The 72,089-nt window shown below is 41.6% G+C and overlaps 1 protein-coding gene across 1 annotated transcript; it reads left to right on the top strand.

The window, feature by feature from the left end:
* The first annotated feature begins 49,805 nt into the window (after positions 1–49,805).
* Positions 49,806–67,086, top strand: IL13RA2 (interleukin 13 receptor subunit alpha 2). The gene is made up of 9 exons (XM_047081791.1): positions 49,806–49,896; positions 52,695–52,846; positions 53,874–54,027; positions 54,541–54,661; positions 58,058–58,242; positions 59,157–59,302; positions 61,233–61,377; positions 65,975–66,090; positions 67,036–67,086. Exons 1-9 carry the CDS (start codon positions 49,806–49,808, stop codon positions 67,084–67,086), a joined length of 1,161 nt encoding a protein of 386 aa, XP_046937747.1.
* The last annotated feature ends 5,003 nt before the right edge of the window (positions 67,087–72,089 follow it).

Here is a 72,089-nt window from a genome sequence, read left to right as displayed (position 1 = left end):
GTCAGCGCAGATCCTGATAAGGGGCTCAGTCTCACAAAGAGTGAGCTGAGATCAAGAGTGGGAGGCTTAACCAACTGAGTCACCCAGGTGCCCCTAAATCACTTGTTCTTTTTTTTTAAGTTTATTTATTTATTCTGAGAGAGAGAGAAAGAGAGCACAAACAGAAGAGGGGCAGAGAGAAGGAGAGACAGAATCCCAAGCAGGCTCCACGCCATCAATACAGAGTCCGATGCGGGGCTTGAACTTACAAATTGTGACATCATGACCTGAGCCGAGATCAGGAGTCAAGACACATAACCGACTGAGCCACCCAGGCACCCCAAATCACTTGTTCTTAATAATTATGTTTAGACTACTCATGAAAACTTCATGAGACATTAGATAGTCAGCCATCATCCCAAGCTAGTTTTCTTGCTTACAAATTTTGCAGCAGAGATAACATGAACTTATTTGACTTTTAGTAAACCTAGGTAGAATGCAGTATTATATTTAACACTGATAACTCTAAAGACATGCCTGTTTTAATCAAACCAAAAAACATAAACTCGCTTTTAATTCCCAAAACTCACCCTAGATCACATGAACTTGAAAAACATTTGCGTTAGTTTCTGTTATATTTCTGAGAGTTTTGGGAATCCTTAATTCATATAAGTACTTGTTTTTTTTTTAATGTTTATTTATTTTTGAGAGAGAGAGAGAAAGAGAGAGAACGGAGGAGGGGCAGAGAGAGAAGGAGACACAGATTCCGAAACAGGCTCCAGGTTCTGAGCTGTCAACACAGAGCACGACCCGGGGCTCGAACTCACTAACCTTGATATCATGATCTGAGTTAAAGTTGGACGCTTAACTGACTGAGCCACCCAGGCTCCCCAGTACTTGTTTGTTTTTAAGTCCGTTGAATAGAGCTCTTTTACAAAGTAATTTTAGTAATACTATCCAGAAGTAGAAAAAAATCACACATCTACAATGTACATATATAGACACAAACATCCAGATATATGCTAATGAAAGCTTATAGCATTTGTTTTAAAATTCTAGCCTTGGGACAGGTATGATGATGCAAAGCTCACTGGTTTGTAAGAGAGAAGTTGGGTCCAAATTTGGTTTTTGCAATTGGAGTAAGTTAAGTTCACCTGCTCAGACGGCTGAAGTTTTTTACTAATATTTGTGAAGAAGACATTTACGATTTTTTATTAGCCCAATTTCCAAATAGTTCCTTTTTTCTCCTTCTCTTGAGAAACTTCTCCCTCCCATTTGTATTTTAAAGGATGGCTTTCAGACCCTAGAGATTATGGGGGGGATGGGGGAGAAAATCTACATCACAAAGGTACAGGGAAGGTATCCAAGTTTTCTCCAAGAGTTTTGGGGGCATATTTGCCTATTATCAGGGGTATAGGGTAATTATTATTAAAGTTTTTCCTTCTTTCCTTAAGTGCAGGATACTTCTGTTTCTAGTGTCCTGATCCTTTACGATACCTGTAAATATTTTGAGAGGAATAGGTGAGATTTTGGGACTGGTAAGGATGGATGGACTTTAAATTTTTCCTAGAGCTGCATTTCTGGTTTGTTGAGATTTACAAGACAAGGACAGTTGTTCCCAATTCCGTAGAGAATTGAGTTGTGTCCTGAATGGTACCCCAAACACTGATTTACCCTTCCAACTACAGTTTCCTTAATTTGCTTCTTTATATCAGGGATATTTTGAGCTACTATGTAAATCAAAAGATTTCTATGTTCTAGACTTTCAGGATTTGATGTAGTATGCCTTTCAAAAAATCTGTGTAAAGCATTCAGCAAAGGCCTTTGTATGTTCTTGTTTCCAAGTGCACATCTGAACCTTAGATCAACTCACCTTAGTTGGGGAAGCCTCTACCATTGTTCCTATCAGCCCCCTGAATATCCGCCTTCAGCTGAACCAGTTCCTGGACATTTGAAGGAGGGTCTGGGAGAAATCCTGGCCATCTGTTTTCTCTTGGGGGAGGGGTTTCCCTAGGGGGCCACCTTGCTTGTCTCATAACTATACTATAATCCTAGGTAAGAAGAATAGCCCTTTACAGGCAACCTAGGTGTGAATCTACGTCCGTGGGGCTGTGAATGGCCACTAGCCTTTCCAATTTCTCTCTAAATTTGGTATGATCTTCTGAAGGTGGAGGTAAAAGGGCTTTATAATTTACGGGATCTGCTGATGTCCAGGGGATGTGAATTCTTTGCGGTGAGTGTCTAGGATGCACTCATAAAGGACGTTGCATCGGAAGACCCGAAGCTGGCAGCACCTGATTACAGAGCCCCGGGAAGGAGGAGGAATTGTAAGGAGCAGCAAAACAATGCCTTCCTCCTGCCTCCGGTGCTTCTCCACTCATTTCCTGGCTTTTAGTCTGTACGTGAGTAATCTGTACACTCTGGGCCTGGAGATCAGGCTGGAGTGCCCTCTGTAAATCTCACAAGGGAAGTCAAACAGGCAGCTGGGAGTTTAAGGGATTTTCGGGGGGAAGCTGGAGGAATTTTGCGATTTCAGGGAATTTGCTGAGGCAATGGAGCTGGATTTTGAGAGGGGGGATTTTAGACCAGGGGCCCAGAGATCCCAAAGCGTCAGGGACAGGGAGTCGGGGATTTTAAAAGTGTAGCTAAGAGGGCAGAGAAGGAATTTACATTAGATGTGGACTTTAAGTTTTGTTCTAAGTCCAATTTCTATTCTTTCATCCTATTAAAGGAGTCCCTAAGGCTAGCTACTCCTTTGAATCCGCTTTTCAACTAGGTCTCTCCACAGGTCCCAGTATGACAATTGTTTAGGATGAGAACTCTCTATTTTTTCTTTTCTTTGCAATCTGGCCACCTCAAAGCATCCATCATCTGACAAGTATGATCTATTAATCTCAGTAGCAGGTCAAAACAATAAGTCTTTTTATGGTTGAACCGTGGATGGAAGAGACATTTCCAAAGGAGAGTGAAAAAGATGCAGTCCTCCCAATTCAAAAATTTTAGTTCCAAAAAAAGAAAAAAAGAAAGAAAGAAAGAAAGAAAGAAAGAAAGAAAAGAGAGACAAAGACACACATTTAGCCATAAACAGGGTGCAACCCACATTTCTGTCCAGCCATATCTTTTAAAAATTTTTTTAAATGTTTATTTACTTTTGAGAGACAGAGTGTGAGTGGGGGAGAAGCAGAGAGAAAGAGGGAGACACAGAATCTGAAACAGGCTCTAGGCTCTGAGCTGTCAGCACAGAGCCCGACGCAGGGCTCGAACTCAGGACCAGTGAGATCACGACCTAGGCTGAAACTGGATGCTTAAACCAACTGAGCCACCCAGGCGCCCCTATCCAGCCATATCTAATTGCAAGTGGGATGTAACCCACATTTTCGTCTGGCCAAATTCTACAACAGAGAAAAAAGAAAACAGTGACTATCTCTGGGAAGAAAGGCATTAATAGAAAACAAATGTTCTCGTAACAGACTTTTACAAAAGTTGCTATACTCAAGGAACTGGTTCACCCAGCTTTTTTCTTCTGCTAATCTAAATTTACAAAAAGAAAAGAACTCTCATTACTCTCACTTCCATCAGACATTGCGGTCTGAGATCTGGGCGACTGACATGATAATTCTTTTTTAAGTTAATATTTTTTTTGTTTGTTTTTAATTAATTTATGAGAGAGAGAGAGAGAGAGAGAGTGCAGAGGAGGGGAGAGAGAGGGAGAGAGAGAATCCCAAACAGGCTCCACACATTCAGTGCAGAGCCCGACTTGGGGCTTGAACTCACAAACTGTGAGATCATGACCTGACCCGAAATCAAGAGTGGGTGGCTTAACTGCTGGAGCCACCTAAGTGCCCCTGATCTTACCTTCTGCTGGCTTTTGTCATAGGTCCCAGGATCTCACAACTACAGCAGCCCTGGAAAGATAAGTGTCCAGCCACTAAGGATTCCTTTGTGGTCACCAACTATAGGGGTGGAATAATTTTCCTTTCATCCCCTCTAGGTCCTTTGACTGGTCTAATAATCAAATTGACAAAAGGTAGATTAACAGGAGAAAAACAAATTTCATATGTACGGGAGCCCCATAAAAATATAAGACCTAATGTGCAGCCTGGTAATTGAGGCTTATAAGACATCCTGAGCTAAGGAAAGAAATAGGGGTCCCAGAATACTAAATAAGGAAGGCCATTCACAAGAAAGTGAGAGAGTTTTGGAAAACAAAGGTTGCCATGTTATGCAGATAAGTCTCTTAGGTAAAAAGATATCTCTGTTAACAATTCTCTTCCTGGTTCAGGCTCCCTTTCAAGTGTAAATTTAGGCATCTGATGGGGAGGTAAAAAAGGCTTTTCTTAAATCTGCTGTTTAAAAAAAAATCAACCTAAAATAAATCCTTATACCAAAGAAGCCTATTTCAAAAATAAAATAAACATTAAAAAATTTTTAAACCGTTCCCCCAACTCCTCCCTTCTGGTAACCATCACTTGGTTCTCTACAGTTAAGAGTCTGCTTCCTGGTTTGCTTCTCTCTCCACTTTTTTCTTCCTGTTGCTCATTTGTTTTGTTTTAAATTCCACATAATAAGTGACAGACATCATATGGTATTTGTCTTTCTTTGATTGACTTACTTTACCTAGCATAATACCCTCCAGCTCCATCCATGTCATTGCAAATGGCAAAATTTCATTCTTTTTTTTAATGTTTATTTATTTTTTGAGAGAGAGAGAGAGAGACAGAGTACAAGTGGGAGAGGGGCAGAGAGAGAGGGAGACACAGAATCCAAAGCAGGCTCCAGGCTCTGAGCTGTCAGCACAGAGCCTGACGCAGGGCTCCAACCCATGAATGGCGAGATCATGACCCGAGCTGAGGTCGGACACCCAACCGACTGAGCCACCCAGGTGCCCCAAAGATTTCATTCTTTTTGATGTCTGAGTAATATTCTGATATATATATAATATATAATGGATATATATAATATATATTTTTGTCTGTGTGTGTATATATATATATATATATATATATCCATACTTTATCCATTCATCAGTTGATGACACTTGGGCTGTTTCCATAATTTGTCTACTGTTATAAACATTGGGATGCATGTATCCCTTTGAATTATTATTTTTGTATTCTCGGGGTAGATACCTAGTAGTGCAATTGCTGGATCCTGGGGTAGTTCTATTTTTAACTTTTTGAGGAACCTTTGTACCGTTTTCCAGAATGGCGTCTCCAGTTTGCATTCACACCAACAATGCAAGAGAGTTCCCCTTTCTCTACATCCTTACCAACACCTGTTGTTTCTTGTTCATTTTAGCCATTCTGACAAGTGTGAGGTGATATCTCATTGTAGTTTTGATTTGCATTTCCCTGATCAGTGATGTTGAGCATCTTTCCGTGTCTGTTGGCCATCTGCATGTCTTCTTTGGAAAAATGTCTATTTGTGTCTTCTGCCCATTTTTAACTTGGATTATTTATTTTTTGAGCGTTGAGTTTGATAAGTTCTTTATGTATTTGGGATCCTAACCCTTTATCAGATATGTCATTTGCGAATATCTTCTCCCATTCTGTAGGTTGCCTTTTAGTTTTGTTTATTGTTTTGTTCACTGTGGCTGACCCATTTTTCCAACACCATTTGTTGAAGATACAGTCTTTTTCCCACTGGGTATTCCTTCCTGCTTGGTTAAAGATCAATAGGCCACATAATTTTGGGGTCATTTCTCGGTTTTCTGTTCTGTTCCCTTGATCAATGTGTCTATTTTTGTACCAGTACCATACTGTTTTAATTACTACAGCTTTGTAATATAACTTGAAGTCCAAAATTGTGATGCCTCCAGCATTGCTTTTCTTTTTCAAGATTGCTTTGGCTATTTGCGGTCTTTAGTGGTTCCATACAAATTTTAGAATTGTTCCATCTCTGAAGAATGTCAGTGGCGTTTTGGTGGGTATTGCATTAAATGTGTACTTTGCTTTGGGTAGTATAGACATGTTGACAATATTTGTTCGTCGAATCCATGAGCATGGAATGTCTTTCCATTTCTTTGTGTCATCTTCGTTTTTATAGTTTTCTGTGTATAGGTTTTTCACCTCTTTGATTAGGTTTATTCCTAGGTACCTTATTATTTTTGGCACAGTTGTAAACAGGATTGATTCCTTAATTTCTCCTTCTGCTGCTTCATTATTGGTATATAGAAATGCAACTGATTTCTGTATGTTGATTTTGTATCCTGTGACTTTACTGAATTTGGGTATCAGTTCTAGTAGTTCCTTTTTGGTTTTTTTTAACGTTTATTTATTTTTGAGAGAGAGAGGAGAGAGTGGGAGTGGGAGAGGGACAGAGAGGGAGGGAGACACAGAATCCAAAGCAGACTCCCGGCTCTGAGCTGTCAGCACAGAGTCCGATGCAGGGCTCGAACTCACAGACTGCAAGATTGTGACCTGGGCCAAAGTCAGATGCTCAACTGACTGAGCCACCCAGGCACCTCTGTTCTAATAGTTTTTGTGTTTTCTATATAGAGTATCGTGGCATCTGCAAATAAAGTTTTATTTCTTCCTTCCCAGTTTGGATGCCTTTTATTTCTTTTTGTTGTCTGATTGCTGTGGCCAGACCTTCCAGTACTATGTTCAACAAATGTGGTGAAAGTGGACACCCCTGTCTTGTTCCTGACTTTAGAGGAAAAGCTCTTAGTTTTCCCCCATTGAGAATGATATTACCTGTGAGTTTTTCCTAGATGGCCTTTATGATGTTAAAGTATGTTCCCTCTAAACTTTGTTGAGGGTTTTTATCATGAATGGATGTTATACTTTGTCAAATGCTTTTTCTGCATCTACTGAGATGATCATATGGTTCTTATCCTTTTTTTATTAATGTGATGCATGACACTGATTGATTTATGAGTATCAAACCATCCTTGTAAACCAGGAATTAATCGTACTTGAGCTTGGTGAATGATTTTTTAACGTATTATTAGATTTAGTTTGATAGTATTTTGTTGAAGATGTTTGCATCTAGATTCATCAGAGATATTGGCCTGTACCCTTTTTGTGTGTTGTTTTTATCTGGTTTTGGTATTAGGGTCATGCTGACCTCATAGAGTGGACTTGGAGGTTTTCCTTCCATTTCTATTTTTTGGAATAGTTTGGGAAGTATTAACTCTTCTTTAAAAGTTTGGTAGAGGGGCACCTGGGTGGCTCAGTCGGTTGGGTGTCCGACTTCGGCTCAGGTCATGATCTCGCAGTCCGTGAGTTCGAGCCCCACGTCGGGCTCTGTGCTGACAGCTCAGAGCCTGGAGCCTGTTTCAGATTCTGTGTCTCCCTCTCTCTCTGACCTTCCCCCATTCATGCTCTGTCTCTCTCTGTCTCAAAAATGAATAAACGTTAAAAAAAATAAAAAAATAAAATAAAATAAAAGTTTGGTAGAATTTACCCATGAAGCCATCTCCTCTGGTCTCCTGTTTGTTGAGAGTTTTTTGATTACTGATTCAATTTCTTTGCTGGTTATCAGTCTGTTCATGTTTTCTATTTTTCCCTGTTTCAGTTTTGGTAATTTATAGGTGTTTAGGAATTTATCCATTTCTTCCAGGTTGTCCAGTTTGTTGGCATATATTTTTTTCATAATATTCTCTTATAGCAGTTTGTATTTCTGTGGTGTTGGTTGTTATTTCTCCTCTCTCATTTGTGATTTTATTTATTTGGGTATTGTCCCTTTTTGATAAGTCTGGCTAGAGGTTTCTCAATTTTATTAATTCTTTCAAAGGACCAGCTCCTGGTTTCATTGATCTATTCTATTGTTTATTCTTATTGTTTTTGTTTGTTTGTTTTGTTTTAGTTTCTATACCATTTGTTTCTGCTCTAATGTTTATTATTTCCTTCCTTTTGCTGGCTTTAGGCTCTGTTGGTTGTTCTTTTTTCTAGCTCCTGTAGGTGTAAGGTTAGGGTGTTTATTTGTGATTTCTCTTGCTTCTTGAGGTAGGCCTGTATTGCCTAATTGTGACCTACATACTTCCCTCTTGTGACCGTTTCGGCTGCATCCCAAAGGTTTTGGATGGTTGTGTTTTCGTCTTCATTTGTTTCCATGTATTTTATAAATTTCTTCTTTGATTTCCTGGTTGACCCTTCATTGTGTAGTAGCATGTTATTTAACCTGCATGCATCTGTGGTCTTTCCAGATTTTTTTCTTGTGGTTGATTTCTAGTTCCATAGCTTTGTGGTTAGAAAAGTTGCATGATATGACTTCAATATTCTTGTATTTTTTTTTTTAAAGTAAGCTCTGCACCCTACCTGGGGCTTGAAGTCATGGTATCAAGGTGACAAGTCACATGCTCTACTGATTGAGTCAATTAAGGTCTCCTTCTTGTATTTGTTGAGGCCAGCTTTGTGGCCTATTGTGTGATCTGTTCTGAAGAATGTTCCATGTGCACTTGAAAAGAATGTATATTCTCCTGTTTTTGGATGGAATGTTCTGAATGTATCTGTTAAGTCCATCTGGTCCAGTGTGTCATTTCAAGCCATTGCTTCCTTGTTGATTTTCTGTTTAGATGATCTGTCCTTTGATGTAAGTGGGGATGTTAAAGTCCAATACTATTATTGCATTATTATTAATTAATTCCTTTATGTTTGGTATTGCTTTAGTATTTGAGTGCCTTCATGTTGGGTGCATAAATATTTACAATTGTTATATCTTCTTGGTGGATTGTCCCCTTTTTTTATTATATAGTGCCCTTCTTTGTGTCTTGTTACAGTGTTTGTTTTAACATCTAGTTTGTCTGATGTAGGTATTGCCACTCCTGCTTTCTTTTGATATCCATTTGCATGATAAATGTTTTTCCATCCCCTCACTTTCAATCTGCAGATATCTGTAGTTCTAAAATGATTCTTTTTAGGCAGCATATAGATGGGTCTTGTTTTTTTTTGTTGTTTTTTTTTTTAATCCATTCTGATGCTCTCTGTCTTTTGATTGGAGCATTTAGTCCATTTACATTCATAGTAATTATTGATATGCATGGACTTATTGCCATTTTCTTACTGGTCTTTTGGTTGTTTCTGGAACTTTAATCTTTTCTTGTCTTTCTTTCATGTTTTGCTGATATTCTTTAGTGATATATTTGGATTTCTTTCTCTTTATTCTTTGCATGTTTATTAGTGGTTTTTGATACATGGTTACCATTAGGTTTGTATGTAACCTGTTCTGCATATAGCAGTCTATATTAAGTTGATGGTCTTTACATTTGAACCATTCTTTACTCCTCTCCTCCCCACATTTTAGATCTATGTTCTTATATTTTGTATCCTTTTCTGTGAGTTCCTTGACTGAAGTTTTTACAGAAACATTAATTTTTACTGCTTTTTTTGTTTCCTGCCTTTATACTTTTACTTTTGTTCTCTCTTTTCCACTCAGCGAGTCCCCTTGAATATTTCTTTCAGGGCTGGTTTAGTGGTGGAGAACTCCTTTAGTTTTTGTTTGTCCAGGAAACTATCTCTCCTTCTGAATGATAGCTTTGCTGGATAGAGTGTTCTTGGCTGTAGATTTTTCCATTCAGCGCTTTGAATATATCCTGCCACTCCCTTCTTGCTTGGAAAGTTTCTGGTAAGAAATGTGCTGCTAGCCTTATGGGTTTTGTCCTCCTGCCTTTTCTCTCTTTTCTTCTTCTGGGACTCCTATATATGAATGTTTTTATGTTTGGTGGAGTCACTGAATTCCCTAAGTCTATTCTCATTTTGCCCAATTCTTTTATTTTTCTCTTTTGTTCATCTTCATTGCTCTCCATTACTTTGTCATGTAGGTCATTAATTCATTCCTTTTCTTCTTCCAGCCTGTTCTTCATTGCATCAAGCCTGTTCTCATTTATTGTTCTCATTTATTGCACTCTTCGTCTCTGATTCTTTCTTTCTTTCTTTCTTTCTTTGAGAGAGAGACAGAGAGAGAGAGAGAGAGAGCAAATGCAAGTGAGTGAGAGGCAGAGAGAGAAGGAGAGAGAGAGAATCACACGAGGGGTATAGAGACAGAGAGACAGAATCCCACACAGGCTCTGCACGATCAGCACAGAGCCCGAAGCAGAGCCCCTGAAGTGGGGCTCGAACTTACCCAATGCAGGGTTCAAACTCACAAACCATGAGTTCATGACCTGAGCTGAAGTAATATGCTTAACTGAATGAGCCACCCAGGCACCCCTGATACATTTTTTAAAACTCTCTTATCTGTTGTGGTAAGGGTCTCACTGATGTCTTCTGTCCTCAAGTCCAGTGAGTATCCTTATGACCGTTGCTTTAAATTCTCCATCAGTCATGTTACTTATGTCTATTTCACTTAGGTCTGTGGCTGTGACCTTATTTTGTTCTTTCATTTGGGATAAATTTCTTGGTCTTCTCTTTTTGTCTAAGTCTCTGCCTGTTTCTCGGTGTTAGAAAAGCCCTTTATGTCTCCTCTTCCTGAAAGCCATGGCCTTATGGAGAAGAGGTCATGTAGTGCCCAGGGCTTGGTGCTTCAGGGATTGTCTCCAATGTGTCTGTGTGAACTCTGCTGTTGTGTTCTGGCTGCTATACCCTTTAGGTCAGTTGTCTGAAGAGACTCTCCTTGCCTGGGTGGGCGGTGTTTGCTCCCTGGCCTGCATGTGATGAGTTTAACCTAGATATGATCTGGTCTGCTTTGGAAGAGACCTGTCACCACCTCCACTGGAACTGAGGCCCTGCAAATCTCTCTGGTGGGGAAATGCAGCGTGGGCTGGGGTTTGTGCTGGTCTTCTCAGTGAGGGGTCTTGCCCTGCTGGGACTGAGGCAAGTGTGACTGAAAAAGGCAGTTCCCCCAGAGTGCGAGGGGGTGGGGCTTAGTGTAAGCAAGTTAGGCAGCGAGTGTCTGTGCTGTGCTCCTTCCCACAGGTGGTTCTGTGTTTATGTTTAGGGGTGGAGGAGGGAAATGGCACCGGCCAACTCCTCTGTTCCTGGAGTAGTGTCATTGTGAATGCTGTCTGTCAGGGATACGCTCAGAGAAGAGCAAATAATCTCCCCACTGTGTGCCCCAGACATTCCTCAGATCATTGTTTCCACACCGTACGCTTCCAGGTTGTTTGCCTGCCTTCTCTCCAAGAGCAGCCCAGTGCCTTCCGGGCTCTATCCTAGCCCACCCTGCTGACCTTTAAAACTGTAGGCTTGGGGCACCTGGGTGGCTCAGTCGGTTGAGCGTCCGACTTCGGCTCAGGTCACGATCTCGCGGCCTGTGAGTTCGAGCCCCGCGTCGGGCTCTGGGCTGACGGCTCAGAGCCTGGAGCCTGCTTTGGTTTCTGTGTCTCCCTCTCTCCCTCTGCCCCTCCCCTGTTCATGCTCTGTCTCTCTCTGTCTCAAAAATAAATAAACATTAAAAAAAAATTAAAAAAAAAAACTGTAGGCTTTATGCCTCACTGGTTGCAAGAACTCATGAAATTTAACCCCTATCGTTTTTCAAGCCAATAGCTATGTAGAAACATTCTTCTTGAGCATCCCCTGTGTGCTCCTCTCTCTCTGTCTCTCACTCTTCTCTGCAACCACGGCCCCCTTCCGTCCACAGCAGCCAGGATCCATTTTCCCCCTAAACTGCATCTTTGCCTTTCCTACCATCTTTGACGTGGCCTCTTCTCTCCCTTTCGTTGTAGAGTTTGTTCCGTCAGTCTTCAGGTTGATTTCTGGGGCATTTGGAATTATTTGATAGTTATCTAGCTCTGCTGTCATTTTCCTCCTCCCCAAAGAGGATGTTCTTTAAAGAGAAGGGACACAGGAAGCATACTCTGGTAGAGGGAGGCTCATACAGAAGATACGTATTGTGATTTTAGAGACGATGTTTCTCTTTTCGGGCTCTTCCAGAATAAAGGATGAGGAGAATGCAGAGGTACTAATTTACCATGTATGGAAATACAAATGGTTGTTATTATGGGAGTTTTCCTCATATTAAATATCATAGACAATAGTTAAGAAATGAAACGTGGCTTGTTAAGAAATTAAGTGTGGCACGGATTGGTCACGACAAGTCCCACTAAACCTTATGTGATAATAGCATTTTCATAGCTATTGGATTTTTTTTCTAAGGTGTCCACATTAAGTAGTATCTATGTAGCTTGGAATTAGAGTCTGTCTGTGTCATTAAGTATTTGCATGACACAGCCAGTATGAATTGTCAAGCAAGGTGGCAGCATAAAAGACTCATGGCAATGTGGAATGCCAATATCACCGATCCATTAAATGAAGGAAAAAGCAGCCCAAATGTGTACGTAAGCCACTTTGTCCTAAAGGAAAGCCACGTTTGCTGGACCCATGTCAAGTTTTGCTTTCCCAGACAACTCAAGTCCTCCCTCATAGTTTTCCTCCCTCTGACCCATCTCTGGCCCCACCAGATAGGCACTGTATGTTAGACTCCAAGGACTCAGAGGTAAAGAATAGATTTCATTTCCTCAAGAAGCTAACTCTCTAGCTCAGGGAAGTAGAGAGATAAAGAGACAATCGTGATGCGTTCTACTTAATTCTATGATAGCAGCAAGAATTTTTCCATATGCGTCTGTGGAAACTCAGGCTATGTGTTTCAGTCACGGGATGATGTCTGAATGCAGTTTGGAATGATACATGGGAAGATCTCGTTATCTTCTCTTTGGATTATTGAAAGTATTCCCTAGCTGAATTTCTTGCCAACACGCTTGCCTTACTACATTTTGAGGGAGCTCCCAGTTCAAAGGCAACGAAGCATAAGAAATTAATGGTGTCATTGTGGAAATGCCAAATGCGTGGTATGGTTTTCCCGAGAGGTGAAAGGATCCAAGTTGAGAAGATAAGCAGAGGTTAAACCATGAGGTGCCTTGTATACCATGGCCCTGTAGCATTGACATTGGAGAGACAGTAGAATATGTAGCAAGTGGAAGACTAACCCAGGCCAATTTGTATTTTGATCTTGTGACTGCTAAGTGAAGAATGGGTTGGAGGGAGGCTCAGCATGGAGGCAGGAAGCCCAGTTTAGAGGCATCATGAAGAAGATAATGACATGTTCAGCTAGGGCAGTGGTGGTGGGAATAGATGGCTATGGACAGATCTGAGAAGTCGTTGGGAATTCCTATTGGCACAATTTGGCGTTGGCTTGATTGTGGTGGATGAAATGAAGGGAGAGGACTAGGATTATCTTATCTGGCTTGAGCAACTGGATGGCAGTGCCGTTCTCCGAAATCTGGAAGAGAGGAAGAAGACCAGTTCTGGGTGGGCGAGGAAGATGATGAATTCAGACTTGGACATGTTGAGCTTGACTCACCTGTGAAATATCCAGGTGAACATTTCTAATATGAATTTGATATAATGGTATGGAGCTCAGGAGAGTAGTTTGTACTTAGCCTTTTTCTGCCTCAGTAATTTAGCCCTTGATTCCATACTGTCCCGGAGCTGTCCTTTATTTTCTCTCGTTTTCTTGTACTTCCCAGAGGCAGGTGTTATATACCCACCTGTACCCTTTGCAGTGCTTACCTGCCTTTTGGGCTTGAGTGAGGACTGTGTAAAGGCTTCTGAAGATTTGCGTGGCTACCTCACCGCTGAAGTTATTCAGGAAAAAAAAAATGACACTTTAGTAATTATTAAAAGGTGCAATGGCTATTTAAGTCTTTATAAATACCTACAGATATCACAAATGAAATTTACATATGTGACCAATTTTACTTGAAAGATTTGTAAGATATTTCCATGACCCCTTTCCCCTAATTTAAATTTTCCAACCCTTAGGAAGAAGAGAAAAGAACAGCTTTTCTACGTTGGCTTCCTTACAACCCTTTATTCTATCATCTGAGTCCCTGAGATTTTATAACCCATTCTGGCATACGGAATTGATAAAAAACAGGGAAGGGATCTGGTCATTGTTATTTCATGGTTGGGGATTTGCAATTATTTGTGGATATTGTATCTTGAGATGCTCTGTGCTTCATGTTTTCCAAGGGGGGGGGGTGCTCTTTTGTATCAACAGTAGAACCTAAGGGATTTCTGTTAAGCTATACAGATAATAGTTTCTTTAAAAAAAAAAAAAAAACGCAGGAGACTTAGGAACAGTTGCCAGGTAGTGAATGAGATCTTTGGTGGTATAGCAATTTGTCTTTCCCATTTCCTTCCTGTTTGAAACTCTTTCATTATGTTTACCCTCCCTCTTCTAGAATTTTTTGCTTCATTTATGCATGCATCCACATATTCACGTACTCATTCCTTATACATCATTAAAGTTTATCAGTCCTACTCTTTGTACTTTGCAAAATACTCAAGATAAGAATTAGTCATGCAGTACAATTGTGAAAGACTAACACTGCTTATTTCCCACACAGACCTGTTGAATACTTTATGTAAATACCAATGGGTTTTTTAGAGAAAACAATTCCTGCTTTGGGAGCTTGTCACAAAGGAGCGATGCTAATATTGGGACTTAATAAACCCAGTAGGTGGCAAGGGGAAATATTGGCAAGTAAATGGACAGGCGGAGCTTTAGTCTTCTGATCAACACTTGCCGTCACCTAATTCACACATAGGCCTACTGTGTGCCAGGCACATAGTAAGTGCTTTATACCTATAAATTCGTTTAATTCTCTCACTACAATCCTATGATGTAATAAGCCCTATTACTATCCCCATTTTGAAGATGAGGAAACTAAGGCATAAAGATGTTTAGTACATTTTCCAGGGTCACACAGCTAGTAACTGATGCAGAGATTCAAACCCAGGCAATCTGACTCCAGATTTAATGCTCTTAGACACGATATCGAGGTATGGAACTAGTATGATCAATTTAGTATGTATATGTGCACTTCTCATAGCTCCTCTTTATCTTCTAAATATGTGTCATATGTGTATGCTAGAAAGCAGCCCAGAACCAAGGAAAATGGTATGTCACTTGGCTCTCCACATTTAAACACCGCACACAACAAGTAATGGGGAATGTACCAAAAAGATCAGCCAAAACTAGCAGTAACAGGAAATCAGTGCAACAACTTGGTGATACAAGAAAGAGGAAGGATTTAAAAAAATATTTAGTTATTCAAATTTCTTTTTTCTTTTCTTTTTTTTTTTTTTTCAAGTAATCTCTCTGTCCGACCCGGGGCTCGAACTCACAACTCTGAGAGCAAGAGGGGCATGCTCTACCAACTGAACCAGCCAGGTGTTCCAAATTTCTTTTTTATTTCAATATAGTCGACACACAATGTCACGTTAGTTTCGGGTGTACAACATAGTGACTCAACAACTTCATACTTTATGCTACGCTCACCCCAAGTGTAGCTATCATCTGTCCCCGTACAACGCCATTGCAATATCATTGACTATATTCCCTATGCTGTACCTTTTATTCCCATGACTTATTCATTCCATAACTGGAAGACAGTATCCCCCCCTCTCCTTCACGCACTTTGACCATTCTCTATTCCCCTTCCCTCTGGCAACCATCAGTTTCTTCTCTGTATTTAGAAGTCTGAGTCTACCTTTTGTTTGTTTATTCATTTGTTTTGTTTTTTAGATTCCACATATGAGTGACATCATATGGTATTTGTCTTTCTTAGTCTGACTTATCTTACCTAGCGGACTACCCTTAAGATCCATCCATGTTGCCGCAAATGGCAAGATCTCGCATCTTCTTTATCCATTCATCTATCGAAAGACGCTTAGGTTGCTTCCATATCTTGACTGTTGTAAATAATGTTGCAATGAACATAGGAGTGCACATACCTTTTTGAATTAATGTTTTTGTTTTCTTTGGGTAAATACCGAGTAATAGAATTATCGGATGATAAGGTATTTCTATTTCTTCTATTTGTGAAGAACCTCCGTACTGTTTTCCACAGTGGCACGAATTCACATTCCAACCAACAGTGCATGAGCATTCCTTTTCCTCCACATCCTTGCCAATTCTTGATATTTCCTGTCTTTTTGGTTTTGAGCATTCTTTCAAGTATGAGGTGATATCTCATTTGTGGTTTTGACTTGTGTTTCCTTGATGATGAGTGGTGTTGAGCATTTTCTCATGTGTGTGTCAGACCTCTGTATGTCCTCTTTGGAAAAGTGTCTATTCAGGTATTCTGCCCATTTTAATTGAATTATTTGTTTGGGGGTGGGTGTTGAGTTGTATAAGTTCTTTATATATTTTGGATATTAACCCCTTGTCAGATATAAACGGTTGGGACTACAGCAAAATAAAGACCTTTTGCACAGCAAAGGAAACCATCGACAAAACAAAGAGCTTACTGAACAACAAAAAAATATTTTCAATAGCTCAATGAGGTATCATTGATATACAAAGAACTGCGCACATTTAATGTGTGCACTTTGCTGAGTTTGGGGGATTTTTTTAAAGGTGTCATTTGAGTACTGAAATTATGCGTCTTTAAACAGCTTCGTCTTCAGAGAAGTATTCAGCTATCGTCTTCTAGTTGTCACGTGAGCACATTTTTAAATTGGTCTTCAAATGCCTTTGAAAAGGAATGAAGTGTGTTGTCTAGAAGTAAGAAAGTTTCATATTTTAATGTAGAGCCAGGCAATGGAACGTTCTAGAAAAGTAGATGTAAGGATGTTCTAGAAAATGTAGATGTTCTAGAAAATGTAAGGATGAATTTTACAAAGTGAATAAAAGACCATATGGCTTTCAGAATGTAGCGTTAGCCTTGCTGAAACTTTGACTATTTAAAACAGCCTAGAATTGGTTAAGAGAATGAGCCTCAATGAGTTCTGACAGGTTACCATGTAAGATAATGTACTTTTGCAATGGAGGATGAAGGACAAAAAGGCGAAAACCAACAAACATGTGATTTAGTGATATTTGCTAATTGTCTCCATCAGTACATGTTCATTTTTCTTTAGTGGCGTGGTAATTCTCTAGAATTCCTAATTTTTGAGTGTTAGAACTACCTATGCCTTAACCCGTTACACAACTCAAACAAATGATCACCAGGCAATCTCATTCAGTCTCAGGGATTTAAATACCATGTGTATACCATTAACTCTCCAATTTTATCTTCAGTACTAAACTCTCCCCTAAGTTCCAGACTCAGGTATCCAACTGTCTATTCTGTGTCTCGATTTGGAAGTTGAATGAGCAGCTCAAGCTTGTCATGTCCAAAACTGAATTCTTTATTCCCATACCATTCCTCCTTTCACAATATATTTAGAATATGGCACTTCTCACCGTCATAGCACATGCTGCCACCATCTCTTGGCTAATTAATTGCAAGAGCTTCCCAAGTCATCTCCCTGCTACCTTTTTGTACTCATGCATTTGATTATTTACCCAGCCAGAGTTATCTTTAAAACACAACGAATCATATACATTTCCCTGGTCAAAACCTTCCAGGGGCTCCCTGTCCCACTCAGATCAAAAGCCATAGTCTCAAGTAGCCTTCGAGGCACACAAACTGTCCCCTTTACCTCTCTGACCTCTCCTCCAACTTTCTTCCTTGCACACTGTGCTCCAGCAACACAGGGCTCCTAGCAACGACCCACCAGTTACGGCCCCTCTTCAGGGCCATTGCACGAGCTGTTCTGTCTGCCTGAAACGCTCTCAGTTGTGTTCATGACCGCCCCATCCTTTTTTTCAGGTTCTTCCTGTAGAGGACGTCCTAATCTTCCTGTCTAAAAGGGCGTCTTTCCCTCACTTTACCCATCACTATCTAGCATCCTACCCTGCTTGTTTCAACGGCTTCTATCATTATCTAACATATTTTGGCTTGTTTATTTGTCTGTGATCTCTCTCCATTACCGGGATGGCAGTTCAATGAGGGCAGGGATTTGTTCACTCATTGCTGTGTCCCCATTACTTAGCACAAACTCAATAACCATTTGTTGGATAAATAACTGGCTGACTGATTCCATGAGTAACCTAGGGAAAAAGTAGGTCATCGTCTGAGGAAAGAAAGAAAACGTGTCTTCGAAGATATCCTCCCAATCTATAAAATCACTCACCAAATCATCTCAGTATTAGTGTAAAAGATCCAGCTGTTCTGTTTTTAGGCAATATAGCCCTTTTATTTTTATTTTTTTTAAATTTTTTTTTCAACGTTTTTATTTATTTTTGGGACAGACAGAGACAGAGCATGAACGGGGGAGGGGCAGAGAGAGAGGGAGACACAGAATCGGAAACAGGCTCCAGGCTCCGAGCCATCAGCCCAGAGCCCGACGCGGGGCTCGAACTCATGGACCGCGAGATCGTGACCTGGCTGAAGTCGGACGCTTAACCGACTGCGCCACCCAGGCGCCCCAATATAGCCCTTTTAAAGTCACATGTTAATATGCGGTGCATACGACCCATAAAATCTGTGGTTTTCTTCTTCATTAAATGTAAAGAATAATAGGGGCGCCTGGGTGGCGCAGTCGGTTAAGCGTCCGACTTCAGCCAGGTCACGATCTCGCGGTCCGTGAGTTCGAGCCCTGCGTCGGGCTCTGGGCTGATGGCTCGGAGCCTGGAGCCTGTTTCCGATTCTGTGTCTCCCTCTCTCTCTGCCCCTCCCCCGTTCATGCTCTGTCTCTCTCTGTCCCAAAAATAAATAAAAAACATTGAAAAAAAAAATTAAAAAAAAAAAAAAAGGTTTGGAAACTGGTGTGGGGAACAAAGGCAAAAGAAAAAAAGTTAAATTTCCCTACTACTGGGTGCCTGGGTGGCTCAGTCGGTTAAGCGTCCGACTTCAGCCAGGTCACGATCTCGCGGTCCGGGAGTTCGAGCCCCGCGTCGGGCTCTGGGCTGATGGCTCAGAGCCTGGAGCCTGTTTCCGATTATGTGTCTCCCTCTCTCTCTGCCCCTCCCCCGTTCATGCTCTGTCTCTCTCTGTCAAAAATAAATAAACATTGAAAAAAAAATTTAAAAAAAATGTAAAGAATAATAGATGAGATGGCTTGGAAACCCTATTTACTACTCTGCTTAAGCGTTTTAAAACCCATCTGCCTGCCACTAACAGAGTGACAACTTGAGAAAATTAATATGTGTTGTTGATCTTTATTTTTCCTGAAAGTATGATGTGCCCTGGCTGTTAGGAATTTTCTGCTGGTTGTCCGGTCTCCAGCTGGGACTTAACTTCCTAATTTTATTAAGCCTCAATCTGAGGACACACATGTGTACACCCTGGTTTCCTGCTAAAAGTTCATTAACAAGTTTATTATGTGTTTGTTCCCGTCTCAGCATTGTCAGCAGACAAGTCGGGAAAGATCATGATGTTACGGTAAAATTCTATATGATTGTTTCTCTGGATTCTTTTGATTGAAGAACTGTTTATTTTATTATACATTTACATGTTAAAGGGGATAAATGGGGTGAGTTGTTTTGTAACTTGTATTCTTGGGAAAAAATTTAGGTAGAAAAGACTCCTATTTGGAGAATAGCCTAGTCTGTTCTAAGGGATTTATAGAAGAAAGGCTTTTATCATATTTCATTAATTGTTTTCAAAGGATTCAAGTAAATTGAAGAGTGTTTAACACTAAAGAGCAATGTAGATGAGAAAACTGACTCTTATATAGGCTTATAAATGACCTTGATTAGATCATCTCTTCATTCAGGTCCTTGGTTTTCTTGGCTATAACAAGAGGGTGTTAGACTAGAGGTTTTTTTTTTTTTTTAATTTTTAATGATTATTTATTTATTAACATTTATTTATTTTGAGAGACACAGAGCACAAGCAGGTGAGGGGCAGAGAGAGAGAGACATACAGAATCCAAAGCGGGCTCCAAGCTCTGAACACAGAGCCTGATGCGGAGCTCGAACCCACGAACCATGAGATCATGACCTGAGCTAAAGTTGGTCGTTTAACCAACTGAGTCACCCAGCTGCCTCTAGACTAGAGTGTTTAGATTTATTTCAGCATTACTAGTTTCAGTTTCTGTGAACATATGGATCTCAGAGAACAGGAATATCCACTGTCATGATATGATCAATAAATATGTTAGTTTGATAGTTGTTGAATCTGCATAATGGGTACATTTTTATTTCATTTAACTATTTCTACTTTTATATAGGGTTTTTTTTTAATGTTTACTTATTTATTTTGAGAGAAAGGGAGCACAGGGGAGGGGCAGAGAGAGAGGATTGAGGAGACAGAGAGAATCCTAAGCAGGCTCTGCTCTGTCAGCACAGAGCCCCATGTGAGGCTCAAAACCACAGACTGTGGGATCATGACCTGAGCCTAAACCAAGCGTCGGACGCTTAACCGACTGAGCTGCCCAGTCGTCCCTATGTGGTTTTGCATATTCTTATACAATAGTGAACTTAGAGATATGATTGATTAACAAAATGCTTGATAACAGGTACTACATTCAAACGGGCCTTGTGAAGTCTATTTTCTGGCAATGCTGTTTTCTTCCATCGTTCTCTGAAATATTTACACAAAATAGCAGACCCCCCTGTGATCATTCCAAGGCAGCTTTTTCAGTTTTTAGATAACTGTGCCAAGGTTCAGACCAGATCAAAAAATTTCCCCAGGAACATATTTTCAAGGTAAGCGTTTTTTACAAGCATGATATAATTTATATTGATTTGGCTCTCATAACATGTAATTTAGATTAGCTTAATTATCTGTAACTCATTCTTTATTTTATATATTTTTTTTAAATTTTTTTAACGTTTATTTATTTATTTATTTATTTATATATATATATATGAAATTTATTGACAAATTGGTTTCCATACAACACCCAGTGCTCATCCCAAAAGGTGCCCTCCTCAATACCCATCACCCACCCTCCCCTCCCTCCCACCCCCCATCAACCCTCAGTTTGTTCTCAGTTTTTAACAGTCTCTTATGCTTTGGCTCTCTCCCACTCTAACCTCTTTTTTTTTTTTTTCCTTCCCCTCCCCCATGGGTTCCTGTTAAGTTTCTCAGGATCCACATAAGAGTGAAACCATATGGTATCTGTCTTTCTCTGTATGGCTTATTTCACTTAGCATCACACTCTCCAGTTCCACCCACGTTGCTACAAAAGGCCATATTTCATTTTTTCTCATTGCTACGTAGTATTCCATTGTGTATATAAACCACAATTTCTTTATCCATTCATCAGTTGATGGACATTTAGGCTCTTTCCATAATTTGGCTATTGTTGAGAGTGCTGCTATGAACATTGGGGTACAAGTGCCCCTATGCATCAGTACTCCTGTATCCCTTGGGTAGATTCCTAGCAGTGCTATTGCTGGGTCATAGGGTAGGTCTATTTTTAATTTTCTGAGGAACCTCCACACTGCTTTCCAGAGCGGCTGCACCAGTTTGCATTCCCACCAACAGTGCAAGAGGGTTCCCGTTTCTCCACATCCTCTCCAGCATCTATAGTCTCCTGATTTGTTCATTTTGGCCACTCTGACTGGCGTGAGGTGATACCTGAGTGTGGTTTTGATTTGTATTTCCCTGATAAGGAGCTACGCTGAACATCTTTTCATGTGCCTGTTGGCCATCTGGATGTCTTCCTTAGAGAAGTGTCTATTCATGTTTTCTGCCCATTTCTTCACTGGGTTATTTGTTTTTTGGGTGTGGAATTTGGTGAGCTCTTTATAGATTTTGGATACTAGCCCTTTGTCCGATATGTCATTTGCAAATATCTTTTCCCATTCCGTTGGTTGCCTTTTAGTTTTGTTGGTTGTTTCCTTTGCTGTGCAGAAGCTTTTTATCTTCATAAGGTCCCAGTAATTCATTTTTGCTTTTAATTCCCTTGCCTTTGGGGATGTGTCGAGTAAGAGATTGCTACCGCTGAGGTCAGAGAGGTCTTTTCCTGCTTTCTCCTCTAAGGTTTTGATGGTTTCCTGTCTCACATTTAGGTCCTTTATCCATTTTGAGTTTATTTTTGTAAATGGTGTGAGAAAGTGGTCTAGTTTCAACCTTCTGCATGTTGCTGTCCAGTTCTCCCAGCACCATTTGTTAAAGAGGCTGTCTTTTTTCCATTGGATGTTCTTTCCTGCTTTGTCAAAGATGAGTTGGCCATACGTTTGTGGGTCTAGTTCTGGGGTTTCTATTCTATTCCATTGGTCTGTGTGTCTGTTTTTGTGCCATAACGTTTATTTATTTTTGAGACAGAGAGAGACAGAGCATGAACGGGGGAGGGTCAGAGAGAGAGGGAGACACAGAATCCGAAGCAGGCTCCAGGCTCCGAGCCATCAGCACAGAGCCCAACGCGGGGGCTCGAACTCACGGACCTCAAGATCATGACCTGAGCCAAAGTCGGTCGCTCAACCGACTGAGCCACCCAGGCGCCCCAGAAAGTGTCTTTTAATGTTAGGCAATCCTGGGTTAAAATCCCTATTTCAGCTGTTTCCTAAATGGGAGATCTTACGAAAGGTTTTGTTGGTTTGTTTTTACTTTTTTGAACCTCACTTATCATTTCTATAAAATGAGAATATCAGTGGTAGCGTATACATAATGGGGTCATCGTGTTGACTAAAAAACGTGGGTCATCATGAAACATACAGCCTGACAAATTTAAACCAACGGTAGTCAGCTTGTTCCGTCATTATTAGTTTGGTCATTTAGTTCTCTGCATTATTAGAATAAAAGTTATATGTGGAGGAATTAAAAAAGAAACAAGGGAGGAAATATGGCTGTTTTGGTTACCTTTGCTAGTAGCATTCAATACATGTTTATTGAATATATGCTGTATTCTAGGAACTAGTTTTATAGAGGCAAGTAAGGCACACTTCCTACTCTGAAGGAAATTACATCCTAAGGAGAGAAACAGACATGTGAGAGCTTAGAGTCAGGGCCAAACTTAAAGGCATGACAGAGAGGACAAATATGCTGTGCTAAGATTCAAAGGGAAGTAAAAATAAACCAAAACCCAAACCCAAAACCTCTGGCCTGTCACGGGGTCTGAAACACCATTAGGATATTTTCCCTTTGGACTTTACCCATTCTTGGGTTTTTGGATTCCATGTGCAAATGGCTTTGGGAAGAATAACACATTGATATCACTTGCACTTTTGTTTTTAAAATTTTTAAGTTTATTTATTTATTTCGAGAGAGATAGAGATAATGAGCAGGGGAGGGGCACACTGTCAGTGCGGAACCCGATGCCGGCCTTGAACTCACGAACCTTGAGATCATGACCTGCACGGAAACCAAGAGGGGGAGGCTCGGCCAACCGAGCCACCCAGGCGCCCCTCACTTGCACTTTAATGAAGATTTATTTCTATATTATTTCAGATACAAGGTAAGTTGCTACAGGCAAGAGACCTCAAAATATTGTGGCTCAAGCAACAGACCAAAGGAGGTCAGGCAGCACCGCTGCGGGTAATCGAAGGCCCAGGATCCTTCTGCCTTGTTGCTTTGCCGTCTCCTAGTATGTTGACTTTGTGTGGTGACATACGGTTGAATGAAGGGAGAGAAGGAAGAGGGCAAGAGGTTATCTTGTCAAACCATGAGCCACAGGTTGCACATATGACCGCTGCTTGCGTATCATCGTCCACATTTCTGTCAGACCTTCCTACAAAACCGCAAAGGAGTCTGGGACATACAGTCTTTGATGGGGAGGCTGTGTCCACAGCTAAAACTCAGGAGTGTCAGTTACTAAAAGGAAGGGTAGGAGAATGGATAGTGAGAAAAATTTGCAATCTCGGCCACAGTGTAGGACACGATTTTATCTTGATAAAGTTTCCTGAAATGCCTAGGCCTTTCCAAATAGGTGGGCTATTTGGTGCATAAAGAAACAGTTATAAAGAAGGTTGACTTGTCGGGGGTGTTTTCTGATATCAAGCAATGATCCAGTCTCAGATTCTCTGACACCAGCTGGTATCCTACCATTCAATTCACTTCTGGCATTATACCAGAAGTGTATAGTATAGAAGTGTATAGTGTACAGTTGTGTAATTAGATTACACAACTGTACTACATTATACACGGAGTTAGCAAAGACCCCATAGGATAAGGACCCAGTCCCACAAGACTGTCCCCACCTCAGATGCCGATGGAAAGTCTTAGTGCTTCTGACTAACCAGTTATAAGTTCAGGGGTTCTCGTGACCCCTCTCCCGTTTGATAATTCACGAGAGCAATTCACAGAACTCAGGAAAATACTCTACTTACTATTACAGGTTTATTACAAGGAATACAACTCAGGTGCAACCAAATGGAAAAGATGCTTAGGGCGAGTGGTGTGTGTGTGTGTGTGTGTGTGTGTGTGTGTATAGGGGTGATGCATCTTGAGTAGCTTCCATTCTCTCTCCAGGCATGTCCCCTTCCTAGGACCTCCCTGTGTTGTCCAACCTGGAAGGCCTGTGCACCTGGTCGTTTAGGGGTTTTTACGGAAGCTTCGTAACTAAGGCATGGACTTGGGTGCCCGGTCTACCTAGATTTTATTTCTCTCGAAGTTTTGACTTCTGGAAAGTAACGTAACCAATTGAAACTTGAATGATAGCCATTTGCAAAGCTGAAATGGTATCTTCTTAGCTACCTCAGGGGGATAAATGGATAAAATTAAATAATACGTATGTTGCTGCTAGAGAGGCAAGGGATAGCGCTTGCCTACCTTAGGTCAATCCTAGCTGATTACGTTCATTTGCCATTGGTGATTGAACTCAACTTCCAGTTCCTCTCCCCTTCCAGAACGTTGGGAGGGGGGTGGGACTGAGAGGTCCAACCCTGTAGTCACATGGTTGATGCCTCTGGCAACTGACCCTCAAGCTGAAGCTATCTGGGGACTCAGCATAAACTCAGGTGGGGAGTGGAAAGGGGCTCATTATGAATCCAAAGGACACTTCTGTCACTCAGGAATTTCTAAGGGTTTTAGGAGCTCAGTGCCAGGAACTGGAGACAAAGACCAAATGTTTTTTTTTTTATTATACCACAATTTGACATCAGGAGCAAGAGTGACCCCCCCCTCCCAAACCATTTCCACCTGACGATACCCTTTTCATCACAAAGCGGGTAGAATGAGTTGTTCTCTGAGCTCCGTTAGATGCCAGTGATTCTGTCGATCCTGTCATAGTATAGTGTTCTTATCACACTGTACTGTAATTATCCAGTAGTTTCTAGCTTCTCTAGCTCCAACTGGCGTTGAGCTACCTGTGACAGTGTCTGACTCACCTTTGTACCCCGAGCATCTAACACAGTGCTTGGCACATTGCTGTGCTGTAAACTGTTGCATGAATGTGAGTGAAGGGAAGGCAGTCTAACACTGCTGACCTCTGTGTTGAAGCCTGTTTGGAGTTAATCCGGGGACTGGGCCATGATATTGTTAACTGTATTTCTCAGCTCACGTGGATTTCCTGAGAATCTTGGCTCTGGTATTCTGCCGTTCAATCTATTGTAGTCTGGAGGGGAATTCAGAATTCATCAATTAGTTGGTTTCAGAATAAAAAGCCTGGAATGCAGGGAAAGCAGGCCGTCTAGATTCCTTCTGTCTCACAGAAGGTGTTCTTTATAAGACACTGCTTTTCTGTATAATATGCCAAGTCTAACAAATAACTTTTCAGGTCAGTCTTCTGGGGGTGTTACGAAAAAAAGAAAGCTCTCAGAACATTGTGAGTTTGACATTTGCCTGAACGTTTAAAAACTATTCTCAAATCCAGTAATTTTGTTAAGAACCCTGTGCGTGCGTGTGTGTGTGTGTGTGTGTGTACGTGTCCATACACACACAATAGTCAGTGGTTACTTTATTTTTATTGTGTGATATTTATTTTATTTGTTTTTGCTTATTTAATGTATTCTAGACTTCCAAAGGAAATAACACTTTGGGGCATTAAATACTGACTCTGCTGATTGCTTCGTTTGAACGGCAAATCAGGAATACCCGTTTTCCTGTTTTGATGGCCAACAGAATAGGAGTTATTATAGCTTTGCACGGTGAAAGAGATACGATGATCCCGGCCAGCCAATTGGTTCGGCTACTGAGGAACCAGAGAGAATCCTAGCAGCCATATGACTGTGTGTATTTCTCTTGAATTTTTGACTTCTAGAAAGTAGCAACCTATTGCAACTTGGGCGGTGTTTGTTTGTAAAACTGAAATAGTATCTACTTGGCCATCTCAGAGGGACAATGGAGAAAATAAAGTAATACTCATGTTCCTGCTGGGAAGGCCGGGGAGAGCCCTTTCGTACCCTAGGCCTGTCCTAGCTTCACTTCATGGTATCAGCCTGGGAAGCCTCAGTTCGGACACTAGCCTTGGCCCAGTGAAAACCATTCTTTTTTAGCAGGTAGAAGTCGGAAAATAGCCTAGTGGGTGCTATGCCTCTGGAATTGATTTGGGCCCCTGGGAAACTGTAAGCATCAGGCTTTAGCTTTTGTTTCTTACCCCACCATCTGCTGTGGGCTGTTTAATTGGACTTTGGCTCCCATCTGGAAGCTTAATGCTCTGTGTCTCTGCTGAAATTCGAGCCCAGGCCTAAATCTTTTTGCCTGGTTTCTGTTGGCCCCCTTCCAGAACTGACTGGCCTGCATCACATGTTGGTTTATACTCTCTCTTGATTTTGGACTAACTTCCAGCTAGGGAGGGACTGCTCTAGTTAGACTTATCCAGCCTCCTTTCTCCGCACCGATGAGGTTTACTCCCCAGTTCTCTTGTTTAGCAGTTGCAACATGCCTTGTATCTGGGGTAGAGGAATGAGTGCTAAGAGACAAGCACACCATCATCATTGGCAACTTCTATTGATGTCACTAGAGAGCCATCAAATAGGACTTTTAGTATATTAAAATAAATTGCCTTTGTAATGTCTTTCTCTTCCCACCAAGAAGCAAAGTTTAGCCTAGGCTTTCACTGATTAAGCTATAAAATCAGAGTAGAAGTTCCTAGCTAATGAAATGTAACGGCTGAGGCATGGTGCATGATTGTTTCCAACCGTAGTTTATTTTACTTATTTATTTTTTAAATGTCCAACTGGGGCACCTGGGTGGCTCAATCGGTTGAGCGTCCGACTCTCGGGTTCAGCCCAGGTCATAATCTTGCGGCTCCGTGGGTTCGAGCCCCCCAGCTCTATGCTGACAATGCAAAACCTGTTTGGCATTCTCTCTCTGCCTCTCTCTCTCTCTGCCCTCCCCAACTGGTGCTGTCTCTGTGTCTTTCAGAGTAAATAAACCTAAAAAAATTTTTTCCAACTGTATTTTGTTAACTATATTTAGCTTATGGTTTGCATGTCTATAAATAAATATACTGTATCATTCCAAGATATGATTATACTTGTATTTCTTGGAATTGTACCTCTCCATTAAAACTATATAGTATAATGAAATGTTTGCAAGGACCAGAAGATTTGGGGAAAACAGGAAGCTTGAGGAAAACTTCATGGAGAGTTTTTTGAATAGAAGATGATAAATAAGTTAATTGGAATTGCAATCACAGGAAAAGGAAAGAAGATTTTGAATCATGGTGTTTTTCCTACCATCGTGTCAGCAAATTCTGATTGTAAGATTCCTCATGTAGGCCTAATAAATAATTTCTAAAAATATGATTGTGAAAGAGACAAACTAGCTGTATTCTGAAACAAGGCTCAATTTCTTCCCACCTTCCAATTTCAATTTAGGGTGAAGCATTAACTATGCAGTGAAGAATAATAAAAAAAAAAAAATCTTCGAGTAAAACATAAAGTTAGTAATGGAAGGAAGCCTGTATCCATGGTCTTAATTCAGACCCCTTGACTTTTATTTGTTTGTTCGCATATTTAGGGTAAAATATATCTTTGGTAACAGAGAGACTGTATCAGGTCTGAACCTGTGTTCCAAACCAAGGAAGACACTTTTTTTTTTTTTTTTTTTTTTTTAACCAGTGTAATATCAGGTGATATATGGACTGGATTCAGTCTCAATTTACTTGTATTTTGGAATAAATGCCTGACATCCTGTCATATGGTTTAGAAAAGCATCAAAACTGTTCCAGCTCCTTATGGCTTTGCATGGTTCCCAGACATGGAAATTACTCCGTGGAGACTTGAAGGTTGAGGGGCAATTTGGTGGCGATCTGAGTTTTTTTACTTAATTTTATCTGGGCTGAAAGAAAATCCTGTTTGGTTATGTAAGGAAATGTTCGATAAGCTTTCAATGGGAAACACCCATATACATGAGGATGACTGAATTTCAATGCCAGCACCAAGGATGTCAGACCTCATTTGCTCTAACTGCTAATTTTACATTTAAGGCAGTTTTTGCTTGCATTTGAAGGTTAGACTAGATGACTTCTGAGGTTCCATTTAATAAATTGTTTGAAATTGAGACCTAAGGAATTTAAGGAAATTGCCCAGGGTCACCTAGCTGATTGTGGGAGGGAGAGAGCCTAGAGTAGGAAACAGGTTTCCAGACTCTTTGTCCGTTTATGACTCTTTTCATGCTTGAGGTATTTGAAACTCAAAACGGTGAAGTACTTTGGATAGTATACGCTGAGGAAACAGCATAGACCTGGCAGTCGCATAATTACCTTTGGATTATCTTTTAATTCCCAATGTGGTGAGTCACATAGTAAAATAACATTGGCCTCCTGAAATGCCATAGCAGGAACTAATTAAAAAGGGGGAAAAAAATCACTCTGATGAATTTCGTGATTTCCTCTGAATCTTTTGACACATGTAACCTTGAATGCTGATCTGCTTTGAATGCAAATTTTCTCATGACAGTACATTTGGTAGATAAACCAGAGCTCCTCCTACATAAAGACTTCAGTTCTAAGGTCATTTAAAATCCATTAAGCTAAGAAGCTATTCATTGAGACAGATTTCAGTGGTAGTTCAGAAGAATGTGACTATAACTGGACACATTATTCATTCACAGTAAGTCTGGAACTTAAGTTTGGGAGAGGGTGTGTGGGGATGAGAGGTAACTTATTTTAACTAATTAGTTCTTTTTAAATAAATAAATAATTTTTAAATAAAAAACTGGGCTCATAAATCTTTTCATGGCAAAAATAATTTGACTTGATATATATTAATTTGAGGAAATGCTGCATTTTTTCGCATGAAGCAAATAGGTGCTGGATAATCAGTATGAATAACATTTTTGCTTTTAGTTAATTTGTAGTTATTTTCTTATTGGCCTTTATCTCCTATAAAAATCATATTGCCTGTAAGCAAACCTGGTCCTTTGGAAATGGTAAGGATAATTGCATTGTAGAGTTAAGAGGTTTTCTGAAATTATTATTTATGTGGGTTTTTTTTCCCTATAGATGAGAATTCACTACTTTGCAGCAACTTTTCTCTCTTGAGCTCAGAAATAACCACAGAGCTCCTCTAAAAGGAACGACTTAGTATATTTTTATATGATGTTTTGATTTAATTTATGGAACATGTGTATCCTCTATATGTGATGTTTTCATTTATTTGGATATTATGGTTCCATACATACAGTTATGAAAATATAAATTCCAATTTTCACTGCTTTTGGTCTGAAATGAACTAACATCTTATACATTTGATGCTTGTTTTCTTCTGAAAAAATGGTTAACAAGTAAATCTGACCATCACTTTTGCACACTGCACTCTCTTTGGATAGCTCCAGATTCGTGTTCTTTGTTTAATATGTAAGAGGGTATATCAAACCAGGACATGAATACAGGAAATTTACCAGTTGTTTTTGATACAAATTTTATTAAAATATGAAATGTTTTAGAGAGTTTAAGACTTAAGCAAGCTGCATAGAATTATTATTGTTATTATTATTATTATTATTATGAACAGAGAATAATAAACTAAGGACTAAGAGCTTTTCATCTTAGTTTCTTTATCTGTGAAATGAGCCAAGTGCCCTGACTATGGCTAATGTAATGAAAGGGAATAGAAATGTTAAAAATGATCATTTAAACAACAGGGTTCAACAGAAGGAGCAGGGGTGGGGTGGGTTTGCTTGTTCCTTTTTCATGTGTTTTTCAGGGTGTCTTCAAGGAGTTGCTGGGAGGTGGCTCCTGGATGTGGAAGAAGGGGAAGGCAACTAGTAACAATTGAGTCATTATGCCCACTATGCTGCAGACATTTACATGTACTATCTCATTTAATCATTTCCGAAACCTTATGGTGGCAAGTATCATTGCCTTCATTTGATAAGATAAGAAAATTGGGGCATAGAGAGCTCTGAAGTGTCTTGCCCAGATCTGCGTGGCTGCAGTCCCTGCCGTTCCCATTATTCCATGCTGTTTCTAGCGTCACTGCTGAAGCAACGCCGAGAAGATACGCTCTTTGGGATTATGTCTTCCATTCTCGCTGTGTAATCAAGCCTTATGCTGGTGAGATCGAGAGTGTACAGGGCTGTAGAATAGGTCAGCAAGTGCCTATGGGGTGTGATCTAGGAGACTGTCAACAGGTGCCAGCTCACAACTATTTTCCTCGTTGGCCTGTCTCCGTCCCTTCGCCTGAGATTTTACCGCCAAAGTCATTACTTTGGATGTGGAAGCGTTTTGTTTACTTGTTTTGTTTTTCTTTGCCAGTGGGGACGCTGGGGAGACTTTCAAATGCACATATCCCTAGGCAGGTTCACAGATTGAATCTTTTATCACTTAATACCTCAGCAGGCAGCATGGAATAGGAGAAAGAACTCAGATTTGGGAGCCAGGAAGACCTGCAACTGAATTCTGTTTCTGGCACATCCTCGCTGTTTAACTGGCACGTGATATTGCATCTTTCAGAGTCTCCCTTTCTTCTTGAGGAAAACAGAGATAATAATGCGTATGCATGGGCCCTTATTCCGGTAACCGTAACATATGGAACATCGGGTATGGGCTGCCGTAATAGAGTGGGAAGAGCACTGGAACGGAAGTCAGGAGCCTTGGTGTTCTGCCATATCCGTTTCGTTTATTCAGGTAGATATTTACTGAGCATCTACTACGTGCCATGCACTGTGCTAGGCACTGAGGATACAGCATAAACCGTTTGAAGTCCCTGCCTCCTTAGAGCTTAAGTTCTAGTTCGTTGCTCACCCAACTGTACCCGCATCCCGGTCACGGAGCGCAAAATACATGTGACCCCTGACCTCTCACTGAGTTTACGGTCTAACGGAGTAGAAGTGAATCCACTTATCCCACAAATTAGTCCAAGATTAAAACCATTATAAGTCTTTAAAGGAAATGCAGTGCCTGTAAAGCACGTCACAGGGGCTTCATTTCAACGCCTCTGAGCAAGTGACATCTGAGCTGAAACGCGAAGAAGGAAGAGGTACTAAGCAGGTCATCCTTCTACGTGGTTTTACTCAGAGCCTTCGGGATTTCCCTCAGTTCTCTTACACCCTCTTTGGTGGCTATTGCAAACTTTATCCTCTGTCATTGAGCCTCCTACTCAGCTACGACATATTTATCCTCAGCAGGTAGGCTTGGCTCCCATTTCACGCAGAAAATAAACGCCATCAAGTGTGCCTGAACCTCTGATGCACCCACCCCACTGCCTTTTATAAACACAATCGATTTTTGTCTTCATCCCTGCTTTTGTCCGGTCTCAGAGCCCTCCGTCGGTCCAAATTCCGTCTTTCCACTTTTGTTTTATTTCTTTACTTTTTAATGCTTATTTATTTTTGACAGAGAGGGAGAGAGAGAGAGAGAGCATGAACGGGGGAGGGTCAGAGAGAGAGAGAGAGGGAGCCACAGAAGCCGAAACAGGCTCCAGGCTCCGAGCTGTCACCACACAGCCCGACGCGGGGCTCGAACTCCCGGACCGCGAGATCGTGACCTGAGCCGAAGTCGAACGCTCAACCGACTTCGGGCCCCTCCGCTTTTGTTTTAGATTACATGCTGGCCTCTTGCTTTTTTCAGGGATTTCTTTACATAAGTATTCCCTTTCTCTTCTTTTAGTCTCTTCCTCTGTATGGGTTCTTTATTCAGTGAAGAGAGCAAGCTATCTTTTCTTAACCCTTCCCTGTATAACCAAGACCTATAGAACCTATACAACTAGGCTCCAATAAAAAGGGATTTATACATAGGACTGCTTTACCAAAGTCACTAACTGCTTCTTATGTCCAAGTACAAGAGGCACATTGCCATTCTTGTCTTACTAACCGCCTCCCCCCCCCCCCGCCCCCACGCCATCCCTTTTGGCTTCGGAGCACTTGGCTTTTGAATACTTTTTTCCTTGAGATCTACTTCAGTAGTCTTCCTCGATGTCACTTGCTGTCAGTCCCCTTTATTACCACCAGTATTAACTCCAGACTCTTTTAACATGGCTCAGAAAACATGCCTGTGTACCTCTTCTTACCCTGCAGCCCAAACAAACCGCTCATACAGGTCTGGATTCGTTACGCTTTCTCACTTCCCTCCTTTGGCTTAATCAATTTCCGTTGAGGAGGAGTCCCTCCCTCATATTCCCTGCGCCGGCAAACACCTACTCCTTATCTATGAGATAGTTGAGGTACTACTTGCTGTAAGTACTCTTACTGGACCGCTACGGAGCAGATCAGGCACCTGTCCTCGGTGCTTCTAGGTGCTTGCCTCTCAGAATGTACCACACCTTATTATAATCGAAGTTACTGCGAAATTCGTCTGCAATTTCAGTATGGAAGAAATTTCACATTTCTTTTTTTTTTTCAATATATGAAATTTATTGTCAAATTGGTTTCCATACAACACCCAGTGCTCATCCCAAAAGGTGCCCTCCTCAATGCCCATCACCCACCCTCCCCTCCCTCGCACCCCCCATCAACCCTCAGTTTGTTCTCAGTTTTTAAGAGTCTCTTATGCTTTGGCTCTCTCCCACTCTAACCTCTTTTTTTTTTTTCCTTCCCGTCCTCCATGGGTTTCTGTTAAGTTTCTCAGGATCCACATAAGAGTGGAACCATATGGTATCTGTCTTTCTCTGTGTGGCTTATTTCACTTAGCATCACACTCTCCAGTTCCATCCACGTTGCTACAAAGGGCCATATTTCATTCTTTCTCATTGCCACGTAGTACTCCATTGTGTACATAAACCACAATTCCTTTACCCATTCATCAGTTGATGGGCATTTAGGCTCTTTCCATAATTTGGTTATTGTTGAGAGTGCTGCTATAAACATTGGGGTACAAGTGCCCCTATGCATCAGCACTCCTGTATCCCTCGAGTAAATTCCTAGCAGTGCTACTGCTGGGTCATAGGGTAGGTCTATTTTTAATTTTCTGAGGAACCTCCACACTGCCTTCCAGAGCGGCTGCACCAGTTTGCATTCCCAGCAACAGTGCAAGAGGTTTCCCGTTTCTCCACATCCTCGCCAGCATCTAAAGTCTCCTGATTTGTTCATTTTGGCCACTCTGACCGGCATAAGGTGGTTATTGTTGAGAGTGCTGCTATTTCAAAGTGTTCTTTAGCCTGCCTTGTATTCAGCATTCTGCCGGGAAAGTAAGATATGCAATTTCAGTTAATATTTGAGCATCCTACTGGGTGACACAAATATTCTGAGGTCGTAGGCCACACCGAAGAGTAGGGAGGCCCTTTTGGTCGTTGATCTTTACTTCTCTGTCAACTCTCTGATATACCGTTTTGTCTCCACCGGGGACGGCCCTTTTACGTTTGCTGCTGCTACTGCTTCTAGACAAAGCTTGGGGGACTGGGTCATTGCTGAGATTAGGTCCCCTGGGTCTAGGGCCCAGCCCACTCATTAAAATACCTCTGAACTTTTGCCCCTTCCTAGGCTGCTACCATCCAATGTTGAGCTGTTCCCCCTGCTACTTCTAACCCCTGCCACACCCCTGACTTACTTTTGTCTAAACTATATGTCCCTTTCCCTCCTGAGTGCCCTAAAAGGAAGTTCATCTGTCTTCTTGAGACCTGCATCCGTGCTCCTAAGCATAACCTCTCCCTTGAGCTTGGGTTTTGGCAATACAAAAGCTAGGAAGGTAAGTCTGTGCACAACTTCTGCTTTTAGTCTTGGCAATAGGGGGGGAGGGATCCCCTTAAGCAAGGGAAAGAAGAAGAAAAAAGCCTGGTTATCTCCTTGAAATGGGAGGGAGAAGCAAAAAAAAAAAAAAAAAAAAAAAAACTTTGAGCAAAACAGACAGTTACACTTGTCTGTTTCTTTTTCTTTTTCTTTTCTGTCTTTCCTTTTTTTAAAAAATATTTTAAAATATTTATTTATTTTTGAGAGAGAAAGACAGAGCACGAGCAGGGAGAGGCAGAGAGAGAGGGAGACACAGGATTTGAAGCAGGCCCCAGGCTCAGAGCTGTCAGCACAGAGCCCGATGCGGGGCTCGAACTCACAGACCACGAGGTTATGACCTGAGCTGAAGTCAGATACTCAACCGGCTGAGCCACCCAGGCGCCCCTATTTTTATTTTTTAATTCTTTTAATGTTTACTTTTTTATATTGGAGACAGAGAGAGTGCAAGAGAGCAAGAGAACATGCACAAGCAGGGGAAGAGCAGAGAGACAGGGAGACACAGAATCCAAAGTAGGCTCCAGGCTCTGAGCTGTCAGCACAGAGCCCAACGCGGGGATTGAACTCATGAACCGTGAGATCCTGACCTGAGACCAAGTCAGACGCTTAAGCGGCTGAGCCACCCAGGCGTCCTTCTACTCGTCTGTTTATGAGTCTCTTCCCGTCATTAAATTGCAAGTGCCTTTGCAGAATTTCATTTCCTAATATTTCAGTAAAGAGTGTAGATGTAACTCACAGTCTAGTCTAGGAGAAGGAGTACTCAGAAAGCATACGGAGGGAAGTGCTGCTATCTGAGCTAAATCTCAGTGACGAGGAGGAATCCGTGAGTAGGCTGCATAAACCAGTATTGGTATCAGGGGACCTGCATGGACGAAAGTTTAGAGAGATAAGACAAGACCTTACTTTTTAAGATCTACATGCAGGAAATGGCACTTAAAGTGCTGGTAAGGTCCAGATAATGGAAAGTGTTGCTTGCCATGCTAAAGAATTGGTACTTTATTTTATGACAGGCAGTACAACATAGAGGTTGGGGCACAAATTCTGGAATGACTCTTGCCTGGCTTTGAATCTGGCTCCATCACTTATCAGCTATGAGATCCTGTGATAATCATTTACCTTCTCTGGACCTCGGTTGCCTTATTGTTTATTGGTAAAATGGGATGACATCAGTGAAAAGCTTTCAAAAGCACTGGCACACTGTGCGTCCGTTGAATTGTGAGCTATTACTATAAATTATTCTCTAGGACAACGGGAAGCTAGCGAAGGAGTTTACGTGGACATATTTGTGTTCTGAAAAGGTCACACTGACTACTGCATGGAAAATGACACGAATCTGTCTTGTTAGAAGATGGAAATACATCAGGAGATGTTAAGGGCTAGGATGAGTCGTGGGAATGAAGATGGAGTGATAATGGATGGATCCCCAAGGTATTTAGGGAATGGAATCTTTAGGGTATTGTGTGTGTGCGTGTACGAAATGGTGGTTGACGATAAATGAGAAAAAGGAATCTGGAATGACTCCTATGTTTCCATTTGGGACACTGCTCGGGAAGTCATGCTACCATTTGGTACTAGAAACAGAGGAAAGGAAAGAGATGATAAGTTACATTAGTGCTTTGAGTATTCCTAGTCCCCATGTGTATTCATGTTCTTTGAAACAGAGAAAAGTGAATTACGTTGTCCATCAGTGTTTTGAAATCATCTATGGAAGGATTCTCTGGATATTTTAAGATAATCTGCATAAGTGGGATTCATCACTGTTCCAGGGAAGATATACTTTCTTCTGCTGTGCTTTGATAAGTGCTGGTTTGTTACTTACATAGCTCAAAAACATTCTTTCTTTCTTTTTTTTTTTTTTAGAGAGAAGCACGCATGTGCAAGTTGGGGAGGGGCAGAGGGTGGTAGAGAATGTTAAGTAGGCTTCGCGCTCGGGGTGGAGCCCGACGTGGGGCCCGATCTCGCAACCGTGAGATCATGACCTGAGCCGAAATCAAGAGTGGGACGCTTAACAACTGCCCCTCGAGAATATTATTGAGAAGAATCCTTTGGTGACCAAAGATGCTAAAGTATCAAGGTCCCATGATAGAGCACTGGTAAGTGTATTTTGGATCAGGAGTCTCTCAGCTTTCCCAAACAAAAGTCTTAAAGCCATAGCGGTTCATTCATTCATTCATTCACCAAACACTTGTTGCCTGCCCTGTGATAGGCCTTGTGTTAATATAAAAGCAGAAGCGGGGTGCCTGGGTGGCTCAGTCGGTTAAGCGGCCGACTTCAGCTCAGGTCACGATCTCGCGGTCCGTGGGTTCGAGCCCCGCGTCGGGCTCTGGGCTGACGGCTCGGCGCCTGGAGCCCGCTTCCGATTCTGTGTCTCCCTCTCTCTCTGCCCCTCCCCCGTTCATGCTCTGTCTCTCTCTGTCCCAAAAATAAATAAACGTTAAAAAATTAAAAAAAAAAAAGCAGAAGCAGTTCCTCCTGTCACGGGCCTCACAGTTGACCATGAGTGATAGAGAGATGAATATTCCAGGCAGATATGGTGAGAGTGGTGAGAAGTAGTCAGATGCCACAGTATTTAGGACCCTGAGGACCAAGTAAACAATTTTTATCTTTATCCCAAGATAACGAGGAAGCCCTGAAGAATTTTTAGCAGGACAGTTGCGTAGTCAGATTTGCACTTAGAAAACAGAAGAAAGGCAGTGTGGAAATAGAGCAGGGCCAGAGTAAATTCGAGGAGATGTATTAAGAAGCCATGGTAGGGGCTCCTGGCTGGCTTAGTCTGTAAAAGCATGAGACTCTTGATCTTGGGGTCATGAGTTCAAGCCCCATGTTGGGCCTAGAAATTACTTTAAGAAATGTTTGTTAGTGTCCATAGGTGATAGTTAAAAGTTGAATATAGATTTTTTTTTTTAAAGAAGCTATTGTAACAGTCTAGGCAAATTATGGTGGTGATTTGGACTAGCCTGGGAGGGATATGGATGGGTATGAGGAGTTTCAAGGGAGGTTTGAAAAATGGATTGAATCCGATTGCAGACTGGACATAGGAGATACAGTATCAGGTGTTTAGGGTGACAGTTTCTTTGGTTTCTGGCTTGTACTGTTGAATAGACATCACTGCCAACTAGCTAGTTCGGATGAGAGATAAATGTCTGAAAGCCATTGTCGTATTGATGGTAATGGAAGATGTGGAAATAGATAGTAGATAAAATCACCCAGAGAGAACACATTGTCCGAAGAAATGAGGGCCTCAAAGAACTCTGACGTGAAATATTAGGACACTAGAACGCTCTTGTCAGAAAAGCCAAGGGAGTAGTGTTTCAGGGATGGTGATAAACAGGTGAATGCCACCCAGAGAGAAAGAAGATTGGAATAAAAAGTATTGATTGGATTCAGTAACCAGGAAGTCATTAGTTATTCTAGCGGGACCTGTTTTAAGAGAGTCATGGATTGGTGGCGGGACGAAGGAAGAAACTAGAAGGAAACGGAATGATAAAGAGTGAGTGGGGGTGTGGAGAAAATACCAAGTATAGACAACTCTTTGTAGAAATTTGGCTGTGAGGAAGGATTGGAGCAGTAGTAGCCGGAGGCAAATATGTGGGCAAGGTAGTTTATGTTTTTTAAGCTTAGGGAGTAAAGAGCATGTTTGAATGCGAATGGGATGTATCTGACTGAGAGGTATATCTGCACCTACGTTGAAGATATTAAAGAGAGAAGGAAAGCATTGAATTGTAAGGTTCTGATAACGTGGGCAGGGTATGTGTTTTACCTTAGATGGGTAGGACATATACTTCGTTTATTATAGCAGGAGGGAAGGAAGAAAGGGTGCGGGAAATGTGTGGAATCATGAAGATGACCGAGTTTGCGTCTGACAGCTTAATTTTGTTTTTAAAGAGACCAGGTCATATGCTGAGGTTGGAGGAGAAGGGATAAAAGAATGAAAGACATCAGAAGAAGGTTTTCATTGTCGTCAGTACTGGAATAAAGTTGAACAGAGACCCGTAATGGTGTTTTTGAGCGGTACTGTGGATTTATTTAAAATGGAATGTTAGGAATTTATCATGAAACTAATCTACTGTGGGACTTCTTCCATCAGCACCCACCTGCGCAGTGACAGGCACAGAGGAAACCTGAGAGTTGAATTCATTCAGATTTGGGATTTTGTTAGGAAGTTACGATAAAAAAGCAGAGAGGCAAGTTTAGTTTTGGGTGTGGAAGCTAATCTAGATCACATAAAGAAAGGGCAAAAAGGGGGCGCCTGGGTGGCTCGGTCCGTTGAGCGCTCAGGTCATGATCTCACGGTCCATGAGTTCGAGCCCCGTGTCGGGCTGTGTGTGGACAGCTCAGAGCCCGGAGCCTGCTTCGGATTCTGTGTCTCCCTCTCTCTCTGCCCGCCCCCCCCCCCCGCTCGCACTCTGTCTGTCTGTCTCTCTCTCTCAAAGATAGAGAAATAAACATTAAAAAAATTAAAAAAAAAGAAAGGAGAAGAGGCAAAATCTGACGGATGAATTTGGAAAAAAGCAGTCAAGTCTTTGCAAAGCAGAAAAATGATCAGAGTGGCAGTACTTAAAAACATAAGCTCAAAAGAAATGGAATTATGGGAAAATCATTTTATTTCTCTGGCCTCTATTTTCTCATTTATATATAAGCCATGGTAGAAGCCAAGTGTGTGTGTGTGTGTGTGTGTGTGTGTGTGTGTATGCGCGTGTGTAAATTTGTCCACATATCTCATTGCCTTTTGGTAGTAAGTATCGATAGAATCAGGTCGGCCTCGTTGCTCCCAAAGAACATCCCACCCACTTCTAAGGAATGAAGTGGAATTGGGGGGGTCGGAGGTATTAGTCATTCTAACTTGCCCTTGGATGCTCAGGCAAAGGAAGACAAAGCCATGTTTTAAAAGGCGTGATTCTATTACAGGTACTTTTTCTTTTCCCTAGGCACGTTTGGCTTTGCTCACCCAGCAGCGATTAATCTCTGTGGAATCAGCCTTGTGCTTCGTCTAGCACTTTTGCAGGAAGAACAGCGCACGCTGTTGATAGAGCTGGTACTGATTTATCGAGAGGCCGCTTGAACTCCAGGGCATCTTGATAACAACCAAAGCGTGTGGGATGAACTGTCAATATCTGGAAAAGGGGAAGTTACATGTGATTAAAACTATGTGAGTGCATCAGCAGAACCTCCAGAGGGCCTTGGAGAGTCCTTGACGACTTAGATCCTCTTGTGGATGACTCTGTGTGTGTGTGTGTGTGTGTGTGTGTGTGTGTGTGTTTGGTGAAAATTTTCTGCTGTGGCGTTTTGTGGCTGTAATATTTGCAAGTGGGGTGGTTCAGTATGTTCTCCCCTCCCCTGCCCGAAGTATCTGTTTGGAGGCTTCAGTCAAAGGAAGTGCGGCATCAGCTTAATTGTGGCCCTTTACAGGAACGAGCTTCTGACTCAGGCTACGTAGAAAATGAGGGGTTGGACTGTAATAATGCAAAGTTCTTTTATTTCTTGGAAATTTGTGCTTGAAGGGTTATGAACTTTTAAAGTATTTTAATACACAACGCTAAATACTTCTCTAGTTAGGTTATGGGTTTTGCTTAAATAAGAAAGTGGTTTATTTTGCTCTCACATGACTGTCTTGAGGTAGCTAATCCAAGGCTGCAGAAAGAATATGCAGCTTTATTGCATGAGGTCAAGAGCCCTGGGCTACTCTGAACTTGTTGTTCTGCCACACCTAGGGTGTTTCCCTCATCTACTTGTTCAAAGGTGGCTCACTGCCAAGACCATATTCTAAGCAGCAGAATGGGGAAAGGAGAAAAGGTCCATTCTCGGGGGTCGCCGGGGTGGCTCAGTCGGTTGAGCGTCTGACTTCGGCTCGGGTCATGATCTCACTGTTTGTGAGTTCGAGCCCCGTATGGGGCTCTGTGCTGTCAGCTCAGAGCCTGGAGCCTGCTTCGGATTCTGTGCCTCCCTCTCTCTGTCCCTCCCCCACTCACGCTCTGTCTCTCAAAAAGTGAATAAACGTTAAAAAAAAATGTAATGAAAAGGTCCATTCTTTTTATTTTATTTTATTTTTTTATTTGTTTGCTATTTATTTGTTTGTTTGTTTGAGACAGAGAACGAGAGAGAGAGAGAAGGGGCAAAGGGAAAGAGAGAGAATCTTAAGCAGGCTCCACACTCCACACAGAGCCCAACACAGGGCTTGATCTCCCAACTATGACCTCAGATCATGACCTAAGCCAAAATCAAGAGTCAGACACTCAGCAGACTGAACCACCCAGGCGCTCCAAGGACCACCCTTTCTAAAGGCACGACCCAGAGATTGGAGATAACACTTCCGTTTATATCTTTTGGGTCAGAACTTAAGCACATGTCATGTAGCTGAAAAGATGTTCAGAAATGTTGGTCTTCGTTTTGTGTAGACACAAACTGCGTTACAAATTCTCTGTGCTCTGCCTGTTCATTCCTCTCCCTCACTCCAACCCCTGGCAACCTTTGGTCATTTTATGATCTTCATGCTTTCGCCTTTTCCAGAATGTCATATAGCTGGAAGCATACAGTATGTAGCCTTTTCAGATTGGCTTCTTTCACTAGGTAATAGGTGTTTAAAGCTCCTCCGTGTCTTTAAAAAAAAATTTTTTTTAATGTTTATTCATTTTTGAGAGAGAGAGAGAGAGAGAGAGAGAGAGAGAGAGAGTGGGGGAGGGGCAGAAAGAGGAGGCAGGCTCCAGGTTCCTAGCTGTCAGCACAGAGCACGATGCGGGACTCGAACCCACGAACCATGAGATCATGACCCGAACTGAACTCAGGAGTCGGATACTTAACCGACTGAGCCACCCAAGAGCCCCCCCTCCATGTCTTTTCATGGCTTGATAACTCATTTCTTTTTAGCACTGAATAATATTCCATTGTCTGTCAGGATGTACTATAATTTATGGATCTATTCACCTCCTGAAAGACATCTTGGGTTGCTTCCAAGTGTTGGCAGTCATGAATGAAACTGCTAAACACATCCACGCTCGGATTTTTGTGTAGACGTAGCTTTTGACTTCTTTGGGTAAATACCAACAAGCACGATTGCTAGGTGGTATCCTAAGAATATATTCAGCTTTGAAGAATTCACCACACTGTCTTCCAAAGTGGCTGTACTGTTTCGCATTCCCACCAGCGACGAATGATCGTTCCTGTCGCTTCACATCCCCTTTATCATTTGTTGTTGGTGGCTTTCCAGATTTTGGCCGCTCTACTCGGAGTGTAGTGAGTAACTGTTTCTGACTGCTCCTTGAGTAGGCTCGAGCGTAGGGAACAGTGCGTTTTGCTTGTTTTCGTATCTGTAGCCTTGAGTGCAAAATGGATGCTCAGGAAATGTCTGGGAAATGAAGATCTGGATGGGTGCCTATGACCGTGTCAGCATCCATACAGCCGTCAGACAGATTAGAAAAATAGAGACTCGGAGATTCCGTTTTGATGAGAAGACTCTAAAGTCACTTAGGAAACATGGTCTAACCCAGGTTCAAAAGCAGCTATCGAAAACAGTGAGAGGGGTGCCTGAGTGGGTCCGTCAGGTAAGCGTCTGACTCTTGATTTCGGCTCAAGTCATGATCTCATGGTTTGTGAGTTTGAGCCCCGTGTCCGGCTCGGCACTGACAGCGTGGAGCCTGCTTGAGATTCTCTCTCTCTGCCCCTCCTCCACTCACGCTCTCTCAAAATGAAAAGCAAAGCAAAACAAAACAAAAAAACAGTGAGAAAGTGGGTAGGTGGGTAGATCTATCACTTAGGATTATGAAGTGGATTTAGTTAGAGCTTTTAAGCAGATGATTATAAAGAATCTGAAACAGGCTCCAGGCTCTGAGCTGTCAGCACAGAGCCTGATGCGGGGCTCGAACCCACAGACTGTGAGATCATGACCTGAGCCGAAGTCGGATGCTCAACCGACTGAGCCACCCAGGCGCCCCACGTTTTTTCATTTTTGAGAGAGAGAGAGAGAGAGGGAGAGAGACATGGAGCATGAGTGGGAGAGGGGCAGAGAGAGAGAGAGGGAAAAACAGAATCTGAAGCGGGCTCGAGGCTCTGAGCTGTCAGCACAGAGTCTGACCCGGGGCTCAAACTCACAGACCAAGAGATCATGACCTGAGCCACAGTCTGAAGCTTAACCAACTGAGCCACCCAGTTGTCCCTGTCATAAGCACTTTTAAAAAGTAAGCTTACAAGGTTCCAAAACCGGTTTAATCTTCAAGTGACCAGGGGAAGTATTATTCTGAAGCTGAAGAGCTAATGAAAGTGTATTGAGAAGAGAGAACGTTCCGGTGTTTTAAAAATGAAAGGCAGGAAAAATAAAAGAAGATAAACACAGAGCGGGAGGCAAACCATAAGAGACTCTTAACTATAGAGAACAAACTGAGGGTTGCTGGAGGGGAGGGGGGTGGGGGGATGGGCTAGATGGGGGATGGGCATTAAGGAGGGTACTTGTTGGGATGAGCACTGGGTGTCCTAGGTAAGTGACGAATCAGTACAGTCTCCTGAAACCCAATATTACATCATATGTTAACCACCTTGAATTTAAGTAAAAATTTGGAAAAAAAAAAAAAATGGAGCACCTGTGTCCCTTTATAGCAAACTCTTCAGCAGCGTTATCTATACTCATGGTTTCCATTTGCCCATCTATCCTTTTGTGAACCCACTTGAATCTGAGATTGGCTCCAGGTACTCCAATTTTCCCTTATCAGGGTCCCCAGTTATTTCCCATTTTCCCAATCTATTAGACCATTCTCAGGCCTCATCTTATTTGTCCTGTCGGCAGCTTTTGACATTGTCTATCACTCTATCCTTGAACCATTTTCTTTACATGGTTTCTGGGGCACCAAAAACTCTAGAGGTTTTCCTCTTACCTCCCTGGCCTCGCCTTAGTCTCCCTTGTTGGTATATCCTCATTGTTTGACCTCTGTATATTAGAGTGTCCCAGATCTCAGGCCTTGGTTCTCTTTTCTTTATTTCATCTACTTTATAGTATGCCCTAGAGGACTTCAATTGTTCATGTGGCTTTAATACTATCTATATACTGGTGACTGTCAAATATATATCTGTAGCTCTGGTCTTTCCCTGAATTTCCAGAGTCAGATGTCCAACCGCCTATTCATCTTCTCCCCGTGGGTGTTGAGTTAGGCAGCTTAAACTGAACCATCCAAAGCTGAACTCTTGTCCATCATCCCCAGGCCCCATCAACAATGATCCCGTTGCCCATGACAAAAATAGAGGCATCGTCCTCTGATACTCTACACCCAGTCCATCGGTAGATCCCATCAGGGTCTCCACTGCCTTCAGCTTGATCCGTGTCACCGTCAGCTCTGACCTGCATTATTGCTCCTACCTCTTCCTTCCGTACAGAGCAGCCTGTGAAAATGTAAGTTACATCATGTGCCCATACTCACGACTGTGCAACTGCCTCCCCCTCTACTAAAATAAATGGGAAATTCGGTACCATGGTCTGCTTATCTTTATGAGATCATTTAACCTTTTCTCTTTTCTGTCCTACTGGGCTTGCTATTTCTAGAACTGCGAAGCTGATTCCCACCTCAGGGCTTTCGATTGTGCTATTCCTTCTGCCTGGAAGATTCTTCTCCTGTGTCTTTACCTGATTCATTTCCTCACTTCATGGAAGTCCTTCATGCCACTTTTTCAGAGAGGCATTCCCTGACCACCCTATTTAAAAGGAGTCCTCATTACTCTCTTTCAAATTATCCTGCTTTATTTTTCTTGATAGAAATTATAACGATCTGATATGTTTATCGTCTGTCTCCCACACCAGAAAGTTAGTTCCAAAAGGGCAGGTGTTTTTGTCTTATTCCCTGTTGTATCCCTCATGCCTGGAAGATTGCCTGGCATGTGGTAGGCTTCCAAAACTAATTGGTAAATAATGAATACACAATAGAAATATTTATATGTTTTCGTTAACATTCTTTTCTATAATTAATGGTACTATACACAGTATATCGTATTTTCATGTATTTACAATTGAAGCCTCATGAACGTGAAGGAACATACTGGTAGAATAATCTTGAAGTCACATAAAACCTGCTATTATTGTACAATTGTACATTTTGTATTCTGTTTTTACTTAATTCGAGGGGGTGGGGCACACTCTATTATTTACTTTTGAAATTGTTACGCGAAGTGAATGTTTTGAGTACACAGTGTTTGCTTGCTGACACGTATTTGGGAGCATCTGGGAATGAGAAGGGTGTTGAACAAAAGAGATTGTTTTCCTAGTTCCAGAGAAGTGGTGCCTTTCAAGATAACTGCTTTGCTCTACAGTATGACTTCACTTGAATAGCATGTAAGGTATATTTCATAATAGCAATTTGACCAGTTCTAAAAAGTGGATGAAGTGGGGGAGTTTTTTAAAGGGTTGCAAAAGCCTGTTGGTGGTTTGGTGGGTGGGATTATGAACTAATAAAGCTCTGATCAGCTCAGATGAGGGACTAATTCTGAAATGTGTAAACTGCTTCATGAATTAACACTGTGGACCTGGCAGTTGCCGTTGTAGCTCAAAACCGAATTCACTGGTTTTGAGAGTGCTTTAGGAAACTTGTTAGCTGGATGAACTCAGGATGTCTTATAGGAAACCATCTAAAAAAAGAACGGGGTGGGGGGGGGGATCCCTGGGTGGCTCCGTTGATTAAGTGTCTGACTTTGGCTCAGGTCATGATCTCAAGGTCCGTGGGTTCGAGCCCCGCGTCGGGCTCTGCGCTGACAGCTCAGAGCCCGGAGCCTGCTTCCGATTCTGCGTCTCCCTCTGTCTCTGCCCCTCCCCCAACTCACGCTCGGTCTCTTTCTCTCTCTCTCTCTCTCTCTCTCTCTGTCTCTCAAAAATAAATAAACATTGAAAAAAATGTAAAAGAAAAATGAGGGAGTAAGATGACTGACCTATGTTTTACAAGATTCATTGAACATATTTCATAAATATCAATATGCAATGTCATGTTATACAGAACCAGTTGTTAAAGTGATATTTGTTGAAGAGAGATCCTACCTCTCCTTCCTTGGTCTACAGTGATTGTTGTCATTCAGCATGTGTCTAATGTTTCTGTGTGTTTCTGCGGGAAATGAATCACACTTGACGAGTGGCAAGAACGATGAATCTGTCTGAAGAACAGATTATGTGCTAGTTATTATCTAAATCAGATTTGACTCACCACTCGTTCCTATGTGACTGTACTGTTACCGAGCCGTGTATTTGTATTGATCTCACCGTGTCGTCAGGCCTCGGGGTCTGGCCGGTTCCAGAGGTGCTGATTATGATGCTGAGTCATGGCCATATGCCAGAAGCTATGAATAGACCTTTGTACATGTTGGATAGTCTCCCTGAACCAAGATTCGTTATTCAGGAAGCTAGTGCTTTTGAGTCACATCCTGAAACCATGGATGGATACTCAGCGGATTAACTGATATGAGAGGAAATTGGTCCCTCCACGTTTCCATTTTTCTCTCCTCAAGCTCTACTTCTCTAGAGATGTTGCCATTTTCTTTTTTCTCCCAGCCCTATTCTTACTGTTCTGGCTGTTTCTCTAGACACTTTAAATACTGTGAATGGAAGGTTTCAAGTTTTATAACGCTGATTTTTTTTCAGTCTGACGGCAACATAAATAACATGGCCATACTTTTTTGTACGTGTTTTTTTTTTTTTTTTTGAAGAAGTCATCTGAGGGACATTGTCAAACTCCATTCATTATTTTCTAATCAATAGGTATTTGTCTCTGTAACGTGCTTGCTGCCTTGACAAACAAAACGACGACCTGCGGTCATTTCATATGCTTTGGAATAATCTTTCTGTATTTCTTTGTCAAGGTAGGAAAGGAACTTTTCTACAAAGCCATATTATGCGAGTGACTACCTTCTCAGCCTTGCCACATTTTTCTGTCCCTTACTTCTTTTGCCTTGCCTTTCAACACAGATTCGTACCAGCTGGTGGGACCTCTCTAAGCCCCAGTTTTACTGATTGTAAATATTTAATACCAACCTTATACACCTGCAGGGGTGTTGAAATAATTCAGTACATTCTTTGTAAGCTGTGAAAAGAGAGGCGAACGCCTGAAATTAATTATTATGAAGACACATATCAGTAAACGCAACTGACGTATGAACAAGGGTGGGGGAAGTTGGAGGTTAATAATAAGTGTCTACTTACCAACGGGTGGACGGGTCAATTTTGCTGAATTAGTAGGGGCAAATGTGTAGGGTTGCAACAAGTTATTTTCAAATTTTTTGACTAGTAGCCAGGTGCTCAGAGGCATACAGAGCATGCTCAGAGCATACATTCACATACATTGTCTCATTTAATCTTCAGCCCAAGTCTTCCAGGCTGCATCCTCACCTCCATTTTATAGATGGAAATTGAATTATAATTTCCCTCCAAGAGCATTAGTGGTCGAGGCAGGGCCGAAATCCAGTTTGATACACCATTGTGCCTTTTAATATAACAGGTTCCTCAGCTACGTATCTATTTGTTTCTCCAAAGATCAATTAGTCCTGTCAGCTTTTACATACAATGCTGTGATTCTGAATTTGTTTTAGTTGCTTTTTGCCCCGCCCATAACCTCCCCCATCTTGTGACTTGTAGAATCTGTATTCTGGCCTGCTGGCTATTTCAGGAGCACCTATCTATTTTTTTTTTTTTTTTTTTTTTTTGTTCCAGTGTGCTTGATTATAAGACAGGAAGGAAAGTATTAGAGATTCTAATTAATGTCTCCAAAGTGGAGAAGAGAAAAAAAAGAAGACCTGTGATAATTGCCTATGATAACTCATTTCTTGAGAAACCAGATAATTGGTAAGTACCTGGAGTTTCTCCAGTTATGCCAAGATTATCCCAGCCAGCTCCTAGAACAAGGGGATTATGAAGCACGGCTTTGAAGAGATGGGAAGTGAGGCTGAAAACAGGAAATAGTTCAGGCGTGCCATTCCAAAGGAGATTCTCAGTGGGAAATAGTTGAGGCAGTAATGTTGTGTGAAACTGAGTGGGTAGAAACAGGAAGCTGCCATCCACACTGATCTTAGGAACGGAAAATGCCTAGCATACTGGTTATCATCAAGGGCTTTTGGTACTAGAGTGGATTCAGATCCAAGCTTCACCATTTACGGTCTCTGTGACTTGCAGGGAATTGTTTAATTTCTCTGTGTCTCAGCGTCTAGTCTTTAAAATCGGAAAGAAAAGAGTACATCCATCCAATGCTGACTATGAGTATTCCATGATATAATGTATGTAGAATGCTTAGCACAAGGCGGTGCCCGGGATGTTGTGAACGCTGAATAAGTAGTAGAAGGATTGTTGCTCTCATAGATACTGCGACATGTCACTTGCGCCTTGTATCGTCGACAAGGTTTACCCGGAATAGTATGCGGCAGAACAAAGGTGCTCAGTGAAAGGTTGTTGGAGTGTTACCCTGCCAAAAATGTTGTAATGGTAAAACTGTGTGGTGGGTTGATGGTTTGGGTGGTGAGAGTACGTTGACCAAGGTTCAGGGGAGGCTTCTGGTAAGACGGGTAGGTGTAGGACAGCCTCCTTATAAAAAGAAAATTTATTTTCGAGTCCGTGAGAAGGGCTCATGAGAGCTGGTTTTCAGTCCTAGCTCTGCCACCAACAAGTTGTGTGAGTTTGGACAAGTCACCTTTCTCCCGTGGTATTTCCTCCTTTTGAAAAAACAACGAGTTGAGACGAGATGCGTGGCTGCTAACTGTGGGCTGGGAGTGGAGAGTATATCAGAAACGATTTTTAAACTTTGTGTGTCTGCATCTTCACTCCCCATCTTCCCTTTGTCTTCAGGTCCCTTCCTCGCTTGTGAAAAATTCTGTCTTTCCTGGTAACCACACAGTATATAAAGTACCTCACTACACAAGCGGCAATCTTGTAACCCAGAAGCCAAGCAGAGAGTTGTCTTCATGTTCATTTGTGTGAGAAAGTCTGAGTGGGACCGTAACTGTAAATGCATTGGGCTGATCTAGGAAGTGCTATTTAACAGCCCGAGTCAAATTTCGGCAGCCTATAAAAAGGGTAGAAGCAAGGGATTTTTTTAAAAAAACGTTTCTTTATGTATTTATTTACGGGGGGGGAGGGGCAAAGAGAGAAGGGACAGAGGATCTGAAGCCAGCTCTGCACTGACAGCAGAGAGCCTGATGCGAGGCTTGAGCTCACGAACCATGAGATCATGACCTGAGCCCAAATCAAGAGTCGGACACTTCACTGACTGAGCCACCCAGGCTCCCCCAAACGAGGGATTTTTAACCCTTGCCGTTTGTACTTCACATGACCCCGGGCTATGAAATACGTAAGGACAGACTGATTCGGGGGAGAGAACTTTAAGACGTCTCTGGGAGCCGTTTAAGGGGGGGGGGGGATCTGAACGTCGTAGTCCTTATTGGTAATAGGAAAGGATTTCCCTTCGTCAGACCGATTGCTGCCTTGGATGCAAAAGTAACCAGTGTGTTCACCTCAATCCATGAGAGCAGCTCTGTGGAAGGTCTGTTGACCAGACCTACCTACTACGTACAGGTGCTTCAGAGGACAGCGGAGGGTTTGCACGTGGGGAAGGGGGAGTTGAAGAGAGAGGTTTATCGGACCCCAGGAAGAGAAATACTGTTCTGTTATGCTTTTATGAGACCTAGAAAAAATAGCATGGTATTGTGATTCAGCCCCGCTAGCTAATCGAAGGAAGACTTAAATACTGGAGTCCCAGAGGAAAAGCGTTCATGATCGTCAAACTTGTGGGATCCAGCATAAGAGGGGTGGAAAGACACTGGATTAGGACTCATAGTTCTGTCCTACTTCAGCCCTGCTACTAACTTGCTCTGTAATCTTGAGCAAGTCTGAGTTTTACTTCCCAATATGTAAACGTGACTGGGCTAATGTCTCCAATATACATGCTGGTTTTAATAGTTTGGTCCCAAGATTCTATGATGTAATAATGGAAACTTACCAACATTAGAACATTACAGATTGGCCAGGTAGGTTGAAGAGGGTGGTACAGGAGAGAGGGTCTCTCCTACTTGGTGAATTTATACCGGAGGAAAAAAAAAGGTAATCCCTGAATGTTGGAATAGTGATCTTTACTCCTTCACTTCCTGTGAAATTGTTGGTTCCGGGAATATAGACGCAAGGAGAGGTACAGAGCTGGGAGTAGCGATTTTTCTTTGAAAGGAGAGTGGTTTTTGATCAAGTAGGTATGTGGAGACACGAATCCTTTAAATTCTGATCAATCAATATCCTTCAAGAAAGTAAAGATTGTTAGGTTGCATTCAATGACGGTGAAGTGTTGTTTTAAGAAGGGTGAAAAGTGAGATTTGCCTTTTAGAGAGGTCATTCTTGCTGTGCGTGGTATGGAGAATGGTTTGGAGGCAGGAAAGACTGGATGATGAGATCCTGACGAGAAGATCCTCCTCGTGGAAGGGGCAGTGATAATGGAGAGGCTATATGGGAGAGGGAGGAGTTGAGAAAAATGCCCAGGTTTCTGGTCAGGGCAACTGTGAAGATGTTTCCAGGAAAGAGTAGAGGACAGTGATTTAATATTTATGAAGAAATGGAGCAAAGAGGTATCCGAGGCTTTGGTGTAGTCTCTATGCTTTCTTAGCTGTCAGATAACTTTCAAACACTTTTTAAATCTCAAAAAAGAGGATATGTATCAGTGTATTTTCTTTGTTGCTAGGAGAGAGGATTGCTATGGAGATCGATGATCTCGTAATTCCCACTGTGAGCCAGTGACACTCTGGTGGGTCTGGCTCAGTCAGTCTTCAGGCTGAAGGCTATTTGAAGTCATCTTATCCTGGCTCTAGCATGCCATGTACGGGAAGGTCTCCTTAGGTGGGGTGGGTATGAAGGGATGTGGGGGGTTTGGGGTACATTTGTTTTGCCTTTTTCATGCTCTTGTAGAAAAACGAGACTAGAATCCTCCCTTTCCAGTTTTTCGGTTCCAAACTTGATTTTTTTTGGTTTCCACGTTCAAAGGGGCAGTTTTTCCAAATCCTGGGAGAAAGTGCACAGGAGTTTCCGAATGCATTTTTAATTACATTGAGTCATTTGGTTGGTTGAAGTAAGACAAAGTTAAAATGTTGTATTTTTCCTTCTCAGAGTGGCTATTTCAAGGTATTGAATCTTGGAGAAATGGCTTTCGTTCATTTGGACGTCCTATGCTTCTATAGCCTACTCATTTGCACAGCATTTAGTTCTGTGTCTTCAAATGCTGAGATAAAAGGTAAAGCAACAACGGAGTCGTTTTAAAATTTGGGGTATTAACTGTCTTTTCTTTTTTTTTTTCTTTTTAAAAAAAATTTTTTTTCAGCGTTTATTTATTTTTGGGATAGAGAGAGACAGAGCACGAACGGGGGAGGGGCAGAGAGAGAGGGAGACACAGAACCAGAAGCAGGCTCCAGGCCGTCAGCCCAGAGCCGGACGCGGGGCTCGAACTCATGGACCGCGAGATCGTGACCTGAGCGGAAGTCGGACGCTTAACCGACTTAGCCACCCAGGCGCCCCTTAACTGTCTTTTCAACCTACCCTGTTAAAATGCGTAATAAGCAGATGGATTGTTACTGGAAATACTTCAGGAAGTCCATACACAAAAGATGTTCCCACTAGCCAGCCTCACATATGAGGTAACTAATGATAACGAACACTTTGCAGAGTGAAAGCCAAGCTAAAAGACACTTTCCATACCTTTTTGTATAGTCTTCTAAGAAGTAAGTTGCTTATGTGACGCCTCATTGCCTGTCACTCAGCTCACTGGAAAACTTTCTTTATTTGCTATCCTTAACTTTTAAGGCAATTAGATACATACGAAAAATATACAGAGATTCAAGTAAAAGTTAAAAATGACCACAGAATTGCTAAATCATGTCTACTGAATTCTTCTTATTGCAGAAGGTAATTAGAACAATGTATTTCACAAAGATTTCTATCCGTAAGAGTTGAAGCAGTGGGATTGTCATTTCAACCTCAGTAGAAGACCTTCTTTGTTGGTACACGGGCGTCCCAATATCAAAGTATAATTTGTGCCACAGTTTTTTTTTTTGTGGGTTCTTCACCTCAATAAGTATTAAGAAATCCAGCATTAAAATAAATGGGCCGAAATGAATTTATTAGCAGAAAGGCAACATGAGGGTGGCACTATAGTGCTATTAGATTTGCTAGTAATAGAAAAGTTTATAGAATTGTTTGTTTGCTTTTTATCTTTTAAATTAAAAAAAAATTTTTTTTACATTTATTCACCTTTGAGAGACAGAGAGAGACAGAGCGTGAGTGGGGGAGGAGCAGAGAGAGAGGGAGACACCTAATCCGAAAAAGTCTCCAGGCTCCGAGCTGTCAGCACAGAGCCGGATGTGGGACCCGAACTCACTGACCGTGAGATCGTGACCTGAGCCGAAGTCTGACGCTCAACGGACTGAGCCACCCAGGCGCCCCTTAAAATTTTTTTTAATGTTTATTTATTTTTGAGAGAGAGAGAGAGAGAGAGAGAGAGAGAGCATGAGCGGGGGAGGGGGCGACAGAGAGAGGGAAACACAGAATCCAGGCGCCCCTGTTTGTTTGCTTTTTAAGTCACCAGAAGGGGGCGCCTGGGTGGCTCAGTCAGTTAAGCGTCAGACTTCGGCTCAGGTCATGATCTGACGGTTCGTGAGTTCGAGCCCCGTGTCTGGCTCTGTGCAGACAGCTTGGAACTTGGAACCTGGAGCCTGCTTCCGATTCTGTGTCTCCCTCTCTCTCTGCCCCTTCCCCACCGGCGCTCTGTCTCTCAAAAATGAATAAACATTAAAAAGCTTTTTTTTTTAAATCACTAGATGGAGGAGCTATTGCCTTGCACTGTTCCTTACCTCCCCCACCCCCAAATAAAACGGGCTTTTTCCTAATGCCACTCTGCTCAGCTGCCTGACAGTTTTTCTTAAGTCCGTCCAGAGAATGGCCCTGGTTGGCCATACTCTAGGAATAGCTCTGAACTTTAGTTAGCTAGAGGGTTCAGTTAACCAGAATTGAACAACAAGATCTGCTTGTTAATAATTCTTCAGGCATTTAGCCGTAGTAGTCATATTTTACGTTTTCTATCCCTTTTGCCAGGATGTTATATGTATATAGTAAACACTGAATTAATACTGATTGGCTCTTGCTATTAGGTTTACATAATCAAGTGCTCCCATCCTAGGGCAAATTCTGGTCTACATAACCACAGAGATAACTCCATGTTGAATTTCTTGTATCTATGAAAACTTAGTACCGCGCTAGGCAAAGTCATGTTTGCATATAGCAGTAACCTAGACTTTTTAACAGCTTTATCGATATGATTTACATAACATAAAACCCAGCCTTTTAAAGAGTACTGTTCAGGGGCGCCTGGGTGGCTCAGTCGGTTGAGCATCCGACTTCCGCTCGGGTCGTGAACTCGCTGCTTCATGAGTTCGAGCCCCGCCTCGGGCTCTGCGCTGACAGCTTCTGGAGCCCGCTTCTGATTCTGTGTCTCCCTCTCTCTCTGTCTCTCCCCCACTCATGCTCTGTCTCTCTCTGTCTCAAACATAAACATTAAAAAAATTTTTTAAAGTGTACCGTTCAGTGGTCTGTAGCATATCCACAGAGTTGTGTAACAGCCCCAACTCCTCAGTTCCAGAATATTTCTATTTCTCCAAAAAAAAAAAAAAAAAAAAATCAAATCTTTAATCAGCAGTCATCTGTTATTCTTCCCTTCCTCCAGCCCCCCGGGCAACCACGAATTGACTTTTGTCTCAGTGGATTTGCGTCTTCTGGGTATTTCATGTAAATTGGTCTCATGTGATTCTTTTGTGACTGGCGTCTTTCATTTAGCTTAATGTTTTTGAGGTGCTTGCATGCTGTAGCTTGTATCACTACCTCACTCTTCCTTATGGCTGATGATATTCCATTGTATCGATGTACTACAGTTTCGTTCTCCATTCACCAGCTGATGGACATAGGGAAGTAATCTAGACTTAGCAATTTTTGTCGTAAGAGACAGGACAAAAAAGTAAAAATGTTTTATGGATTTTCTTTCAGTTAATCCTCCTCAGGATTTTGAGATAGTAGACCCAGGATACTTAGGTTATCTCTGTTTGCAATGGCAACCTCCACTGTTTCTGGATAAGTTTGAGGAATGCACAGTAGAATATGAATTAAAATACCGAAACATTGATAGTGAAGACTGGAAGGTAAGTAAAGCACACACTTGCGATATGTTGCAATAGCAGTGCGATTATGAGGCGCTTTCTTGTGATTTTTAATGTCCCTGTCCATTCTAATTCCTGTCTCTCCGTAGCTATCATTAAGAAATAAGAAGGTGCCGTGCCCGCTGCTATCTCCCGCGTCCTGCCACATCTATTTGCATCCTCCCCAGTATTAAGACTACCATTAGAAGTCCAGGGGAAACAAAATACGTGGTCCCACCCGTGGAATATGGACTTGAATAATACACATTTTATTGTGTTTTCCAGTTACTTATATGCTTCTATACGGGTCTTATGTATGCTACTGGACTGTGAGCTTTCTCTTTGTAAAAATTAAGCCTCATTTATCTTTGTACTGGCCCCATAGAACACGGCACAGTCCTTTGCATATATTATAGTAAGTGTTCAGTGGACATTTATTGACTTATTAACTACATAGTCAAGCATGCTCAAAGATTTTTGTTTTGCGAAGCATACTGTTACCTTCCTAATTCAGCTAGGCAGTTTCAAGAGACCATTCAAATCAAACATTTATGGAGGATCCTTTTGTACCACGCACTTGGCTACGTATCGGGAACACAAGGATAAATGACATGATTGTAGTCCAGTTGCCTCCCAGATTTCACTGTATATGATTCCTGAAGTGTTCATGTGATATTTGAAATGTGATAAGTCATCTGTCATGTAATATGCATATGGTATCTGAAAATTCTCTTGATTTCAACTTCATTATAGGTCAGGTTCCTGCCGTAGAGTCTCTTTTTCAGAATTTTTGGGGGTTATTTTGAATAATATATTAAGATTCGAACGATCTCACCGCATGATATAATATGCACAAATGAGCTCTGCCAGGATTGTATCTAGGGCTTTGTATCAGATAATCGTGAGGAATTTCTTAGACACTCAGAACCCCCCCGCCCCCCCGCCCCGTGACTACTTAGCCGTAATAATGTGGCTCACGATGCTGTCTCTGCTTATAAGCTTGACTTTGTCTCATCTTCTTATCAAACAGACCATCATTACCAAGAATCTACATTACAACGACGGGTTTGATCTTAACAAAGGCGTTGAAGCAAAGATACACACGCTTCTGCCCCCGCACTGCACAAATGGATCAGAAGTTCAAAGTTTATGGTCAGAAGCTACTTACTGGAAACCACCACAAGGTTAAAACAAAGCTCTCCTTTCATATTGAATACTGCCAGGACAATCCATATGGGAAATAAGGCCCCTTAACTCTTATATATCAGACTGTATGTAGAAGTGAATGCGTGGCAACAAATAGAATTCTTTTTAGGAGTGGGTGACTGGCCTTTTTGAATCCTTTACATCAGCAAACCCATCTTGTTAGGTTAATATAGTTCCCAGTTTGGGAGTCATATTAGTAAATATGCACGTGAGTGTTTGCTCAACTGCCCAGAGCATCATAGAAATAGTCATTTAGTGCTTTTGCATATGCTTACGCTAGTATCGTTAAATGAGCCCTCAAAGGGTTTTGATTTTGCATGCCCCACTTACAATGAAGTGATCTCTAACAACTTCCTTTTGGTATAGTTCTGATTATGTTGACTGCTAAATGAAAAGGAGGGGTCAAAAGAAATGAATTAAAATTGCATAGTGACTTCCCAAATGAGTCATCCCCGTGCCTTTCAAGCATTGACAGTTCATTCATTCCTTAGGAAGTCAGGAAACCAAGATTCAGGAAATGGATTGTGTGTATTACAACTGGCAATATTTACTCTGCTCCTGGAAACCTGGTCTGGGTGTCCATTTTCATACCAGTTATCAATTGTTTTACTGGTAAGTATTTTTATAATAAGAATCCCATATTAAGAAAATATCTATAAAAACGAATCTGCTGTATGAGTAGTATTTTCACTAAATGAAATACAGTATTCTTCAGAGCTGCATTTACGATGAAGGTTGTTTACAGTTATTTGGAGTTTTCGACGGGAAGAAGTAGGTTTAGGCTGTAGCTACTGGAAAGGCACTCTCTGGGTGATAGAAAGATGGCAACGTTGTTCCCGTGCCGGATTAAATTTTGTGTTCTTCAGATACATAGGATTATAGCCTCAAAACTTTCGGCATATTCTATACTCGCGCCTTTTAAAAAGCAGGCACCTGTTACAACTGGATCCTTTTTCTGACTTCTCTTTTTTAATGACCACTGAGGCTTGGAAACTTACAGCCGTCCTGAATCTCCCATCTCCTCCGTTGCTTCATTGTTTCACGGTAACATTGAACCCTGCGTTCTGACACTCCTTTTTAAGGTCGCACATCTCTTCGTGTCCTATTCGTTCTGCACGCTGTAGCCAGATTTATCTTCCTATCTTCCTATTTTCATATGCCACTCTTTTGCTCCAAAACTTCGAGTGGCTACTCATTACCTCCCGGATAAAAATCTAAGGTGGCGTTCAAATTTCTGCCTCTCTGTATCACTGCTTTCCCAACATGACCTTTTCCTGTCACCAGTGTGAATGTTCCACCCCATTTAGACCCATCTCTACATTTTTTTTCTCACCCGTGTTATGATCTTTTATGCCTCTGTGTGCATTGCTATCTGGAATGTCCTCTGGCTTTCTCACCAACTCTTATCTGTCTTTCAAAGCCCATCTGGTATTCAATTTCATTAACCCTTTATTGATCATATCAACTTCTGTTCAGTTTTTCTCTGAACTATTACACATTATAGCTCTCAATTACTTGTCTGGATGGCATTTAAATTTTTGTCACGTATTGTGCGCTTTGTCTCCTCCCTTAAATTAAAAAATACTTTTTTAATGTTTTATTTATTTTTGAGAGAGAGAGAGAGAGAGAGCACGAACAGGGGAGGAGTGAGTGAGAGAGGGACACAGGATTGGAAGCAGGCTCCAGGCTCTGAGCTGTCAGCACAGAGCCTGATGCAGGGCTTGATCTCACAAACCATGGGACCGTGACCTGAGCTGAAGTCAGGTGCTTTACCGACAGAGCCATCCAGGCGCCCCTGCTCCCTTAAATTTTTAAGAGATTGGTGGGCAGGAACTGTTTCTTACATTTCTCTTAACTATCTCAGCTGTGCTATGGCCCATAGTAGATAATCACAAAATATTCATTAAATGAATGACACAAATGATGAGAGTATCCGTACACTGATAAGTATGTATTGGAATTTATGCATTTATTAAATAACAGTAAAAAGCAAGAGAGGACAAAGTGTAACTCTTTGTGAGTTTCAGGCCCAAGTTATATTGGCTTTTTTCTTTAGAAAAATGATAATAAAGGGGCGCCTGGGTGGCGCAGTCGGTTAAGCGTCCGACTTCAGCCAGGTCACGATCTCACGGTCTGTGAGTTCGAGCCCCGCGTCAGGCTCTGGGCTGTTGGCTCGGAGCCTGGAGCCTGTTTCCGATTCTGTGTCTCCCTCTCTCTCTGCCCCTCCCCCGTTCATGCTCTGTCTCTGTCCCAAAAATAAATAAAAACGTTGAAAGAAAAAAAAAATTTAAAAAAAAAATGATAATATGTAAGTGATAGGTATAAGCTATTAAGCATCCTGAGAACTGGGTTCTAATCCCTGCTCTGGCATCATTTAACTTCGTGGTCTTGGGCAAGCAGTCTTCCTTTTTTGGGGGTCTCAGTTTTTTCATCTGGAATCAGAGGGGTCAATTTCTATGGTCTAATTTATTTTTTCATTAATTCAACAAATATAAAGAAGTTGTTAAATGCCAGCATTGTTCTAGATAAAAAGGCTGAAAGTGTGAATAAGCAAAGTCCCTGCCCTCTTCCGCATTATCTTCATTTTACTAGTGAGGGAGAAATACTGACATCTTAGAAGCTGGAAAATAAGGGTACCCACTGGCACAACATAAATCTGGGTCAAGTCAAGCCTAAAACTCAAGTCTCCCCAACTCTAATCAGGTGAACTAATCAAGTAGTTAGTTCTGTCCAAAGGAAATACTTGGCTGGTTGAAAAGGCAAGTTTCAGCTTCTTATAGAATGCTCGTATTTTCTTTTCTTTCTCTACAGCCAGTATATCGCTATCAGCTATTGTAGTAAAAAATAAAGTATATTTTCACTATCATAAAACGTTCTCCCCCACCATGAAAATAAGTAACAACTTGGGGTAACAAACAAACAACAGCAACCAACTAAATACTTGGCATAAAGTGAATTCAGTAGAGTCTGGATATTTGAAATCAGCACCTTACCAACTGCTAGACTGACTTAATTTCAAAAGGGATTTTGACTGCTTTTACAGATGTCACATTTTGCATTGCAAGCTGTTCTTTAGGAAAATAAACCAGGCATTTGTTGCTTTGAAAATCAGTAGGGAAATCCCCCCTAATTCCTGTTAGCCTTATTACTGGAAAGAGGTTGACTTTCAATGATATGGCAACATTTCTTGGCTGAGAGGATGGGAAATTAGATATTTACTTGCCAGACAGCTCTTCTTTCTCTTTTTGTGATTAAAAACGTTTGTAAACATACTTATTTATTTGTTTTTGAGAGAAGGCTTAAGTAGAGGAGGGGCAGAGAGAGAGACACACACAGAATGTGAAGCAGGCTCCAGGCTCTGCACTTTGAGGGCAGAGCCTGACGCGGGGCTCAAACTCACGAACCGTGAGATCATGACCTGAACTGAAGTCGGATGCTTAACCGACTGAGCCACCCAGGCGCCCCTCTTCTTTTTCATTTTGACCCCTCTGTTGACTTTGCTGAGGTTTATCTCTTGATGTGCATTGTCTCCTCAAAGGAATTTCATTCATTTTATTAAATATAACAGTATTTTGTAAGTCTGCTTTTAAATCTGCTTTCTTCTAATATAAGTTCTCCGGTACAATAGAAAAAAGGCAGTATCGTCCAGGATTATGTATGTAAACTCCGGGTTTTTAAGATAGAAATCTTACTCTTTGATTCACAAATCCCACGGGCAAGTCAACATAACCTAAGTGCGTGAGTAAGAATCCTTGCCTTATCTTTGAGATTTTGTTAAAACCCCCACCAGATTGTAATCTCTGCGAAATTATGGACTACGCCTGCTTTCCTTACTATTGTATCCCTAGCATATGACATAGGATTTGTCATAGAGTTGGTGCTCGATCAATATGGCATGTCATTACATGACTTTTTTATTCACTTGATATCTTAAGATAATTGAAAATTGAATACCACAATACTGCAAGATACTGGAAAACACAGTTCTCAACAATACTTCTTTTACAGGTATGATGGCTTGGACCATGCCACACAGTGTCCTGATTACATCAAGGTTGATGGACAAAATATTGGATGCAGGTTTCCCCATTTGGAGGCATCAGACTATAAAGATTTCTACATCTGTGTTAATGGATCATCAGACTCTTATCCTATCAGACCCAGCTATTTTATTTTTCAGCTTCAAAATATAGGTGAGTTAAACAACTTTAAAATGTTTCTAGCTTGGTCCATTTACAACCACATGGCAGAGAAAAGATGGAGACAGAGATATAGGGAAACTTATGGAAATGCAAAGCCAGAAAAAGGAGGGCCAAATCGAGCCTATGAAGAACCTCTTATGAAATATAGAAGCACAGGGGTAAGGAATTGAATGAAGAATAATTTTTTTAGAATTTTTATTTCAAATTTAGTGTATTCCCCGGCTTCCAAAAGTCGGTCTCCTGTACAGTATTTTTGTCTAGTGTTAATGATGGAGGATTTCACACGTCAGTAGGCGAATAGTTGTATATTCTGAGTCTGAACTCCTGGTTCTGACAGTTACGAGAATGACAGGTTCTAGAGTTAGTCATGCCTGGCTATGAATCTTGGATTTACCACTTTCTAGCTGTATGACTTTGGGCAAGTTACTTTTAGCATCTGTTCCAATCTCCTTATCGGTAAAATGAGGATAATAGAGGACACTTCATAGGTTTATTGCGAGACATGAGTGAGTTTACCCCTGGTTCAGCGCCTGACACACCATACGCTCTAAATAAGAGTTAGCTATTAATGAAAACAGTAGCAGTAATGGTTGTGGTAGTTGTTTCTAATGCTACCAAATGGAAAAAATGACTGTAATGCTTTGGATCGTCTAACTTTTCTCTTGGACTTTAATATTTGCCAATATGCGACTTACCAAAAAATTAGTTTCCAAAAGAGCCACGTTTCTCAATACATTGGTCTTGGTTGGCAAGCAGGTTTGATATGAATTCACATTATAGAGATTGGTCTTGAGCCACTTGATTTATCTTAGAGGCTTCCGTCACTAGGTGTCCCTAGCTTTTGATAAGAGCGACCGCTCAACTTCGTAACCTCCATGTTGAAACGGTTTCCTTTTGCTTTTCAGTTAAACCTTTGCCACCAGACTACCTTAGTCTTACTGTGAAGAACTCAGAGGAAGTCAACCTGAAATGGAGCATGCCTCAAGGGCCCATTCCGGCAAAATGCTTTATTTATGAAATTGAATTCACCGAAGATGATACAACTTGGGTGGTATGAACATTGCGTTTATTTGTGAAAATCAGAAACGTAGCCTTTATTTACTTATTTACTTATTTATTTATTTAGAGGGAGAGAGAGCACGAGTTGGGGAGGGGCAGAAGGAGAAGGAGAGAGAGAATCCTAAGCAGGCTCCGCCCCCCCAGTGCAGAGCCCATCTCAGGGCTCATTCACAACTGTGAGATCATGACCTGAGCTGAAAGCAAGAGTCGGACGCTTAACTGACTGCGCCACCCGGTCACCCTGCCCTTTATTTTTTTGATTTTATTTTTATAAGCGTAGCCCTTTGCACAAAACAGCAAACATGTGAACCCATAGGAGGTTCACAGAGGAGGTTGCTAGCCACACGAGGAATAGAATATGACATGTGTCTTGATTTTCAGAAAACCGTATAATTTGGCGGACAAAAGAAAGATGTTTGCTTGCAGTCTGAAAGCATGATCAGTCATACCAATTTTATTTTATGTATTTATTTTTTTCAATATATGAAATTTATCGTCAGATTGGTTTGCATACAACACCCAGGGCTCTTCCCAACAGGTGCCCTCCTCAATACCCATCACCCACCCTCCCCTCCCTCCCACCCCCCATCAACCCTCAGTTTGTTCTCAGTTTTTAAGTGTCTCTGATGCTTTGGCTCTCTCACACTCTAACCTCTTTTTTTTTTCCTTCCCCTCCCCCATGGGTTTCTGTTAAGTTTCTCAGGATCCACCTAAGAGTGAAAACACATGGCATCTGTCTTTCTCTATAAGTCATACCAATTTTAAAGCTCTATTAGGGTTTCAGAGATAATCGAGTCACTTGTTTCCAATATCGTGCCAATAAATCAAAATTGCCGAAGGCAGTTGTGGGGTGGGTTATGAGAAGGCCTTAGGTGAAATGAAAACAAAACAAAAAAACACGCACATAAAAACCACTCCTTGAGGAGCAAGCATCAGGTCAGAAGTAGACCCTGGCAGGGCTGTCTGAATTGCTTGCTGTGCAGAAGAGGGGCTAACTGGGAAAACAGGCAGTGGTTGCAAGACCAGTCACCCCCGGCACCAACGAGGTGATGCTGCCTTCAGCCCCACCTCGTCATGTTAATTTTATTCATTGGTTTCCAACTCAGAGAGTGGTGGAGACCGAAAGGGAGTCGTTAGTTCTAATCAGTTCGTTGCATATACAGATGAATTGATTTACGTGTCCCAAGGAAGCGGACTGACTTACAATCAAATCACGCAGCTCTTCCCGGTCGACTACATGATGCCGGGTTCCCAAGAAAAGTTACAACAAAAGACAAGCTCTTATGTTGGGTGAGGAACACTGTTCGGCCCTTTGAAATGCCGAAACGGAAGTAATTTCCTCAGCGATTTGTTTCTTCCTTTGAGATCGTCCAGCCATGTGTATTCTCATATCGGAAGAAGTAATTTCACGCGAAGCCCTGAGCTCTGTCACACACGTTGTATGGCAGTTAACCAAAATAAGAATAAGGAGGGGGAAAGCAAACTTGATGTGTATGAACTCTGTAGTTTCCATAGAGACAACATTCACATGATGGACTCTCTTTTTGCTAACTCAGTGTGTGTAGCATTTTCCAGTTGATGGAACCTGAGAAACTTGACACGAATCTGAATACTGGCTCTCAGAAACGCCAATGCTATCTAGGCATTTTGCCCTGTCGCACATGCCCTTCACTACAGGTGATTCATTATCCCTGTAGAAAAAATGTAAATTAGAGGTAAGGAAGGGGGGAAAATGAAAAAAGAAAAAAAAAACCCACCATAGGGAGAGATAATCAGTGTTAAGATTCTGGTATATGCCCTTCCAGTCATTTGACGCGTATGTTTTACGGAACAAAATCCACGATGAAAGAGACAGATCAAATGGGATCTATCTAGCGGCAATCAGATCCAATGATGGCATCTTATCTTTACTTGGCTTTCAGACTACCACCGTCGAAAATGAGATACGCATCGCAAGAATATCAAATGAAAGCCAACAATTATGCTTTTTGGTAAGAAGCAAAGTGAACATCTATTGTTCGGATGATGGAATCTGGAGTGAGTGGAGTGACGAACAGTGCTGGAAAGGTAGGAGAATAAGAGCAGTGACTACGTGACTGTAGCTCTTTGCTAGCGAGTTAATTTTCTTATGGTCTGTTTTGTAATCGTGGAAATCAAAATGCTCTTGCATATAGTCTATAAACAGAGAAGATAAACGAGCAAGCACCTCAAACATAGGCTTACGGAAAAATCTCATATTCAGTTTTAACTGGGAGTAAACTAGTTTAAGAATCTTGTCATAGCTCTCTCAGCAATATTCTTGTGTTTCTGACCGTCACTAAAGAAAATATGCTAGTTCCTTCTGGGGGAAGCCTATTTTTTTTTTTAAATTAATATTTATTTATTTTTGAGAGAGACAAAGTGTGAGCAGGGGAGGGGCAGAGAGAGAGGGAGACACAGAATCCGAAGCAGGATCCAGGCCCCGAGCTGTCAGCGCAGAGCCCGACGAGGGGCTCGAACTCACGAACTGTGAGATCGTGACCTGAGTTGAAATCAAGAGTACACTTGTTTTTGAGTGTCTAGTGCCTGATGAGTATTTTTCCGATTAATATGTCATCATTGGTAAAAGCATATGTCATTCACTTCCACTTCTGACTTAAAGTGACTTATGATAAAAAAGACGTATTCAAATTAAATAACAAGATAAGCTAAAAAGCCTTGAGACTGGCGCAAGATGTTATCGTGTTTGACAGTATACTAGCTTTATCAACAGAAGTTACCAACAATTGTCGAAAGGTGAAGGAAATTAACTCAGCATCGCTCTTTTAGATATACAGCTATGTAAATACATGTATAGATGTAGATACAGACAGATACTGGCATCTATCAATCATTCATATTTTTATATTGTACCATTATAATAGAGTCCCTGTTAGACTGTTATCTCCCCTATCATATTGATATCATTGTTCTCTTTCATTCATCAAATCTTTATAAAGCACCTAATATGTGTCAGACTTTTTCAGGCTTTTGACATATAGCAGTAAAAATCCCTGTCCTTGCAGAATTGATATTTTGTTCTCATATTGACTAGAGATAAGCAATGAAGAAGCCAACTGTATCATATAATTACTAAGGGCTATGAAGAAAAAACAGGTAGAAAGGGAGAACTCAATTAACCGAGACATGTGTGGAATCAGAAAGAACACGTACGGGTTCCGTTACTCATTTTTGTCACTGGCATAAGACATCTGGAGAGTGTGGAATTGACATGGAGAAAATCATGTCCTGAATTATATCTTATCCTTAGTCAATGCATAGTTTAAAGTGGGTATGGTGAGTTTTTAGTCGCATCCTCAAAATAATACATCCTTTAATGTGTATTCTATACAATCTTAACGCAATATTGATGACCCATCAACTCCGGGAGGGGTCCGTACGGGAACCCTGCTTCAAGGATAGATGTAAGGGCATTCGAGTTGATGTTGAAGAAGTTGCATAGGGCCTTTGTAAAGTCTGTATAAAACTTTTAAGCAAAGGCCTTCTTTCTCAGTGTACAGTTTAACCTTGGACCGATTCACCTTTGTTGTCAGGTGGCGGGGGGAGAAGCCTCTCCTGTGGCTTCTGTCAGCCCCTGAACATTGGCCTTCAGCTGATCATTTGTGGGAAGGCCTAAGAGAAATTCTGGCCATCTGTTTCCTCTGGGGTGAGGGGTGTGGTTTTCTCAGGGAGCCATGGGATTTGTCTTTTAACTGCAAGATACCTATGGGTAGGAAGAACACCCCTTGGGATCTAATAAGGTCCTCGTGAGTGGGAGGGTGAATGGCCACGAATCTTTCCAGCTCCTCTCTAAAATGGCATGATCCTCATAAAGTGGAGGTGAAGAGGCTTTATAATTTCAAAGATGTGCTTCTGTTCATGGGACATGAATTCTTTGTGGCGGGGGTCCAGGATATACCTGAAAAGGACATCGTATAGGAATACCTGAAGCCCTGGAAAGTAGGAGGAGTTATAAGGGATAGCCAAGTGAGCCCCACCACCCTTCTTGGGTGCTTCTGCTAAAATCACTTCCTAGCTTTCAGCATTTATACAGGTCACCTGTATACCCTGGGACTGGAGATCAGGCCAGAGTGCTCTCTGTAAATGTTATAGGAAAAGCGAAGCTAAGATAGGCAGATGGAGCTGGATTTTGAAAAGGGGAATTTACACCGGATGTTGACTTTAATGTTTGTTTTGATTTATGTTCCTTCATCTCGTTAAGGGAGTCCCTAAGGCTAGCCATTATATTCCTTTGTGTCCCATTTTTAGTTTAGTTTTTCCACAGACATCAATAGGACGAGTGGTCTCTAAAAAAAAAAAAAAAAAAAGGCAATCTAGGAGTCCGATTCAAAAGATCCATTGTCTGGCCATTGATAAGCAGGACCTATTAATCTGAATAGTGACTCAAACCAGTACGTTTCTCTAGGCTTAACCACAGACACAAGAGATATCCCAGAGGAGAGTGCAAAAGATGCAGCCCTCACAAGATCCAGCATAAGAAAACAAAGAGCTTTATCATCATAGTGAGACAATGAAGGTTGAGGTGACAAACGGCCCCTTATGGCCTGGGACCCCTTCTGCCAAAATTCCCCTGAGAACTGGCAGGGTCAGACAAAGAAACCTCACTGTAGACCTAGTTGAGCCCAAGTTTTGGTTTGTAAGTTGGACCCAGTCCTGACTACGGTCAGCTCAGAGCCACAGCCTGCTTGTCCGTCTGCCAAATGCACACTGGTACATGCCCCCTTTGGTTAGCAGAACATTCTCACTGGTCATAAAGCCAAACTCGCAAGGCCTGGAAAATGACAAAGGGGAACAGGAAAAGGATCAACAAAAAAACACAAGCACTAATACCAAATCTTTACCAAAGGTACTATACCCAAGGAGCTAGTTCCATAAATATTTTCTCCTGCCAATCTAAATTTAGAAAAAGAAAAGGACTCTCCCCACTCTTGCTCTCATCAGATCCTGCAGGCAGAGATCCAGGAGACTGACATGCTAAGAATTCTTACCGGCCAGTTAAAGATTAGCCTGTACACGTACTATAATAATGGGGTATTTCAAAATACCTTATACTGTACTCACTCTTCTTCTTGGGATGGTGTGAAATGAATGCAAAAATGCCTAAGTGATGAGATGAACTGAGATAGATGATGTAGGCGTTATGGCATAGCATCAGGCTACTGTTGACCCGATGATACATCAGAAGGAGGATCATCTGTTTCTGGACTGCAGCTAACCACGGGTAAAATCAAAACCATGGACAAGGACAGGGGGTTGAGGCACTACTGTAATTAGATGTTTTGCCCTTTCACAGAGATAGGTTATTCAAATAGAGATTGGCTCTCGTAATAGCTCTCTCTCAGAGCCAGCCCCCCCATCTAAATTCGTTTATGTAGTTAAGGGAGAGGTAAATGTTTTTCTTGAGTCTGGTGGGTCTTGATTGCCTTCAGCTCAAAATAATCCCCATGCCAAAGTGGCATATTTTCTGGTGATGTAGTCCGCTTTCCGTCACCAGCTCTTGCTTGCTACGGCATTATATGATACAATATAAACCTTTGACGTAGGGCGCCTGGGTGGCGCAGTCGGTTAAGCGTCCGACTTCAGCCAGGTCACGATCTCGCGGTCCGTGAGTTCGAGCCCCGCATCAGGCTCTGGGCTGATGGCTCGGAGCCTGGAGCCTGTTTCCGATTCTGTGTCTCCCTCTCTCTCTGCCCCTCCCCCGTTCATCCTCTGTCTCTCTCTGTCCCAAAAATAAATAAACGTTGAAAAAAAAAAAAAAAAAAAACCTTTGACGTATTGAGAGTTAAGGGATAGGGGCGCCTGGGTGGCTCAGTCGGTTGGGCGTCCGACTTCGGCTCAGGTCATGATCTCGCGGTCCGTGAGTTCGAGCCCCGCGTCGGGCTCTGTGCTGACAGCTCAGAGCCTGGAGCCTGTTTCAGATGCTGTGTCTCCCTCTCTCTCTGCCCCTCCCCCGTTCATGCTCTGTCTCTCTCTGTCCCAAAAATAAATAAACGTTGAAAAAAAAAAAAAAAAAAACCTTTGACGTATTGAGAGTTAAGGGATAGGGGCGCCTGGGTGGCTCAGTCGGTTGGGCGTCCGACTTCGGCTCAGGTCATGATCTCGCGGTCCGTGAGTTCGAGCCCCGCGTTGGGCTCTGTGCTGACAGCTCAGAGCCTGGAGCCTGTTTCAGATGCTGTGTCTCCCTCCCTCTCTGACCTGCCCCCATTCATGCTCTCTGTCTCAAAAATGAATAAACATTAAAAAAAAAATTAAAAAAAAAAGAGTTAAAGGATACACAAGACCTGTAATCACTTAGCTAATATGTTATCCTTTTTTGATGAAATTTTCTCAGGTCAAATTTTAAACAAAATCCTCTCAGAAAAGAATTGAGCTTTGGGGAGTTGTTTTGCTGAGTGAAATGAAGGGATGTTACAGTATAGTGAAGTGATTGTTCTGTATAAAAAGTGCACAAATGAAAGGAATGCTATATGCAGATAGAACCGTGGTATCTATCCACCAGGAAATAAGGCAGAAGTTGCCAACTTTAAGGCATTTCTTCACTAGTTACTGGTTTATAAAATAATTAACTTTGAAAAATAACTGTAAACTCTAACTGAGCCTCTTTTCTTGTGATTTTTAATCCCAGATGACATATGGAAGGAAACCTTGGTATTTTTCTTGACACCATTTGCTTTTGTCTCATTGTTTGTTTTGTTAGTAACTTGTCTGCTTTTGTACAAGCAAAAAGCTGTACTGAAAATGGTAAGTTGTGTAACATAATGTTTAGCCTGAGATAGTAGATAGCCTTTCAGACTGATTGACAGTTGACTTCTGGGAGAGAATGTGGCAAGCTAAGTGTAGACAGTGGCTTTAAAACTCAGGGAATAGAGACCTGTAGCTGACAAGCAAGAGTCAAGCTTTCAGTTTGGACCCATTGCTATTTAATATCATTCAGCGTTTCTTCTCTGTGGTCCACAGACCGCATGGACATTTGGTCTGCATTTAGAACTGATGGACCTATATTTTATAATGTTTCCTGTACACCGTGGGTGTACAATTGATGTAGTATGGATTATGATGATTGTCTGCAGAAAATACAATAATTTAAAAACTCAACGCTATTAAGCTAAATTTGGCGGTAGGTTTACTTTTGTTGAAATATAGGAACAATGGCTCAGAACATGAAACACTGTTTACTTCTAGATTAGGGAACAATACGAGGAAAGAGTTACAGGAGAAAAGCAGGATTGGGAGGAAGAAAAGAGTTACTTAAACTGGATGGAGACTGAAATAGATTACTAGTCTGTCGCAGGCCGATTTCACAAAAATTGAAAAAAAAGTTGCCCGCCCTCAAGGAGTTCATACTCTAGTTGGGGGAGAATAGACTCCATAAAAAATATAACCTGCACTGTGAGTTGTTTTTAGATGATTCCTATTTGAGTTGTATGGAGACTATTATAGAATTTCAGAAGATGAAGGTCACTACGGGTTTGTGGGCTTTAAGGAGAAATTGTGACTTGGAGAAAAATCTCTTAATGCCAAGTCTTTTAAAGATAAAGGGAAATTTGAATGTGTATGAAATATTTCACTTTATTTCTCTGCTGAATGCTTTTTTTAAATCTGTTTCTCTGTGGTACTAGTCTGAATTAAAACAGTTTATGTTATTAATGACTATTTGTTAGTAACGGAGTTCTTCCTTAATTTCAGATCTTTCAGAGGAAAAAAGAAGTCTTTTCTCATCAAGACACATTCTGTTGACTGAATAACTTTCAGTCTTATGGCCAAATGTTCAACGAGTCTTATTAAATGGAATGTTTTCTCCAAAAAATTTAATAAATCTACCTTAAAAGCATTGTTGTATTTAAGTAACTTTAGAATACTCAAATCCTGCAGTACATTTCCTGGATTCTATTAATAGGTTTTTTCCTTATTAATCCCTGGTCAGAGTGATACACATAGATAAGTCAAGTGTTGGGTCAGATCTACTTACTGATATATTAATAAAACAATGTGATTTTATAACTTGTACTAAGCCAGAGATATTATTAAATCTTGGAAGATGAGATTCTAATTTTAAAAAAAATTTAATTTTTAATGTTTATTTATTTTTGAGAGATAGAGATAGCGCAAGCAGGGGAGGGGCAGAGAGAGGGAGACAAAGAATCTAAAGCAGGTTCCAGGCTCCGAACTGTTAGCACAGAGCCCGACGTGGGGCTCAAGCTCACAAAGCGTGAGACTATGACCTGAGCTGAAGTCGGACACTTAACCAACTGAGCCACCAGCACTCTTCTAATTTTTTTTTTAATTGTACTTGTGATGAATGTATTCATCATAAGTAAGATTGTTTGGCTTTAAGAGTAACCTGTGGAGGGGCGCCTGGGTGGCTCAGCCGATTAAGCCTCCGACTTCGGCTCAGGTCATGATCTCGCGGTCCGTGAGTTCGAGCCCCGCGTCGGGCTCTGTGCTGACAGCTCAGAGCCTGGAGCCTGTTTCGGATTCTGTGTCTCCCTCTCTCTCTGACCCTCCCCTGTTCATGCTCTGTCTCTGTCTCAAAAATAAATAAATTTAAAAAAAAAAAAGAGTAACCTGTGGAGTGGATTAATAAGAAGCAAGAAGTTTTCAACACATTCATAGTCTAAATGTGTGCTTTACATTTCGCGAAAAAGGTAGAAAGAATGCAATGCATAAAAGGCTGAAAATAATGAAACAAACAGAAAGATCAGATTTGAAAAGTTCAGATGTCACAAATATGCAGTAAAAGCTTCAGAGTTTCCTGTGCTCGTTGGCAGACAGCATTTCCTACTTTCTGACGGTGTGATTCTTTTCTTTCTTTCTTTCTTTCTTTTTTTTTTTTTAAAGTTCAGGCACTAAAAGGCAGCAGCCTTTGAAATCACTCAGAGGTTTTTTAAAAGTACATCCACCTTTCAGACTAATTGACAGTTGACTTCTGGGAGAGAATGTGGCAACCTAAGTGTAGACAGTGGCTTTAACACTTAGGGAATAATGACCTATAGTTGACGAGCAAGTGTCAAGCTTTTAGTATCATTCAGCGTTTCTTCTCTGTGGTCCACAGACCAATAGAGTGGGCATCTCCCGGGAGCTTATTAGAAATGCAGAATCTCAGACCTTAACCCAAATCTGCTCAACTGGCAATCTGCATTTTAAGAACATCTCCAGGTGGTTCATTTGCACATTCAATTTGAAAAGCACTGATATATAGGAGCATTTTAGAACGAAAGAGATTAAAATAATGTAATGGAGAGGTAGGCCCATGAGCAGGGTAACCATAGCTTTGACTCTTAGTGGTAGTGACCATTTCTCTCTAACTGCCTCTTGTCATCTCGTGATAGGATACATCACCACTTCCCTAAGTAGACCTATCCTGGCTAAACATTAAAACCCCCATGGTAATAGGAATTCAGATGTAATATGATTAGCAAATTATTAAATTCTCAATGAGTTTTGAAGAAGGAGTCCCATATTTTATGTTTCACTGTGCCCTGTTTAATTATATATCCACTCCTGATAGCCAGCATCAGTTCTGATTAGTCTGCTCGGGCTGTACCATAAACACATCCATATCCCAGTTCATGACTATGATTTCTCTCCAAGAGGGGCTGGCCACCAGCATTACTTACCCTTCCCAGTTCTGTGTTGCAGAAGCTCTGTTCCTGGCAAGGGACGTTTGAGGCTCCCTCCCTCCACCTAGCTCCCGCTCCCAGGCACAGCAAACTGAGATTACTGAAGATTCCAGGAATCTTCACCCCAGCTTCCATGTAAGGCAGAGGTCCTATGCTCGGAGGGACAAACCAAGAAGACAAGGGAGACCCCTCCCCTTCCTGCCCCCAAGTCTGGAGTTTTGCATGCGAGGGGTCGTACTGCAAGAATAAAGGTTCCTGCCCCCATCTCTGGAGCAGTAGCAAAGAGGTTCACATAGGGGGACGGTCAGGCCATAAGAACAGGGAGCTCAGTAGCTCTCCCTAAAGGGGCCGACTTTATTTGGAACAGAGACTGGAAAAGTCTGTTTAAGGATAGAGCTACATAGGAGTAACATTTCTATCTCTCACTGTCATTAAGCTGCTATAAATTTGAAGTAGATCTGACCGGTTAAGATGTATACTGAAAGCTCTAGTGTAACCAGGAGAATAAATTTTAAAAATAGTGAACAATCATTAAAGTCACTGAAATACTACACTGAAAATACTCACTTACAAATGAAGGCAATAAAGAAACATGAGTGGGGCGCCAGGGTGGCTCAGTCGGTTGAGCGACTGACTTCGGCTCAGGTCATGAGCTCGAGGTCCGTGAGTTCGAGCCCCGCGTCGGGCTCTGTGCTGACAGCTCGGAGCCTGGAGCCTGTTTCGGATTCCGTGTCTCCCCCTCTCTCTGCCCCTCCCCTGCTCATGCGCTGTCTCTCTCTGTCAAAAATAAACATTAAAAAAAATTAAAAAAAAAAGAAAAAATGAGAAAATAACATGAGTCACAGGAAAAGCAAAAAGTAAAATGGCAGTGATAACTGTTGTAGCAACAACGTTGTGAATTAATCAAAAAGCAGACATTTTGAGACTGGGTTTTAAAAAAAAGATCCAACAAGGGGTGCCTGGGTGGCTCAGTCGGTTAAGCATCCGACTTCAGCTCAGGTCATGACCTCGCGGTCTGTGAGTTCCAGCCCCTCGTCGGGGCTCTGGGCTGACAGCTCAGAGCCTGGAGCCTGCTTCGGATTCTGTGTCTCCTTCTCTCTCTGGCCCTCCCCCTGCTCCTGCTCCGTCTCTCTGTCTCTCAAAAATAAATAAACGTTAAAAAATGTTTTTAAAAAGATCCAACGATATGCTATTAATGGGAGACAGATTTTAGATTTAAAGATACGGACAGGGTTTTAAGTGAAATGACTGAAAAAGATATACCACAGAATTGGCTATACTAATATCAAACAGAAGGAATTTTAATTTTAAAATGTGACTAAGGGACAAAGACCTTTTATAATGATAAAAGAGTGACTCCATGAGGAATCCATAACAATTATATATGCACCTAAGAAGACTGTCCAAAATTACATGGAGAAAAAAATGGATAGGATTGGAGAAGTAGACAACTCGATAATAATAGTTAGACTTCAATAACTCACTTTCAGTAATAGAACAAGTGGGCAGCAGATCGACTAGGACACATAGAACTTGAACATCATGTAGACGAGCTAGACCTAACAGATATCTAAAGAACAACTTATGCAACATTATCCAGGATATGACATACACCAAAACTAAACAAAAGGAAGGAGGTGCTTGAGCTTCATTGGTGGATATTGCCAATCAAAGATGAAGGGAATTTCAGGTAGGGAACTTATATGTGAATTATGGGGTATAGAGAAATAATTTACAAGTTGATAGTTTTTTTCCCAGGAAGTTACCCAATAATTGCATCACAATTTATTGAACCAACTATTTTCTCCCAATGTGAAGTGACCCTTTCCACCTTTGCCATATATTTAATTTGTGTGTGTGTGTGTGTGTGTGTGTGTGTGTGTGTATCTTAGTCTGTTCAGTCTGCCCTAACTGTAGCAGGATTCTCACACAGAGTCGTGACCCCGAGGCTTTTCTTTCCAGGAAGCAACTTTATTCGTGCCGGCACCGCTCAGGTGGGTTGGTACCTGAAGAACTGAGCCCCGACCGCCACGTGGCATAGTTTTCTTAAATACATTTCCTATTTCTTTGTCTCCCATATACGGTGACACGCAAACATGCAGTCTGATTCAGTGGTCTCATCTTACAAGGTCACGAGGGATGTTGTCACATGCACATACAGCCAGGTTGCCTTGGCGTTTTGTTTTGTTTTATTTTGTTTTCTCTTCTTAGGGAGGGGACCCTCCCACATAACAAAATACCACACAGTGGGTAGCTAGTAAATGACAGAAATGTATTTCTCATAGTTCTGCAAGCTAGAGGTCCAGGATTATGGCCAAGTGAGGGCTCTCTTCCAGGTTGCAGACTTCACTTACATGCTTACATGGTGAAAGGGACTAGAGAGTTCCTTTGGATCTCTTTTACAAGGGCATTAATCCCAATCATGAGGGCTCCGCTCTTCCAACCTAAGCATCTCCCAAAGGTCCCACCTCATAGCATCTCACTGAGCATTAGGATTTCAACATTAATTGGGGGGAGGGGACAAAAATATTCCGACAAAACTGTGTATGTGTGTGAATGTGTAGTTGAGTTTATTTTTGGACTTTCTTTTCTTTCCCAGTGAACTAAGTCTACTCATGTATACCGGTACTAATCATGCCCAGTACTTCTATTTAATTATGTAGCCTAATATTATGTGTTAATATCCACTAAGGACAATCGTCCTGTCTCATCAGTCTTCTTTTTCAGAAACTTCCTGACTCTCCTTACGTCTTTGTGTTTCACTATATGTTTTGGAATTAGCTTGCTTTATTGTCCTCAATCATATTGGTGTTTTTATTGAGATCACATAATTACAAACTAATTAGGGGAGAATCGTTAACTTTACAAGATGGAATTTTCCTGTCCAAGAAAATGGATACCTTTCCGTTTTGTCCGTTAATATATTGTATTTTTCAGTAGCATTACAAAATTATCTTCTTTTTTTTTAAGTTTATTTATTTTGAGAGAGAGAGAGAGAGAGGGCGAGAACCAGTGGGGGAGGGGCAGAGAAGGGGGTTAAGAGATCCGAAGCAGGCTCTGTGCTGACAGCAAAGAGCCCGATGTGGGACTTGAAGTCGTGAACCATGACGTCATGACCTG

This window comes from Lynx rufus, unplaced genomic scaffold (assembly GCF_022079265.1).
Source record: "Lynx rufus isolate CCGP_SWC_20201006 ecotype Redwood Valley unplaced genomic scaffold, mLynRuf1.p SCAF_19, whole genome shotgun sequence".
NCBI lineage: Eukaryota > Metazoa > Chordata > Mammalia > Carnivora > Felidae > Lynx > Lynx rufus.
Note: the sequence above shows the minus strand (reverse complement) of the source record. Positions and strands in the feature narration are given on the sequence as shown.

What these genes read in the sequence shown, in the direction of transcription:
- IL13RA2 (XM_047081791.1), top strand. Translation starts at nt 49,806, where the DNA reads ATGGCTTTCGTTCATTTGGACGTCCTATGCTTCTATAGCCTACTCATT. An exon ending in AGTTATCAATTGTTTTACTG is followed by an intron (nt 54,662 to 58,057) that starts GTAAGTATTTTT and finishes CTTCTTTTACAG; the next exon opens with GTATGATGGCTTGGACCATG. An exon ending in AAAAAGCTGTACTGAAAATG is followed by an intron (nt 66,091 to 67,035) that starts GTAAGTTGTGTA and finishes CCTTAATTTCAG; the next exon opens with ATCTTTCAGAGGAAAAAAGA.